Source organism: Anomalospiza imberbis, chromosome 20, assembly GCF_031753505.1.
Source record: "Anomalospiza imberbis isolate Cuckoo-Finch-1a 21T00152 chromosome 20, ASM3175350v1, whole genome shotgun sequence".
In the NCBI taxonomy this organism is placed as follows: domain Eukaryota; kingdom Metazoa; phylum Chordata; class Aves; order Passeriformes; family Viduidae; genus Anomalospiza; species Anomalospiza imberbis.
The window spans coordinates 57056-124298 of NC_089700.1; the positions used below are offsets into that span (position 1 = coordinate 57056).

The 67243-nt window shown below is 51.5% G+C and overlaps 4 protein-coding genes and 1 long non-coding RNA gene across 12 annotated transcripts; 1 reads left to right on the forward strand and 4 right to left on the reverse strand.

Annotated features, from left to right (window-relative positions):
• Positions 1–21000: 21000 nt before the first annotated feature.
• Positions 21001–24465, reverse strand: BCL7B (BAF chromatin remodeling complex subunit BCL7B). Of its 3 annotated transcripts, none has more exons than XM_068210049.1 (6): positions 24280–24465; positions 23892–23967; positions 23064–23160; positions 21901–22071; positions 21616–21695; positions 21001–21223 (listed from the first exon to the last, which is right to left on the reverse strand). In XM_068210049.1, exons 1-6 carry the CDS (start codon positions 24369–24371, stop codon positions 21131–21133), a joined length of 609 nt encoding a protein of 202 aa, XP_068066150.1. In that variant the 5' UTR covers positions 24372–24465; the 3' UTR covers positions 21001–21130. The 3 variants fall into 3 exon arrangements, with proteins under 3 accessions (XP_068066150.1, XP_068066152.1, XP_068066151.1); XM_068210051.1 differs by having other exon boundaries at positions 21901–22086; positions 24280–24461; XM_068210050.1 differs by having other exon boundaries at positions 21901–22086; positions 24312–24457.
• A 501-nt stretch (positions 24466–24966) lies between these two features.
• TBL2 (transducin beta like 2) lies at positions 24967–30169 on the reverse strand. Its single transcript, XM_068210048.1, has 7 exons — positions 29895–30169; positions 29684–29808; positions 29256–29440; positions 28479–28630; positions 27255–27381; positions 26477–26629; positions 24967–25514 (listed from the first exon to the last, which is right to left on the reverse strand). Exons 1-7 carry the CDS (start codon positions 30022–30024, stop codon positions 25058–25060), a joined length of 1329 nt encoding a protein of 442 aa, XP_068066149.1. The 5' UTR covers positions 30025–30169; the 3' UTR covers positions 24967–25057.
• Positions 30170–30693: 524 nt separating this feature from the next.
• Positions 30694–48753, reverse strand: MLXIPL (MLX interacting protein like). Of its 6 annotated transcripts, none has more exons than XM_068210053.1 (17): positions 48096–48745; positions 41925–42031; positions 41704–41786; positions 41423–41512; positions 41197–41241; positions 40702–40900; positions 39969–40046; positions 36210–36382; positions 35533–36127; positions 34837–34910; positions 34323–34494; positions 33564–33676; positions 33284–33403; positions 32952–33079; positions 32537–32660; positions 31284–31413; positions 30694–30901 (listed from the first exon to the last, which is right to left on the reverse strand). In XM_068210053.1, exons 1-17 carry the CDS (start codon positions 48389–48391, stop codon positions 30774–30776), a joined length of 2655 nt encoding a protein of 884 aa, XP_068066154.1. In that variant the 5' UTR covers positions 48392–48745; the 3' UTR covers positions 30694–30773. The 6 variants fall into 6 exon arrangements, 5 of the variants coding, with proteins under 5 accessions (XP_068066154.1, XP_068066155.1, XP_068066153.1 ...); XM_068210054.1 differs by having other exon boundaries at positions 33284–33364; positions 34323–34497; XM_068210052.1 differs by having other exon boundaries at positions 34323–34497.
• On the forward strand, positions 44467–49629 carry LOC137485532 (uncharacterized). The gene is made up of 2 exons (XR_011005358.1): positions 44467–46855; positions 47579–49629. It is a non-coding gene; the product is annotated as an uncharacterized lncRNA (long non-coding RNA).
• A 4035-nt stretch (positions 49630–53664) lies between these two features.
• Positions 53665–54916, reverse strand: LOC137485546 (fibrinogen-like protein 1-like protein). Its single transcript, XM_068210081.1, has one exon. The coding sequence runs from the start codon at positions 54859–54861 to the stop codon at positions 54154–54156; it is 708 nt and encodes a 235-aa protein (XP_068066182.1). The 5' UTR covers positions 54862–54916; the 3' UTR covers positions 53665–54153.
• Between the last annotated feature and the right edge of the window lie 12327 nt (positions 54917–67243).

The window sequence follows — 67243 nt, forward strand, 5'->3', positions numbered from 1 at the left end:
TGTGGATGTACTTAAATCTGCCAAAGGACGGAATGTAAGTTACGTCCATCTGCCACACCTCACAACTTTGCAGACCACGAGGGTTTGCTCCAGCACCTAAGGAGGGTAAGGAATTTTGTTGACATGAAGGACATGTGGCCACAATGGCCTGGGCCTGTTCATGCATAAGATGGAACTGGTGAACTAGGCCAAGTGCATTTTGGTGAAAAAGCTGGTGGCTGATCTTAGCTTGGCTGAACACATCAGGGAGTGGGGCCAGCTGAATAGGTGCTGCGAGGGCATCAGCTCTTCGATTGCCCTTGGTGATGAACTCCAGCAGGTCTGTGTGAGGTCTGATATGCAACACATAGAATGGTTGCTCTCGGTGGGAGAATAATTTTACAGCTTTTGAGAGCAACTCATATAGAGGAATGTTGGAAACCTCCTGCAATATGGCATTCTCAGCTCTGGACACAACACTGGCAACATAAGCTGAATCTGTTACTAAATTAAATGGTTTGGAGAACCTCTCAAAGGCTCTGATGACTGCGGCCAACTCAGCGACCCTTCTACCTTGGCAACATCTGCCTCCCACTGCTGAGTCTGAGGATCCCTCCAAGTCACCATGGACTTGTGGGATGCTCCGGACACGTCTGTAAAAACTGTCAAAGCCTTCAGAGGTGTTTTGCTTTGTATGCTTTTTAGAGATAATGTAAATTGGACGTCCAGATTAAAAATTTTGTGGGCAGGTCTCTGAACTGAAATTTGGCCGGTGTAGCTGTCCAATGTGAATTGAAGGGCTTCATTCTCCCAGATAAAATGTTCCAACATTGCTTTTGTGAACTGGCCCAATTCCAATTTCAAAGGAATGTGAACACATTCAAAATCACAACCTGCCAACTCTCTGATCCAGACTCTTGCCTTCCAGATCAGTTCTGCCACCAGCTCTTGTGGCCTTGTCATTCTCTTGGACTGATGCTGACTGAGGAAGACCCACTCTATGATTAAGAGTGGATCCCTCTTGTCCTGGTCCTCTTTCCCTACCTGGGTGACCTCCCACTGGAAGATCACCCCATGAAGGTATGGCAACTTACTTAAGATTGTAAACTTGAAGGACAGGCCCCGTTGGTATTGGTGAGCCTGCCTGGCAGACATCGTCTCCTGAACCTTCTCTAGCACAGCCCTCTCTTCCTGGGTAAGGACCCTAGGAGAACCAGCCTCCTCTCCCCCTTTCAATAAATCAAAAAGGGGGGCTAGGTCTTCGTTGGTAATGCCCAGCCAAGGTCTTACCCAGTTTAAAGATCCACACAGTTGCTGGATGTCTGCTAGAGTCTTGATGTTATTTTTAATAGCCAATTTTTGTGGCACAATGGTCCACTTATCTCAAGGCCCAGGTACTTCCAAGGTGGCATCCGCTGAACCTTGTCTTCTCGAAGCTCGAACCCTGCAACAACCAATGCACTGATTGTCAGGCCAAGCACATGTGCAAATATGTCATTGGTTGGGGCACACACTAGGATGTCATCAATGTAGTGTAAGACAATCACTTCACTCATGGCTGTGTGGACAGGGAACGACGTAGGAAGAGACATGCCACTGGCAGATGGCTGGGCTATTTTTCATTTCCTGAGGAAGAACTTTCCTGTGATATCTCTCCCTTGGGGCTTCTCAGTTGATGGTAGGCACCAAGAAGGCAAAGCCTAGGGCATCATCAGGGTGCAGGGGAATTTAGAGAAAATAATTCTTTATGTCAATTATCGCCAAATTCCAATTTTTGGGGAGCATCGTCGGGGACAGCATCCCAGGCTGGGGAGAGCCCATATCTTCAATGATATTGTTAGTCTGGCAGAGGTCTGGCGGAGGTTGTAGAGGAGCCGCCATTCATCTTTGTCGGGTTTTTTTATGACAAAGACGGGGGAATTCCAGGGAGATGTCATTTCCCTTATATTTCCCATGGTGAGTTGCTCCGCCACAAGCTCCTCAAGTGCCTTCAATTTGATCTTATTGAGTGGCCACTGTTCTACCCAGACTGGAACGTCAGTTTTCCAATTCAGTTTTTGGGTAGGGCGCTTTTCAGTGGCCGCTGCCCGAAAAACCTGGGGAGTCTCAGGAATGTCAATTGCGACTCCCCATGGGGCCATCAGGTCTCTCCCTCACAAGGGCTCCATATAATCTAAAACAAATGGGCGCACTGAAGCCAATTGCCCATTTGGTCCCTCAATTTTGACAACTCTCTGTGATTGGTTGGCCAATTGAATGCCCCCAACACCTTGAACATGACCAGCCACGCTTTGCAGCTCCCAGTGTGACAGCCATTCCCACGAGGGAATGATCATCACATCTGCCCCTGTATCTAAAAGTCCGCTCATGCGTTTGTACTCCCCACCTCGGCATAGCCCGTATGAAATCCTTGGCTTTTCTGTTCCCAGTACCTGAGTCCAACAGACTGCAGAGAAGATGTTCTCCTTGAGACAGTGCAACTGCTCATGGTCCAAAGGTGACTCAGGCACCGGGATAGCCTGGGCGATGATTTGGCCCCTTGGCAGGTACACCGGTGGGTGAGTACAATGCAGCCAGAGAACAAGCTGCTCCAGGTCTGATGTTACGAGACCCGGGGCAATGGTAACTTCTGATGGTGTGTGTTTGGTGTCCCCAAGGACAGCTGTCGTGGTTTGACATGGAAGTGAATTTTTTCAGGAAGTTGGGTCAAACCAATCAGTGGTCAGGTTTGGATATTAGCACCTGGAGTGACCACTGAAGGTATGGATATGCCTCTGAGAACACAGGGGGTTAAAAGTAAGAACTCCCAAGAGCTCGCTCTCTTTGGTTCCGGCAGGGTGCAGTGCAGATCTCCCCTGCCCAGCCATGGGCTGGGTGGGGGAGGGGAAGCCATGAGGCCTGGTCGAGGTGAGCCGAGGGGGCTGAAGGACTGGAACCGAGCCAGCTCCTGTGGACGGAAGGGTGGAGAGAAGGGGAGATGCTTTTGTCTTTCCTCCCCCCACAGAGGGAAGAGACAGAGAGTCCAGATGGCACCTGTAACTTTGCCAGTGAAGAAGGAGAAGTAGGGGGGAGGTGCCCAGCCTTGGCCTTGGGAATCGGCTGCTGGGCAGAGATTTCAGCCATCCAGGGAGTCTGAACTTTTAACCCTTTTCTGAGAAATGAAGGCTTTCTCCTTCATTTCTCAGAAAAGGGTTAAATATTACTCCTCCTTGATTTGAAGTAGAAGAGAGACAGTCTGGGATCTGAGATGATGGAAGAGGAAATTTTTGAGTGGGAGGAGATGATGGAGTGGCTTGTGGCTGGACTTTTCTTGTTAGCCATAGACTGAACCAAATTCTCCTGACAGAGGCTGCACTTAGAGGGATGCAGTGGTGGGCCAAGAGACCTGTTTCAGTGACCACCAACAGAGGAATGGAGAGAACAGAGGATAGTTGAAGAGGGTGTGGAGAGGCCCTCTGTCTTCAGAAAAGAAGAAGAGAAGAAGAAGATCTCTGTTCTTGGACCCTCGGCCTCAGGGGGAAATGGGGGGGGACTGTAGTCCCGAGATGAGAAACTGAACTGTTGTTTCTTTTGGTCCTTGGCAAAGCATCCTTAAAAGAGCCCTATGAGCAGTCTGTCCATGCACAGTAGTGAGAGCACTGTGACATGGAAAGGAGAGTGTCACCATGGCAGATTTTCTCTGGGCGGTTGCCATGTGTGACATAGAAACACAAGGGTGGCAATTGTGTTTCCTGGGGGTCTGTGGCACAGGAGAGACTCCTGTCTCCCTTGATGGACTGAGTATTGATTATCTGAAGGGTGGCAACTTGATCAGGATCCTGGGTGGTGTCTCACTGTGGGTTGGTTTGGAAATTAAGTGGGAGGAGGAGTGTTTTGGGAGGTTTTCATCTGGGATTTAGTGTTTGTGTTTTATAGTAGTAGTAGTTTAATAAAGTTTTTTCTCTTTTGTTATCAAGCTTGGGCCTGCTCTGCTCTGTTCCTGATCACACCTCACAGCAATTAGTTAGGAAAGTGCATTTTCATGGAGGCGCTGGCATTGCGCCAATGTCAAAACATTACAACAACATACTTACAGTGGATGTTCTTCCACGTACCAGGGGCTTCTGTGTCAACCGTCATGAAATGCCAATCACTGTTCTTCAAATAGAGTGGCTCTGTCAGTACCAACCTGTAGGACTGGAAAAAGGAATAAGTAGTTAAAATTGGTTTCAGCCTATCTGGGCGGCACCCCACCTGTGACGCGAAACCACTGTCCTCATCTGTTGATCATGTCAAGTCCAGTATGTGATTTGGGTTTGGCACAGGTAGGCTTTTCTGTTGTGCAGGTAAACTTTCATCCCCCCCGAAAGATGTAGAATGGCCCAGCCCATTTGTGTTTTCACGCAGGGAGAGACTGCACTTCCCCTTTAGTTTTTTGAAGGTTCTCCTTTAGAGGAGCCTTTTTGCTTTTGTTGGTTTTTCCTAAAACTGAAGAACTGATGTCTAAAGGGAAAATCAGACAACTAGTGTTCAGGTTCGCAGCAAAGGTAGCAATTTTAATTCCTGGAAACAGGTCTTTTAGATGGTCCTAGGGGGTGTTGTTGCGGTCCATTAAACTGAGTCGGTGGAGCATCCGCAATGGCAACCCTTCTTGGTATCCTTGACTGTTGAAGAGGCTCCCCAGAAGTGATTGTAACTTTCTTTGAGCAGAATTCCAGCATACTTTGAAGGGTGGGGGGTGGATCAAAAGGCGGACTTAGTATTGCAGCTTTGCACAGTACGTTGGTATTTTGTCACGCAATTTTGGTAAGAATCCCCTTCCTTGCCCCCTCATCCAGAACTTGTAAATCCACAGCTCGGTGAAGTCTCTCTACAAATCTTAAAAATTATTCTGAAGGAGATGGTTTAATGGTTAAATAATTATCAATTGGGGCACCAGGATGTAAACCGAAAAACGCCTTTTCTGCTGCTTTTACACTTTCTCTAAGTGCCTCCCTAGGTATCTTTTGTACCTGCTTTTGTCCCACTTCCCAATCCCCCTCCCGGCAAAGATGGTCAATAGATAGGACTTGGCCCTCATCATCAACTGCCATCCTCGGATCTGCCCATAATGTTGGTAAATTCGCCCGGACCTCCTTCCTCCATGCTGCTTCCCACACCAAAGATTCAGTTGAGGACAGCAGACAGGAGAAAAGGGTCCTTAGATCTGCTGGGGTTAAATCATTAGAAGCAAGCGTTGCTTTTAGCAAAACCCAAAAATATTCGCTCTCTCGATTGAATTCTTTTTTGGGCCTTGCAAAGTTCTTTGATGGTTTGATGAGGAAAAGGTGACCATTGCGATAGAGTTCTGCCCTCCTGTTGAGGAATATAAGTGACAGAAGCGGCAGCAAATGCAGGAAGGGGTCCCGGATCCCGGTTCCCACAATCCCCCACCCCAGAACCACAAGCGTGGGAACCAGAAATGGGGTCATGGGAACCATGGGAACGGGAAGTGATGTCAACGGGGGTGCAGCTGGGACACTGGGAGGCGATGTCGGATAGGCACGTCCACAAAGGGGTGGGGCTAAAGGGTGAACTTTGGGAGGACATGGGAGGAGTTGGAGGAGGAGGCAGGACTTCAGGAAGGAAGGAAGGAAGGACTCCAGGAAGGAAGGTAGGAAGGACTCCAGGAAGGACTCCAGGAAGGAAGGAAGTGTCGCACTATGACACAAAATAACTCACACACACACTCTAAGATGCAAAAGAACAAAAGGAGGGAAATTTTATTTCTGACCTCGCAATATATAGAATTCCAAAAGTGACAGTGGATTGGAGGATGAAACTGCCACCTCTCCAACCACACTGGTCAAACCAACAGTCCATCAATTTTCTCCTCCCACAAAGAAGAATGCAAAACAATCATTATTTACATGAACAGTGCATGAGAAACTTCAGTAGAAATATGTAAACATCAGAAGGCATAGAAAACTTTAAAAAGAACTTTAAAACTTTCAAAAAACAGGGCGACATCTCACCCTTTTTCCATTAAAAAAAAAAAAAAAAAAAGAAAAAGAAAAAAGAAAACTGAACTATGTTGAAAGGGAAAATTTTGAACAATGTTCAGTGTCCACTCGTGGAGGAATCATTGGAGTGATCATTCGCGCCATCTGCATTTGAGTCATCACTCAATGATTCATCCACTTGATGACTGTCAGTTTGGTCACGGTTTCCATTTTGCCTGTCAGCCAGATTCTGTCTTTGCGGTCGCAGGTCAGAATGAACACACTTCAAAGGTACCCAGCATACCCCAGTATCTGTGGATACACACACATACCCACGCCCCGAAGTTATAAGATCATAGGGACCTTCCCACTGTTTGGTGACTAAATTCCGCACCCGAACCTTCGCTCGAGGCTGATGTGTCTCATCCAAAGCCTGAAACAAAGGGTGATGATTCAAAATGACAGGGTTATTTGAATTCTGCAGCACAGTAAGATGATTGATGGTATACAAAACTTTTACCAACCGACTGTGCGGGGTTTCACCCTGCATTCCCCACTTTTGTTTTTGAAGAACCCACTTCAGAGTACCATGAGCGCATTCTACAATAGCTTGACCAGTCGGAGAACGAGGGATACCAAACTTGTGTGACACGACTGCAGGAACTGCTGCACCTTTTGTGATGCATAAGCAGGACCATTGTCAGTTTTCACAGTGAAAGGTATGCCCAGAACGGCAAAGGCCTGCCTCCAGTGGGCAAGGACATCGCGAGCCTTTTCTCCAGTGTGAGCAGAAGCCTCATCACAGAGGAGAACGTGTCCACCGTGACATGCACATACTTGAGCCAGCCAAACTCGGCAATCTGGGTGACATCGGTCTGCCAAAGCTCCAAGGCCCTAAGGCCACTAGGGTTTATCCCCACTGGCAAAGGCACAGCAAGTGCGTGACAGTTGTCACATGACTCAACAATGTCACGAGCCTCAGTTGGCATCAACTGAATCTGCTTCTGCAAGGTATGTGCGTTCTGATGGAAAAACCCATGTGATGCCTTGGCCTGTGTGAGTGTGTCAGGCTAAGGTGCTGCCCACGCTGGGTTAGCCAGCTTGTCAGCCCTTGTGTTACCTTCTGCTACAAACCCTGGCAAATTGGTGTGACTCCTTACATGCAGAATGTAGTACGGATGAACCCGGGCCTGAATGGCACCCCACAAGGTCTTTAGTAAATGAAACAAAGCAGGATTACTGACCTCCTTCAAAACTGAATAACCCAACCGCTGTGCAATGTCGGCCACATGGGCAGAATCCGTAACCAAATAGAAAGGTTCCTGGGAAAATTTCTCAAATGCCATGACAGCAGCCCTCAATGCAACCAATTGGGCTAATCCACCCTCATAACCTTCCACGACCTGCCACTCAGATCCATCCCTCCAAGTAACAATGGCCTTTCCTCTTTTCCCCAAAATGTCAGTGAAGACAGTGGGTCCTTGTGCTGGCTCCTGACTATTTTGGGCTGCAAAGAGATTTGTGTGAATTTTGCCGCCTGAGGTAGGTTGTGGCTGGGCAGATGATAAGTGATCTGCCCTGAAAAGTTTTCCAGAGCACTTTGCAGGGATGCACTGTGTGCAAAGCTCCAGTCAAAATCCTCCCGCTGTACCGGGAGTATGAACTTTGCAGGATCTGCACCCATCAGTTGCAAACACCGCTGCCGGCATTTGATTATCAAGAGAGCAATTAGCTCAAACAATGCAGTCGCCGTCTGCTGCGGCTGAAGGGTCAGGAAAACGCATTCCAGGATGTGCAAAGAATCAGACTATTTGTCACTCCATTGGCCAATGATGCCTGTGGGATGGGAATCTGGAGTGGTAACGAACACAGTAACATCAACGGAAGGATCAATGCGATAAACCTGGCAAACAGAAACAGCTTGCTGAACCTCCTCCAGCACTTGACGTGCCTCAGGTGTCAACGTGCGAGGCGACTTTAGATCAGAGTCTCCTTTCAACAAATCAAACAGAGGAGACTGTTGTGCATTGGTCAGTCCCAAGTACAGACGTAATCAATGATGACACCTATCAATTTCTGGGTATCATTCAGTGTCTTCAACGAATGCACAAATTGCACCTCCTGGTGTCAGAATGTCCGTTCCAGAATTTTGACCCCCAAATACTTCCAAGCAGGTTGTTGTTGAACCTTTTCCGGAGCCACCTGCAGCCCATGAGAATGCAAAGCATCAAGCAACTGAGGCTGTATCCTCCGCAGATCATCCTGGGTGGACACAGCCACCAAAATGTCGTTCATATAGCGATAAAGATGGGCATCAGGAAACTGCTCATGAACTCCAGACAAGGCACAGGCCACATACCATTGGCATATGGCAGGAGAATTCCACATGCCCTGTGTCATGGTTTGACACTGGCGCAATGCCAGCGCCCCTATGAATATGTACCTTCTTAAATAATTGCTGTGAGATGTGATCAGGAACAGAGCAGAGCAGGCCTAAGCTTAATAACAAAAGAAAAAAAACTTTATTAAACTAGTACTACTACTAATAAAAACACAGACACTAAATTCAAGATGAAGACCCTTTAAAACACTCTTCCTCTTCTTACCTAATTTCTAAACAAAACTACAGTGAGACACTACTCAGGATTCCTGATTAAGTTGCCACCCTTCAGATAATCAATACTCAGTCTCTTAAAAGAGAGAGAAGTCTCTCTTGCACCACCGACTCCCCCAGGAAACACAATTGCCACTCTTGTGTTTCCATGTTACACATGGCAACCGCCTGGAAAAAATTTGCTAGTGTGACACTCTCCTTTTTATGTTACAATGCTCTCACTACTGTGCATGGACAGACTGTTTATAAGGCTCTTTTAAGGATGCTTTACCACGGACTGAAAGAGACAACAGTTCAGCTTTTTATTTTGGGACTACGGTCCCTCCCCATTTCCGCCTGGGGCCGAGGGTCTAAGAACAGAGATTATTTTCTTCTTGAAGGTAGAGGGCATCACCAGTCCCACCTCAGCTTTTCTCTGTTCTCTCTATTCTTGTGCTGGCAGTTGCTGAAGCAGGTCTTTTTAGTTCACCACTGCATCTTCCTAAAATGCAGTCTCTATTGCAGGAGAATTTAGTTCAGTTTATGGCTAACATGAAAAGTCTAGTTATAAGCTACTCTATCATCTCTTTTTACACGAAAATTTCTTCTTCTCACATTTCAGATTTTAGACTGTCTCTTTTCTACTTTAAATTGGAGTAATATTTTACAAAGCCTTCATTTTTCAGGAAAGGGTTAAAAGTTCAGACTCCCCGGACAGCTAAAATTTCTGCTCAAAAGTTAATTCTTAAAGCTAAAGCTGAGCACCTCCCCCCGCTCTTCCTTCTCCTCCACCGGCAAATTTAGAGGTGCTGTCAAACTCTCTATCTCCTTCCCGCTGGGGCGGGAGACAAAAGCATTTCTGCTTCTTTCCACCCTTTTGTTTTTACAGGAGCTGGCTCGGTTTTAGTCCTTCAGCCCCCTCAACTCACCTCAACCAAGCCGCATGGCTTCTCCTCCTCCACCCAGCCTGTGGCTGGGCAGGGGAGGTCTGCACAGCACTCTGACTGGAACTAAAGAGGCAGCTCTCTTGGGAGTTCTTGTTTTTAACTCCCTTTGTTCTCAGAGGCATGCCCATACCTTCAGTGGCCATTCCAGGTGCTAATATCTAAACTTGACTGCTGATTGGTTTGACCTAACTTTCTGAAAAAATTCTCTTTTATGTCAAACCACAACACCCTGGGACAAAAACTTCCATTGATATTGCTGTGCAGGCTCAGCATTGTTGATTGCTGGCACCAGGAAGGCAAATTTTGGTCTGTCATCAGGATGCAAAGGAATTGTAAAAAAACAATCCTTCAAATCCACAATGAGGATCGGCCAATCTGCGGGAAGCATGGTAGGCAACGGCATGCCCACCTGCAATGTTCCCATGCTTTCCATCACGGCATTGACCATTTGGAGGTCTTGTAACAACCTCCATTTTCCAGATTTTTTCTTGATGCAGAAGACAGGAGTGTTCCAGGGATTGGTAGAAGGCTCCAGATGACCCTGGTCCAACTGCTCCTGCACCAGGTTTTGAAGGGCGACTAATCTGTCTTGAGGGAGGGGCCACTGATTCTCCCAGATAGGTTTGTCCACCAGCCACCGTAAAGGAGGTGTAGGACACTCTGTGCCTTTCATTGAAGTGGCTCCCATCAAAAATCCGTCCCAATGCGCACCCCCCATGCGGACAGAATATACCTCCCCCAGAGGTTAACACTAGTTGAAGTAACGTGAGGCCGAATAATGGCGTCTGTCCCTCTAGGTTCGCCATCAGCAGGGGCTGCTGGCTCATGTAGAAACATGCTGTTCCTCCCAATCCCACAATAGGTGTCTCCACTGCATCCAAGGGCCACTCCGGGGGCCAGGCGGCAAGGGAGAGAACTGTGACATCCGTACTGCTGTCAAGAAGCCCGCGGAGATGGATCTCTGGAAGCATCACACCAGGGATGCACAGGGTACACAGCATCTCGGGACATTTTTCGGTCAGGACAGCAGACCAGTGAACTTGAGGCAGCCCAGTGGATCCAAAGCCGCTGTCACCTCGCGACTGATCAACTGTCCTGAACAGAAAACTTAAAAGGCACAAGTTGAGCAAGTCGCATCCCCTTTGGGATCGTGATGGAGGGGTGGGTGTGGTGACCATGGCACAAATCTGTCCTGTGGAATCTGTATCAATGAGTCCCATATGCACAATGATGCCCTGAAGGGTGGCACTAGACCTCCCCATAAGGAGAGCACTCATGCCCTCACCCAAGGGACCAACGGCATCCAGGGGAACCTTGTGTATTTTGCCAGAATCTGAGACAACTGTTGCTGCTGTGCAGACATCAACACCTGCTGAGCCGTGGGTGCTGGCTGCAAGCCAGCTAAGCAGTCCTCCATCGGCACCGGGGCTTGGAGAGAAGCTTGGGTCTGGGTGCATCTTCCCTTTGCACTCCACTTCCCGTTCCTGAGCCTGGCAAAGCCTGACCATTAGCATGAACAGTCGCCTTGCAGACATTTGCAGTATGGTTTAGCCTTCCACACCAACCACAAAAAAACAAGGGAGTTTTGACCAGCTGTACCTTCTTTCTCTGTTTCTTGCAGGCCTGATCATTCCCCTGCTGTCGTTGCCCACCTGCGGCATTGCCCAGACCGGCTGTACTGCAGTAGCCATGGCAGGCTGCACAGCAGTAGCCAAGGCAGCCATCTTATGACCTGAGGTGCCTACCTTTGCACAGGCCTCTGCCATCCGAGGGACAGAAGGAACACCAGGAAGAGCCTCTATGATTCTCCTACAATCGGCATTGCAGTTATTTCTGGCAAGGTGTTTAAGCAAAAGCTTCCTTGCCTCAGGATCTCCCACCTGCTTCTCCACAGGGGCATACAGCCTGTCTGCAAATCATAGGAAAGACTCATCAGCTCCCTGGACAACAGTCACAAATTACTCCTGTGGAGCAGCCATTTCTATGGTCTGAATCAACACTACCATGCCTGTTGTCTGGCACTGATCCAGCACCAGGGGAGCAAAGCCAGCCTGCCCCTGAGGATCAGCATAATTGCCTGTGCCTAGCAGCACATCAGTACCAGTCACATGTCTGGGATCCTGTTGGCCCAACATAGCATTTTGCTCCACTGCTCTAGCCGCCAGCTGAGTTCATTTAGACTCAAAAAGGTTGTATTCTACAGGCTGAAAAAGAACCCAAGCCAAGCTTTGAATATCATAAGGTGTCAGTAAATCAGCAGCAAACACTCGAAGCATCTGCATGACTTCAACAGACCTCATGAAACAGAGATTTTTGGAACTCATTTAAGTTAACAAAATGAATTAAGCATTTATATTTTAGCTTGTAGGATTATATGTTGAATTTTTACCTTTTACTTAAGGAACCTCTACCATGGTTCAAAGGGCATAAGAAAATGCAAATTTCTGAAGCTTCTTGCATAAAAGAACAATACCCAGGGATGAAAAGAACCCAGATGAAGAATCCCCTCTGTCTCCAAGCCTATCAAGACTGACAGACGTTCACAGATAAGCACTGAAGGACCGAAAACACACACGCAGAGAGGAAAAGTTCAAAAGTTCAGTAATGAGGAAGACCAAAATCTTCAGCCTCAGAAGACCCCCGAGACCCCCGTGCGACCACCACAGCAAACCACACGTGCCCAGAAGGGCATGAACCTATTTAGCATGAGAGGCGAGGACAGGCAGGGCCAGGGGTTGAATATGCATGGAAAAGTTGTGTAATGTGTTGCATATGGAACATCATTGGGAATAAAGGTGTGGGTCAGACTAAGGCTCGGGGCACAAGTTTTTTGAGAGCTCTCTCACTTGTGTTGGGCGCTGACATACATACCCACTTCATAACTACCCCAGGTCATGGAGTCTGTTTATTTATTCTGCATATCGCTTCACTCAGACCATATTTTCCAGCCTTATCACGGAGTTCCATCAAAGCTTTCAGTGGTAAAGGCTGATGGGTGTTATGAGTAACACCCCTGAGCACAGGGAAAGCCTGGAGACCCCCTGGTAAGGTGGCAGCACCTGCCAAGTCCCGTCCCGTGGACTCCACAGGGACAGAAGCAGATGACTGACTGGGAGTCGGCTCAACAGCACCCGATATCGTGTCCCCTGCAGCATCAGCAGGGCCAGAGCAGCCATCTCCGCACCCCGGGAGTCTACGCACGGAGGCACAATCAAGTACATTCTCGACCTTAGCTTTGACTTCTTGACAAAACCGCTCGTGCTCCCTCGGACGTACAGTCACCTGACATGCGGAAGTGTCCACAAGGCCTAGGAAGAAGACCCACGACCCCAGGGAAACACGGGTCTCCTGCCGGCAAGCGTCACCTTTTGCGGCAAAGGTAAACACCACAGTGCCCGCACTTGCTGCAGCCCTGGTACCCACAGGAGGGATGGGGCGGTGGAGACGGACCAGCCCCTGCCAGGCCCTCCCCAGGGCCAGCCTCCCCCAGCATGGGGGAAGAGTGGTGTCTCCAAGGGATATGTTGTGGAAACCCCACAGTTTGGACAAAGTGTTGTCACAGAATCAGGCTCCAGCAGAGGTGGAGGCTGAGCCAGGGGTTCCCCTTAGCCCCCGAGCGCCGGAAAGGCACAGAGAGGGTGTTTCCGCCCCGCTCTGCCGCCCCCCCCCCCCGCGTGGAAAGGGACAGGGTCTGCACCGCCGACACTGCAGGACCCCCAGAGGTCCACGGGGCTCCCCCATCCGCTGGCCGGGAGCCAAATCCACCCCGGAGGAACCAGAATCGCGATCAGAGCCAGAACCATCACCCAGCACAGCATCCTGGGGGGAAGGCTCCAATTCATGCAAGGACTCAAAATTCACCTCAGCCTCCGAAAAGACTTCAGTGTCACCCAGTTCAGAGGCTGGGGGGCTGGGAGACTCAAAGTCCTGCCAAAGCTTATCAATCCGTCTCCATTACAACAGTATTGCCACCACATCTGCACTAAAACCAGCAGAGAGAAAGCCCATGAGGTGTTCTCCCAGGAGACCCCATGCCTCCCTGGAGAACGCCTCCTCAGGGGCTGAAAAGAACCCATGGTCTTTGCCCCAGTAAAACAGTTGCTTAAAGCCCTCTTTCGCTCCAGAAGAGCTTTCCAGACATCCAAGGCCAGAGAGTCCTCCACAGAAATCACAGGGGTTGCCCTGACCACAAGCACTGCAGGCAGACAGGAAGGCATGAAGGCAGAGAGGCAGAGAGGGGGTCAAGAATTAAAGACCTCACCCACAGCTGTCCTACACACGGCGACCACCAGATGTCGCACTATGACACAAAATAACTCATGCACGCACTCTAAGATGCAAAAGAACAAAAGGGGGGAAATTTTATTTCTGACCTCGCAATATATAGAATTCGAAAAGTGACAGTGGGTTGGAGGATGGAATTGACACCTTTCCAACCACACTGGTCAAACTAACAGTCCCATCAACTCTCTTCTCTCACAAAGAAGAATTTAAAACAATCACTATTTACATGAACAGTGAGAGAGAAACTCCAGTAGAAATATGTAAACATCAGAAGGCATAAAAAACTTTTAAAAGAACTTTAAAACTGTTAAAAGAACAGGACGACAGGGAACCATGTGTCGCTTCTAAACACAGCCAAGCCTTATGGACCCAAGGAGACGGCTGTGATGCAATAAAATCTCAAGTAACCAACGGTCAGTTTTAAACACATCAGGCTCTCATCTAACTAAAGGGAACATTGTGATGCAGGAGAATCTCATGGATTCAAGGCACTACTCTGAGCAAGATTGGCCTCATGGAACACAGGTGCCACTGAGACATTGCAACGCCTAGTTGAAACAATGCTCCATTATTGCACGAAAAGGCCTCATGGCATCTGAGTGGCTACTGTGTTGCAATGGCGTCTGATAAAAGTAAGTTTTCATGGACACACTAAAGTTTTCATGAGACACACTCATGGCACCCAGGAGACCACTGTGATGCCATGCAATCTTGGGGAATGCAGTGTCAACTGCAAACATGGCAGAGCCTCATGGAACACAGGTACCACTGGGACATCCCCATTGCTCATGGAAGCAAGTGTCCATTACGACACAGATGGGCCTAATGGAACATAGGAGGCTGTTGTGACACAAGAAAATCTCAAGACACCAAGGCTCCATTGTGACACAAAGGAACCAAGGTAACCACTGTGAGGCAATAGAGTCTCATGGAACAAAGAGTAAGCTGTTAACACAGCAGGGCCTCATGGAACCCAGGTGCCAATGAGACGTTTACAAGGCTTGTGCAAGCAAGTGTCCATTGTGACATAGCAGGGCCTAATGGAACACAGAAGAACATTGTTAGACCATGAAATCTCATAGAAGCAAGTGCCAACTCTTTCATAGCAGGGCCTCATGGAACCCAGGAGACCACTGTGATGTAATGGAGTCATAGGGGAAAAAATTGCAATTTTGAACACAGGGCCTCATGGAACACAGGTTCCACTTGTGTACTGCCAGGGAAGGTGGAACTAGGTGTTCATTGTAACACAGCAAAGACTCATGGAAGTCAGAAGACCATTGTGCTGCAATGGAATCTCATGGGTCCAAGGATCTACTTTGATTAACTCGGACATCAGGGGCAACAGGTGTCCTGGGACAGTGCCAGGCCTGGTAGGAACAAGGCTCCATTTTTTAAAGCATGCTTTCAAGGCACCTAGTAGGCCACTGTGTTCTAAAGGAATCTGATGGAAGCAAGTGTCCATTGCAACATAGGAACACCTCATGGCACCCAGGAGACCATGAAGACACAATGCAATCTCTGGGAACCAAGTGGCAACTGCAAGCTCCAACCCTAACCTCTAATCCTAACCCTTACCCTAACCCTAACCCCTTACTCTAACCTTCTGCCCTTCTCCATCACCACTGCTCCACCACCATTATCCTCACACCAGGAAGCACTGCAAGCCATACTGCACTGCAAGCTGGAGGTTGAGGTCTAGGTTGTGCTCAAGCGTGCTGGAAAACACCTTTCTGAGAAGAGATGTCTTCCCAAAATGCAATTTTGCATTCATTCCCAAAGTTCATTTTTAGCCTGCCACCATCTTGGGAAGGACATCTTGACTTCACTGTAATGAATTCTGGCCATTACTGCCATCTTAAATGTGTTGTGTGATGCAATTTCCGGTAAATCTTCACCATCTTGAGAGTAGCTCTACGAGTTTGCTCTGGATCCGCCATCTTGACTGTTATGGCACATGACTTCCTGTCATGCTCACCATCTTGAGAGTGGACGGATGCCAATTCCTGGCTCCTCTACTGTCTTGAGCACATTATCATCATAGAATCACAGAATCACTAAGTTGGAAGAGACCTTTAAGATCATCTAGTCCAACCCATGCCCTAACACCACCTCAACTAAACCATGGCACTGAGTGCCACATCCAATCTTTTTTTAAACACATCCAGGGATGGTGACTCCACCAGCTCCTTGGGCAGAGAATTCCAGTTCTTTATCACTATTTCAGTAAAAAACTTTTTCCTAACATCACGCCTAAGTTTCCCTTGGCATGGCTTAAGAACGTGTCCTCTCATTCTGTCAGTTGTTGCCTGGAAAAAGAGACCACCCCACACCTGACTACAACCATCTTTCAGGGAGTTGTAGACAGTGATAAGGTCACCCCTGAGTCTCCTTTCCTCCAGCCTAAACAACCCCAGCTGCCTCAGTGTTTCCTCAAAGGGCTTGTGTTCGAAGACTTCAAGTCATGTGACTTCCTGAAGCCAAAGCCCAACAGCACATAGCAAGAGCCCTCCCTCCTCATTTGGCTCACTACAACTCTCCTCAGCCACTGCTGCTGCAGCTGGGTCTCGCGCGTGGTACCACGTGTGTGCCAGGGCCAGCAGGAGGCAGCAGCAGGCATGGAAAGCGCCACAATGACGCTTCGACAAGTCACTGCCCGTGTTACTCATATCTTAGTTGCAGTAACGCTTTTAGTCTGCAGGTGACACTACTGAGTAATTAAATAAATATATATGCGCAGTACCCCGTACTTATCACCAGGTGGCAGCAGCAATTTAAGTCCCAACCAAGATCTCAGACTGTCTTGGAGTGACGCACAAAACCACATTTTGTTTGAATACACAGAACTATTTCTATTGCCTTCATAGAGATCATATTTTCTTCAATTTTCAAGCCTTTTCTTGTTTCAATTATTTATACAAAAGGTACATTTGTATTTTCAAACCCTACATATCTGTATTTAGAATTTCTTATACTCTTAAGATCCTGCATATAAAACAGTAGATAAAGGGTTGTATTTGGAAATCAGTTTTTATTAAAATTATTTATATATATATATATATATGTATAAAATATAAGAAAAATTACCATTTTTAACTACTGTAACTACTACCCTAACCATTACCCCTTACAACTACTCTTAACCCAGCAACTCAGTGTCTCAGGAGCAGTTCAGAGGCAGCTCCCAGGAGTCCAAAGCCAGCCAGAGCCATAACTCCTGGCAGCTTTCATCTTGTAACAATCCTCCAATGTTCACAATTTTAGGAGGCAGAATCCCACTTTTAGCCCCAGAATCCCACTTCTAGCCACCACATTAGTGACTGTGAATGTTAGCTCTTTTCTATAGGAAGGAAGGCCTTGCAACCCACTGTCTAGGGGCAGTTGAGACACAGCCACCAAGATTCCAAGGCCAGCCAGAGCCTGGCAGATTTCATCTGGAAGGAATCTTCTGATACTTGCAAATTTAGGAGGCAGAATCTCATTTTTGGATTACAGTGCCTGACCATGAATTGATGGCCCTTTCCCATATGAAATAAAGCCTGGCAACCCAGTGTCTTGTGGGCAGTTGTGTTCCAACCCAAACCACTCCATGATTCTATGACTGGTAGTGCTTCAAGAAGTCCTGCTGAATGAATTCAGGGATAGGGGTGCCACTGCAGGCCAGTAACTGCACCATCATCCCAGTGCCTGTGGCTGGGCATGGGTCAAAGGGCCCTTTTTAGGTTTGGTGAGAACACCCTGAAAACAATTTGATCTTTCCTCCTGAACATTTACAGCAGGACACGAAAATGAAGTTGAAACTAACATAAATGCAGGTTTTATCTGGGTCTGCAGCTGTCATGAACTCCATCCATTTCCTGATACTCAGCCTTTTGGTCAGTGCCCAGTCCCCCACACTCTCCTCCTTGACAGTGCCCAGCACCATCCAGGATTGAGGGTCACCATTGAACACAGGGCAGCAGTAATAATTCCTGTCCTCACTCTACATTCTCAATATTCCTCCTCCTGAATTCAGCAATGCACACACTTGCTAATTACTTCATGATTATCACAGCATTGTTAGGATTCAGAATTGAACAGAATTGTTGCTAAAGCTCTCTGAGACCATGGAGTCCAACTTGTCCCATTGCACTGCCAAGGCCACCACTAACACATGTCCCTCCCCATATGCCACATCTACACATCTGTTAAATCCCTCCACAGATGGTGATTCCACCACTGGCCTGGGCAGCCTGTGCCAGAGCTGGACAATCCTTTCACTGAAGAAACTTTTCCCCGATGTTCAACCTAAATCTCCCCTGAGAAAACTTGAGATTGTTTCCTGTGATAAATGGATGTGATTCATGCTAATAAAATTGTAATTATATAAATAATTTGGGAAAATAAGAAAAAGTATATGTGATCAGTATTTAAGAGCAGGAGGGTTCCCTTACAGATGATTCTTGTGAGAAACCAGATATAGGATGTAATGTTGGAATAAGAAGAATACCCAAAAGCAGAAACAGCCTTGAGGAGGAAAAACTCCCAACACATAATTGACAGAAGTCAGGAACTGATTCCCAAACCAAAATTGGCACCAACTGAAGTTAAAACAACTCCCAGAGCAGGATCGACCTTGAATATGAATAACGTTGGGACCATTCCAGACAGGGAGTCTAAAATAGTGGTCTTATCTATGAAATAAATAAGGTTTAATTGGATCATAGTGCTTACTTATATAACACCAAGCTCAATGTGCATGTGCTACCTGCCAGGTTATCCAGAGGACATGTGAGGAAGACCTTCGGCCTTCCTCCAAGGAGACTCCCAAAGAGACCAGAAGACCCCATAACAACAATGGGAGCATGCACTGTGCAGTAGAATGACGTAGATTTCAATAATCAGAAATAAGAGGAGATTTATGGCAAACTATTAATGAATATGCATTAGCATACAGTATATAAGTTGTGTTTGGATCCTTTTGCCTTTTGTACGTGAGGCAGGATGGGAAGCCCTCCACATACCCCGATCAATCAGTTTTTGCTTATGCTTTATTGGAACTACTGACAAATTTCTTTTTGTAACTACTGAATTATATCTGATTGTATTATTTTGTCTCAATTAAAACTGCTGCTAAATTTAAAGTTTGTGGTATATTAAATTAGACATATGGGACTGTTGTAGATGTCGGCAAACCCAATGGGAAGAATGATGATGTCTGACTTATTCCAGAAGGCTGAATGAATTCTTTATTATAATTATGCTATGATACATTAATATACTATATAAAAGAGGATACTAAAAATGACATGCTACTCTCTCTAACTATCAAACTCACAACTCGTGACCCTGTTCACCATAGTCCAGACACAGGTGGATCTGATTGGCCATCAGCCCAAACAATCCACCGTGATCCAACCAGGCATTCGCTCTAGGTAAACAATTCTCCAAACACATTCCACAAGAGAAAAACAAGGAGCAGAAATAGAAACTGTTTTCTCTTTCACTTCTCTCTGTGCACTTTTATAAAAATCCTGAGAGAGAGAGAGAAATGTGCTTGCCACATGGGACCTCATTCATAACATTCCTCTCATGCCACTCCTTGTTCTGTGGGAGCAGAGCCCAATCCTCACCTTGCTTGCACCCTCCTGTCAGGGAGTTGTTCAGAGCAAGAAGTTCCCCCTTAAGCCTCCTTTTCTCCAGACTGAGCACCCCCAGGTTCCTCTGCTGCTCCTTATAAAACGTGCTCCAGGACCATTCCCCAGCTCCGCTACCCTTCTCTGGACATGCAGAGAAGGGCACACACAAGGTATGTGGACCAAGAAAACTTGGGAAAAAGGAAACATTGGAAAATGAAAGTGAAAATTAAAATAATTTATTGCAAGGGCAGTCAGGTCTCAGCGGGCTTGGTACGGAGGCCGCGGGTTAATGATGGGAATTGCTTGGGCGCTCTGGCACTGCCTCGAAGTCACGTCCAAAACACATCCCCGCCTCGCGCAGCCGCGGCCAATTTCTCCCGGCCCCCGTGGCCCCTGACGGCGAAGGGACCCCCCAGCCGCGGGCAGAGTCTCTTGGGTGAGCGGGGACGGCAACCGAGCGAGCAGAGCCCCAAGCCCCAGGCAGGGGCCGCGCTCGGAGCCGCGGCGCAGGGCGCAGGGGGCGCCCCTGGCTCCTCTTCCCTCCCACCCGCCCCGAGCCGGCCCCGCCGGACGCTGCTGCCGCTTCGTCTCGGGATCAAGGCCGTCCCCCGCCCACTCCGGACAGCGCCGGCCACCGGCAGGGAGGAAAGTGTCGAGAACGACGACGGGGCGCTGACCGAACTTCCCGGGGAATCGGGCTCCGGGCCGGCTCCGTGGGTGCGGCAGGCGGCGAGTGCCTGCACCGGGCCCCGTTTAGCAGAAACGTCCCTTCCATTCTCTTCCCGCACCACCCATCCCCACCCGGCCGACATCGTGCTCTGCATCTGTATTTCAAAGTTTAATTTTAAAAATATTCTATTCAGTGCTAAAATAACTTTCCACTTCCACGCGCGGCCGCGCCTCCAGCTTCACCAGACTCGATCACGGACTCGGCGGGACATGCAGTGGCATCGGGGGGAAGAGTGGGGCTGGGGGGGGCATCGGGTATTGGGGGGCGGCAGAGCCCCAGGGTGGGAGCGCTTCCCGGGGCCTCCAGCACCCTGCCGCTTCCTTCACCACCTCGGGGATAAGCGGGTACCTAGGTCGGGGCAAAATCCTCCAGCACAGGGCAGTGGCTCCCCCTGCCCTGCCGGTTCCCAGGGGACTGCAGATTCCACTCAATTAAGAGTTGTGCCCCAAGGCAGAGCCGAGACCGGTCAGTACCTGCCCTCCAGGAGGGGAAAGTGCTCCCCTCTCTCCCACCATGAATGGCTTAAACTAGCAGCTTATTGCACAGCGTCCCAGTGGGTCCCTGCCGGCCGCCCCCTCACTGCCCCCCACACCCACCACCACCTGCTTCCACAACCGAGTGAACACATCACCCGGAGCAGGTGGAAGGTGGCCCTCCTGTTCCCAGCACCCAGGGGAAGGGCAGGCAGGGGAGCCACAAGCAGGCAAACAGCATCTGCCAGTGTCCCAGGGACCATGGAGAGCAGGGAGCCCCACGGAGAACCCCCCCACACATGCAGCCAACCCAGCAGAGACCCCCAGCTCTAGGGCAGGGAGCAGGGAGAGAAGGAGCCAATAAATAGAGGCAAATTTGCAGGTACTGGCAGCAGCCCCATCCATCAGGCAGGGCAGGGCAGGGCGCACTTGATGCGAGTGGTGGGAGCCCCGACACCGGGGAAGAGGCAGGCTGGAGGGAAGTGCTGGTCCTGGTGGGGCCAGGCGGCTCTGCAAGGGGGTGGCGAAGGTGCCGGGCCAGGCAGGTTAGCTCTCCGAGGCTGTGTGGCACACAGAGTTCTGGTCAGCACAAAATCTCTTCAGAGGTGGCGCACTGGAGTCCTCCTCCTCTTCAGTTACCTGCAAGAGCCAGAGGTCACAGGCAGTGACACCAAGCTATGCACACCTAGACAAGCCTGTGTCACACCATGGGGACAGCCCAGGCTGTCACTTATGCACAGACCCCAGGGCACCAGGAATGGGAACCCACTCCAGCCCTGGAGCCTGCCAGAATCATAGTTTTCCCACACCCCCATATCCTTCCCTCACACTTCAACACTTGAACTGAACCAGGGGATAAAGACCAAAGCTCAGGAAACCAGGAGGTTCTGGGAGCTCCCAGGGGACACTTCGGGACTGCAGAGCAAGTCCATCCACCAAGATGCTTCTACTAAAAGAAGCAGCAACAATGGTCAAAGGGCCAATCTGAGTCCATGCACATTTAGAGATGGCTTCAATCCCCCTTCCCTTACCTGAGTCTCAAGGGGGACTGGCTCTTCCTTTGTGAGAGTGGGAGGCTCATCTGCCACTTCTGAGGAAGGCAAGGATGGCTCTGGGGAGAACAGGTGGGTCAACAAAAATACTGACCCAGCACCCAGCTCAGTGCTGAGCCAGGACAGAACGCCTAGCTACAGAAGTCCCCAATGCCTTGTCAGCTTCCAGCAGTGCCAAGGCCACCCACCAGACCACCAACAGCCCTGGAGTGGCCTTCCCTGAGCCCACCCATCTGCCTCCTCCCTTCTTGGCCCAGCACCCACCTTCCAGGGTCTCCTGCCCCAGGGTAGGAGGCTGCGAGTCGTCTGTGCGGAAGTCAGACGTGTGGGCAGGACTCATGGACTCACTCTGCTGAGGACTGGGGCTGGAGTTGGGGCTGCTGTCCACCTTGAGCTGGTATACATCAGACAGGGAGCTCTGGTTGCTGTTCTCATCTGCAGAAACAGCACCTGGTGAAGAAGAGCACCTTGACACAGGGGCACAGGCAGCCCAGGGCAGCACTGCAAGCTAGGGTCTTGCTGAGATGGCAGAGCATGGTCAGAGAGTTAAACAGGGGATTCACTGTTCCCCACCAGCCTAAGGGCTGTCAGGCACAGAACTGAGTCCTCCAGAACACAGTGGGAATCATACATATAACTGGCCACAGGAGAGGAAATGTTCCTGCCCTGGGAATGAGAATGAGCACTGCCAAATCCCACATCTGCAGCTTGGGAGGGCCCTGGGCATTCAAGGGCAGGAATCTCCTGCTGTGTGTTATGGTTTTGTTCCTCCTCTGTGAAGCAACACAAGGATTAATACTCAGCACCTGTCTCCCAGTGAGGAAGCAGGCCTGACACACACCTTGCCAAACTGCAGAGCTGCAACATAACTCCACCTCATCTCCTGGAAGTGCCAGCAAACTCCTGATTTTCCTTAACCGCACACAGAGCAGGGGCTGGGCAGATGTGTACATTCTATTTCAGCAGTAAGTCTGGCACTACCGGAGCCTCTCCTGGCTGCACCACAGTGCCTAGACCAAGAGCAAGGCCAGGGACAGCCTTTGCCCCTTCATCCTAAGGTCCATGGAAATAACTGTTGGAAAAGCAAAATTGACTGAAGGGGCTACTGGCCTCTCCCCAGCAGAGAATGGAAAGGGGGGATCAGGAAACCCCACTCCTCCAGTTAGCTGTGAAGCTTCCCACAGAAGATACCAGAAACAGCCCATTAAGACTCTCTAACAACAAAAATGAACTGTTTAGACAGAAACAATCCAGAAATGGATCAACCCAACTCCACAGCTCAACTTCATAGCTCTCTACTCTATGCCAGTGCTCAGAGGCAAGCAGTGCTCTTCCCCATACAGGCAGCACACAGAACCAGCAGTGTCCCAGCTGCTGTACAGCCTTGGAGTCCTTCCCCACGTTGAAGGGAGCTCAGCCAAACCCACCTTGGAACTCCAGAAGGAGGGAGGAGTTGGCAGAGGTGTCAGCTGGGAAGCCATTGGGTTCTCGGGCCGTGCTGCTACTCGATTTGGATTTCTCTTTCTTGAGGAGAGAAAGAAAAGCACAAATACAATGTCAGAGAAACACATGCTGCTCCAGAGGAGACATTCCCCTTTCTGTCTCCAGAAGCCCAGAGGGATATGCTCAAGCCGGCCTTTTCCCTTGCCTTTGGGGGCATATTCGTAAGTGGGAGACAAAACTCCATCTATGAAGGGACTGGGGATCAGGAAAGAGAGGAGGAGCTGACGCCAATGTAGGAATGGCACCAAGTAAAGCAAATCCTTGGAGTAGTCAAGCAGAGAGTCTTAAGGGAAGCAGGAGGGGGCTGAAGGGAGCTCAGGGTGCTCGACAGTTCAGGGGAGGCTCAGGTTGGCTGAAGGGGCTCGTTGGGGCTTGGGGGGGGGGAGCAAGAAGGCTTGACAGGGACTTATGGGGCTTCAGAAGGGACTCGGTGGAGTTCAGGGTCAGTTTGGGGAGGGATTAGGGGCTTGGGAGCGCTCGGAGGATCTCGACCGGACCTCAAAGGTGCTCAGCAGGGCTGGGAGGGCTCAGCGGGGGCTCAGGTGCTGGCTTGGGGAGGTCTCAGGGGTCGACTTGGAGGAGACTCAGAGGGGTTTGGTGGCGTTCGGCGGAACTGAGGGGCTCGGAGTTGGCTCGGGGGGCCTCGGTGGTCGGTACGGCTGGGGGAAGCTCAGAGCTCAGCTTAAGTTGTTAAGGGAGCTAGGCTGGCTGTGGGCGGTGGCTCCCGGCTCGTCTCCACGCGCGGTACCCACCTCCTTACTGTCCGCCACTGGCACCCACTTGAATATCCGCAGGGACGTGTCACCCACCGTCACCCACTTCTTCTCCCTGCGAGACACAATGCTGACGGGCCGGACCGGGCCTAGGGCACCATGGCAACAAACCCCGCCATCCCGCCACGCTCCGGTTGGCCCAGAGGAGCGCCAGTTCAGCACCGCGCAGCACTCCCCCCGCCCCCCGCACTGTGATTGGCTGGACTAACCGCCCAGCACAGGCGCTTCCGTCCCCGCCCCGATCCCACTGGCCACCGCCCGCACCCGCTGGTTGGGCGCGCACTCCCGAGTCGCACCCCGCGGCGCGGTGATTGGCTGCGCGCGGGCGGCGCGGCCCACCCCCCCCCCCCCGCGGGCCCGCCCTCACCATCTGCGGACGCGCTCGATGGCTGCCATCACCTTCTTGATGTCATCCTTGGCGCGGCTGCGGGTCTCGGCCCGCACCGAGCGCCCCGACATGGCGCACGCAGCCCCGCAGCACCGGCCCCGCCGCACCCGCCAGCGCACCCGGCCCCGCGCACGCGCCCTGCGTGGCCCGCCCGCGCGCTGCGCGTTCTGCGTCACCACGCCCGACACGCCCCTGCTGCTGCGCCTGCGCAGACGCACACGCCCGACAGTGGACACGGAAACGACGCGCAGGTGAGGCGACAGTGCATCGCCATCTTCCTTTGGGGTAGGTCCCGCTGCACACCACCGTGAGATAACCCTGAGGTCACTCTGAGATCCCGGGCCGGGGGAATGGGGCCACCCTAAGTCTGCTGCACCGTTACAGCACTGCCCCGTTCCTTGCAGCAGAATCCCTACCGTTTAGTATCAACACTGAGCTTTGACAGCTCTCTTGGAAAAAAACCCCAAACAACTAACCAAAAAACCTACCCCAATTCCACACAACTCCCGTTTCGAAGCTCGGGAGAGCTCGTAGACATTGCCTTAGCAATCAGTTCCATGGGATACTGATGACCTAAGCCCTGGGCGGAAAACAACACAGGAGTGTGACACTGGGAGGTGCCACTGTCCCCAGCCCTGTCCTGCCATCACAGAGCACGCAAGAAAGAACTCGAGCACTCTTTTATTATTGCTGTTCACAGTTATTAAAACCAACATCCCCAGGGCAGAGCGCAGTTGCCTCCTACTGTACAGGTAGCTTAGTACTTCTTGCCATAGATAGCAGCCAACGCTTTGCGAGCGCTGGAGATCTGCTGCTCCAGCCTCTCCTGTGTGGCTTTGTTCCCAGTTTTTTTCAGCATGGCCTCCATCTCCTCCACCACGGCACGGTGCCCGGCAGCATTGTGGAAGACATGGATAGCGTGGTCCCCACAGGACACGACATAGCGGCCAGTGGTGTCAAACGCAAGGTCTGTGATACAGTGGCTGTGCACGCCAAGAAAACGCTCCTCCTCCTCGCCGCGCCGTGTGTTGTACACCACAATGTCTGTGCTGCCTGCCACAGCGACCGTGCGGCTGTCAGGGGACAGGGCAATGCGGCACGGCTCCAGCACTGCACACTGCCCTGTCAGGAGCAGATATGGGTCCTGCTGCTTCTTGTACTCCACATCTGTGTCCCAGAACTTCCATGTGCCATCCTTTGACACAGTTGCCATCCTGCAGCCAAAAGAGAGCACGGTGAGTGCATGGAAAAAGGGCGGCACCTCTTACTCTGCCCTGCCCATGAACCAGGAATCCTCTGTGGAGAGAGATCTCTTGGGAAGGGTGAGTCTATACACAGATACAGTCTGTGTTCTCTTTCCAAAGCAAAAAAACCTACCACTAGACCAGGCTGCTCCAAGCCTCTTCCAACACAGCCTTGAACACTTCAGAGATGGGGCAGCCACATCTTCTCTGGGCAACCTGTGCCAGGGCCTCACCACCCTCACAACCAAGGCTTTCTTCCTAATATCCCACCTAACCCAGTCTCCGTCAGTCTGAAACCATTCCCCCTTATCTTGTCACTCCAGGCCCCTCTCCCATCTTTCTTGTCAGTTCCCTTCAGGTCCTAGAAAGCCACAATTACATAATCTGAAGCCTTCTATTTTCCAGGCTGAGCAATTCCATTTCTCTCTGCCTTTCCTCATATCAGAGCTGCTCCATCCCTCTGATCATGTTGGTGTCTCCTCTAGACTCACTCCAGCAGCTCCATGTCCTTCCTGTGCTAAGACCCCAGAGCCGGAGGCAGCTCTGCAAGTGGGGTCTCACCTGAGTGGGGCAGAGGGGCACAGTTCCTCTCTCCCTTGTTACCCACGTGCTGTGGGATCAACCCAGGCGAGTTTCTGGGCTGGGTCATGTCCATCTCTCACCCACGAGCACTCCCAGGCTGCTCTCAGTCTGTTCATCCCCAGCCTGGATTGATACTGGGTGTTGCCCTGATCCAGGTGCAGCATCAGCACTTGGTCTTGTTAAACCATATGACATTCCTATGAGCAGGGAATACACAAGTGTCACGAGCCAGATTTGGCTCCCCAGGGCAGTGTTTTACCCCCCACAGCTCAGTGGTGCAGCTGGTGAACCCTGGAAGAGATGAGCTTACATGTCCTTAGGGTAACTCAGAGCAGGTAACACACACATACCTCCTTGAGTCATTGGAGAAGGAAAAGGATTGTACACCAGCAGTGTGGCCTTTCAACTCAAAAGCCCTAGTCACCTCCCTGAAGTCTCCGTTCTTATTAAAATACACTTCCCACACCTTCACATCGGGGGTAAAGCCACAGGACGCCACAAACCTGTGTGAAGGAACAGAAGCAGAGACACAGATTGCCTCTTACAGAGAACCTGAGCAAGGCAAGGCCACAGCTCTGCAAACCTGTCCTGACTCCTGCACTCAAGCTGAATTTCCACTTTTCCCTGAAACCTGGCTGGTAAAAGGAACACTAAGGAAGGGCACCAGAACAACTCAGGAATGAGAAACTCTTCAGTCAAAGTAGAAGAGCTAAATGCTTTTGATCCCCAAACTCCTCACACCAGAAGCAAGGCAAATCAACCTACAGCAGCAAGTGATTTTCCCGATAAACAGACTTCCCAGAAATAAAATCTTTATTTAACCTTTAAGAGGTCACAGACAAGTTCAAAATGCTGTTTTCTTTGCAGAGGCCATTTGCTCTGTCCCACCCCTGCTACCTGAGGCCAAAGCTGTTTGCAGGTTACCAGAACAGCAGTGCTGATGCTGACACAGGATAGCAACACAAGAGTGCCTGACCCCACATCAGCTCCATCTCCTGGGGGGCCAAAATACCTTTTTAAACTGTGGAACCCTCAGAAAATTGCATTACAATAACAATTAACTGCCAATGGTCTGAACTGATGCCATCCTGTGCAAAGGAGCAGCCTGGAATCCTGCCTGTCACTCACCTCCCACAGGGTGACACTGTGGCATAGGCATTGTTCATCTGGTTGGTGTTAATGCTGGCCAGGACTTCGCCCTTTAGGCTCCAGATCAGGATAGTGGTGTCACTGGAAGCTGTCATGATAAACTTCCCTGGGGAAAAAAAGGCAAAGATCAGCAGAGCCCCCAGACCTAACACTGCCACAGACTCAATGAAGCCCCAGGATAACCTCTCCCTGCAACTGGAGAAAACCACCAGCAGCACCAAAATCCAAGGAGTGTCAGTCTCCTAGGACAGAGTAAAGAGCAGTATCAGAAGACTCAGTTCCTGGTTATGCCTCAGTACTCCCCTGGCTCCCAAGCAGGCAGCAGGCACTGAGCTCATGTGTGCCCTGTACTCAGGACCCTGAGGCCCACAAGCAGAGCTGGGAGCCTCATGTGCAGCCCCACTGCGCTGTGCCACAAACAGGAACAAACACTCCACCTGACCTGCATGCCCAAAATCAGCTTGAGGATAAGCACCTTTCAAGCTGTGGATTGCAGGCAGGTAACTGAATCCCAGTCACAACACCATCATCCATGATTGCTGGTTGTGCCTATGCTGGACTCCTGCTTGTTCCCATTTCCCCTTTGCTGCCAAAGCCCAGGCAGGGAGTTGCCTGTTTACATTCCAGCTACTTGTTGCAGATTTAAGTTTTCACTTTCACAGCTCCAGTCTCAGTTAATATTTTCCCTGCTCTCATATTACAGAGGTGAACTCACATCCACCTGCTTCCAACTGCCACTGGCACATACCTGACACATTAATCCATCAAGCCCTCACCACTAAAATGCAATTTCCACCCACCCACCCCCACCTCGGTTCTAGATGATCGCAGAAGTTTAAGATAGACCATATTAACTCACTAGAGAGATTTCTGACTGGTTAAAGAGAGACTGGCAGCCCAGAGAACAGCAATCCTCTCAATATTGAGACCAGACCTCTTTGCAACAGCATCCCTGAAAACATAAATTAAGAAACTGTGCATACCGGGAAGCTGGTTACAGGGATAATATTGGTGTGAAAAAAAACACCTTTTGGTTCAGTTGGTAGCAAATTAAGTAAAAAACCAAAAAACTAATAGACTATGGAGTTCAGTACTGGTGCTGTACACACCCCTGAGAATGCCTAAAACTCCCACACTTTGAATCCAGCAGCTTCACAAGGAAATCAAAGCTGATCTGGAGAGGTGAGCAGGTCATTTCCATACCTGTCTCTGCAATCCCTATGTTAATGACAGGAGCCTTGTGCTTCTTTGGGAAGTCCGCAGAAGTTGCAGTGAAGGTGAAGCTGCCATCATGCTTCTTGGTCATCTTGTAGACACGAACAGTCTCAGCATTGGCCAGCCAGACAATGAACGCCCTGTGGAGGGACAGGCTCTGAGCCCCAGCTCAGCCTAGGTCACTCAGGGACACCTGGGAAGAGGGATATGCTGCCAGGTAAAAATATTTACAAGGGCACTAAGTTCTCTCCCTGTGTTGGTTCAACTGCAACACTGAATGAAAAAGAATGAAATTTATTATCCACAGCAGGAAACAAGATCCCTTCCTCTCTTTCTAAAAGAGAGCTTCAAAAAGCCAAAACACATTTTTCCACCAAATTTCCCACCCAGCAAGAGCTCCCCTGACCACTGGAGAGACTCAGCAACACATTCCAGCTGCAGAGTCAGCTGGCAGTGACTTCAACAGATACCTTCCATGGGGGCAGCAAGCTGGGCACAGGGATATTTGCCCTGAAAACCACATTAACCCACCAGGAACTGGACTAGCTGATCTCCAGAGGTCCCCTCCAACTTGAACTACTATAATTCTGTTATTAAGTGTCAGCTGCTCTCAGGAAAGGCCATGGATCAGTGATACTGTGATGACCCAGTGAGAGATGCTGCCTCCACCCATCCCAGAGCAACACCACTGATCCCACCACAGCTTAGCCATGAGACTGGCGGCTCTGCAGGACATCCCAGTGCCAGTAGAAGGTCCGGCTGTACCGTGAGTCAGGGCTGAGGCGGACGAGCTCAGCGTGGTCCAGACCTATGTTGGCGCGCAGGCAGCGGTGCTCCCGCCCTACCAGGTCCCGGGTGCTCCACAGCCGCACCGTGCGGTCTTCAGAGCATGACGCCAGGTATTTGCCGTTGCTGCTGAAGTCCAGGCAGGTGACCGGGCTGCTGTGGCCCTGCAGACAGAGAGTGGTCACGGAGGACGTGGGGGGGATGGGGAGGAGCAATAGGACACCAGCACCTGGCGGGGGGAAGAGGGACACCGGCACAAGCGGGACACCAGCATTGAGATGGACACCTGCACCGACCCCGGCAGGACAACGGCACCGGCGGGACACCAATATCGAGGGGGGCACCGATACCGAGGAGCACACTGGCATCAGCACTGGGAAGGCACCGGCCCCGTACACACGCGGTACCTTGAGGGCAGCCACCAGTAGCCGGTGTGCGAAGTTGTGCTGGTGCGGCTTCTCCCTGCGAGCCCTCACCGCCGGTTTCGCCTTCCGCGGCTCCTTCGGCATGGCATGCCCGTTCGCACTGGGTCCTGCGGGAGCGGAGGGGTCGGTGGGTACAGTCCAGCTACGCTCCGCTCCGCGCTGCCCGGTGCCCCACTGTCCGCACGGTACTCACCGTCCTGCGGGGCGGTGGGGGTCTCCCGCGGAGCAGAGAGGTACAGCGCGACCGCCAGCAGCAGGACAAGGATGAGGACGATGAGGGCGCCCGGTAGCCCCGACCCGCCCAGCGCTGCCGCCACCTCCATATTCCCGCCGCCGCGTCAGCAGCCGCTACCAGGAATGGGGGAATGTCCGTGTGCGTATAAGCGGCCCCGGTAATACGCGGAGGGCGGCCCCTGGCGGTGGTACTGCACCCCCCCGCCCCGGCCGTCCCCCATTCAGCAACGGATAACCCTGACCCCCTCCTAGGCCCTGTTCTCAGCCCCTGCCTCCCATAAAGCCCCGTAAATCCCCCAGACCCCCTTCTAACACACTCCCCCAGCACCTGAGCACCTCAGTCCGTGCCTTCCACGAAGCCCGGGCTCCTCTCATCCCACCCCCAGCTTCTACGTTTCCCCCGCCCCCACCCCGGTCCCTGCCCTCATGCTCCCCAACCCTGGCTTCCCTCCAGTCCCTGATCCCCCAAGCCCCGGCCATCACCCCCCGCCTGCTCCTACCTTAACCCCGCCCCCTGCCCCCGCCAGCCCCTGCCCGCACCTCCCTTCAGTAACCCCCCCCTCCCCCCGGACCACCCCCCTACAGCCTCTTCCTTCACTTGCCCCCAACCTCGGTTCCCCTCACCCCTCTGCCCCCCTCCCAGTCGCGGCTTTCACCCCTTCCGGTGTCGCCCCCCTCAGGTCCTGGCAGTGCCCAAAGCAGCCCCGGGGCTGAAGAGCCACGCGGAGTCCGTGGCACAGCAAGTCCTTTATTGCAGACGGACAGGGCGGGACAGCCCTCGTGCAGTCCCGGCTCCCCACGCCGGTGCCCGTGCGACACTCCGGAGACCCTGGACTAGTCAGATGGAGGAGGAGGCGCCGGGACGTCCCAGCGCCGCCACTGCCCGCGCCGCCTGCTCGGGGACACGGGTCGGGTCGCTGAGGATGGCGGTGGAGATGCTCAGCTGCCGCAGGGAGCTCAAGACGGCTGCGGGGATAGGGGACAGGGGGCTGGAAGGCGTGACCCATCCTGGGGAAGACGGCGCTGCCCGGCCCCGCTCCAGCCCCCGGAATGGTGAGATTGGTCCCTTCCACAGCCCCAGCAGACGCGGTGAAGGGAAACCCACCCTGAGGGGCTTTGGGGAGGACTGAGCCTGCCCTGCCAGGACACGGGGTTGGGGCACTTCCGGCTCAGCTGGGGCGTGGGTGTGACAGGAGCACGGGAAATCACTGAGCAGGAGCCCAGGAGATCCCACAGATCAGCCCTGCCATCCTCCAGGACACCCCTGTTCCTTTCCCCTCTGCCTTTCCCTCAGTCTGTGCCAACCCAACTTCGTCAGGGTGCCACAGCCAGGCACAGGGCCACCTACTTGGCCGAAGTGCTGGGAGGGAGCAGTGCTGGTCCAGCCAAGCGAGGGATGTTTGGGTGAGGCTCTCCATGCTGGCTGTGGACACCATGCCATTGAAAGACTCGAAGAGGGGCCGGATGATGATACTGAACTGTTGGGATCAGAGGAGTTAAGGACCAGCTTTGCTATGACAATGGTCTCACTCCTCCCAGGTGTGGGCATCACCCTCCTATGGCAGCAGGACAGACTTTCTTGTCTGGACATGGAGCAGAGCTGCTGAGACAAGCAGGACAGGCCATGGAACAGACCTGCTGAGTGCCTTCCCAGCATAGCACCACTCCTGGCACTAGCCCAAACTGCTGGTGTCATGGCATAAGTGTCACCTGGGTAGGCAGTGGAAGACATGCAAAACCCCTGTCATGGCTAGGGCTGCCAGAAAAGGTTGCTGAGACACAAGACATGTCCTCCAGAGCAGGTCAGGGAATCAACTAGAAAAGTGCTCAGGGGCAAGGCAGGACACCAGTCTGTCCCATAAGCTCCCCTATTGCTTCCAGCCTGCATGGACCAGCCTGGTGATTTTGTGCAAGCAGTAACCCACAGAGATAAGCTCCATGGTCCTTGAGCCCATGTTGGCTTTACAATACCTCATGTCCTGAGGAAGGAGCTCAGAAGGATGCATCAGAAGTAACCTCTACCTTGTCCAGATGCCCTGTGCTGGATGGGACTATGGGCAGCAGTGCCTTTCATCACTCTACCACTTGGGATTTCACAGACCTCACAGGCTCTGCCAGTGAGTCCCAGTGTGTCTAATCCATGCTCACAGAGGAGCAGATCCAGCCCTTTGCCCCGCAGGTTCCTTGGCCCTCGATACTCTCTATCCCTGTGTTCCCAGGGTATGGCATGCAACCACCAAGACCAAGCCATCATGTCCACAGCTTTGTGTCTGGACCTTTCTTAATCCATGGCTGCTGTCTCTCAGAGCCAGTTCCTATGTCATCAGGAGCAATTCTCTCCATAAGCTTAGCTCCACTTCCCTTCTCCCTGATGACCATTTATCCAACTGTTTCTGATCCCTTGGAGCAGAATATCCCTCCTAACCACAGAATACCAGCATGTTACCACCATGTGACTTTGGCTGGGAAACATCTCCCTGTGGTCCCCAAAGCCTCCCAAGCTTGAGAGACCCCAAAGACCCAGTAGCAGCAGATGAACCAGAGCACTTGGTGTCTAGTGGAGGGTGAGATGGAGCAGTAGGCACTGACCCCAAAGGATACGATCCAGAACTTCCAGTTCTGCAGTGTGGAAGAGCGAACATACTCATCAAACATTCTGCGCAAGTGGTCAAAGCGCTGTCGCGTGATGGGCACCCCTGTGGCTGGCAGCTGCTCCTGGCACAGGCTGTGGGGCACAACCAGTGTTGTGGGGCCATGTTCAGGAGGCTGGGAAGCTCAGCAGGAGTTGCCAGCCAATGTCCCCCTCCCAGGGTAGGTGTGGGACCTGGCCCTACTCTGTCCTGCCTCTTGAGCCTCAGCTCTCCCACAGAGAGGGTTTGAGGACGGACAGTCAGCTGGAAGGTGCTCCAGGGAGACCTGCCATGTCCTGCTGCTGTCCTGGCACTGCTGCTTGCCCTGCCTGGCTACCCCAAAGCAGGCAGTGCTCCCCCATCTTCCCCAGCCATGGCCCCCTTACTTGATGGAGCCATTGAGCTCCTCGATCTGCTCCCGCAGACGCTGTGCTTCATCCTGCAGAGCTGCCCGCTCCTGCTGCAGCTTGCAGATGTACTCGGCTGTCTTCTGCAGGGTGGTGGCCTTGCTGACCTGGGGGGCCATGGGGTGAGAGGGGAAGGGGTCCCAGACTACCCTCACATAGCCTCACTGTATGCCTGCTGTGTGCTCCACAGGCCTGCACCACAGGCTGGGGCACAGGAGAGGAGCTCTGTGCTGTGGGTCACAGCAGGGATGCAGTGTCTCTGAGTGATGTGACATGTTCCTCCATGCCCAGGGCTGGCCCTGGGTACTCACCTTGATGCTGGGCTGAGCACTCAGTGTGCTCACCAAGCTGTGCAGTGTGGTGAAGCCAAGCTTGATGTTGAAGCGTCTCTTCTGCTCAGCTGAGATGTGTGTGATGCGGCGGCTCTCCAGCTGCAGGTCAGCGCCGTCAGGCACCTCCCAGCAGCAGGGACAGCATGGACCACCAGCCCCACTTGGGACAGGCTGGCCCAAAGCTTGAAGTGAAGGTAGATGGTGTCTTGTGGGGAGGAGGAGAAGGGGGTGCATATAAAGTTGGCAGCTCTTGCCATACCTTGCTGGACTCAGGCCTTCCTGGACGGGACACAGGCTGGTGCAGGGAGATGCTAGTGCCCTGCCTTGCAGTGGGTCCTGGGGAAGCCTGGCTGGGATTGGGCCAGTCACTGCCTGAAAAAGGGAAGGTGCTGCTATGAAGAGTGTGATAGCAACAGTACTCATGACAAAGTGATGTCTCAGCACCTGGGACGGGCAGAGAGGGGCATCCCACAGTGCTGTCCCCACCCCAGGACAAGCCACGCCACTCAGCTGATGGGGATGCTCCACTTCAGCCTCCATGCACACATTATCCCAAGTCCCTCTCATTTTACAGCTGTTCAGAAATGAGAACATCTGGGATTTGAGATTTTAAATTCCCAACATTTCTTGGGGTGGAAATTGCATGGAAAGAGTTGCAAGGGCAGCAAGGTTGTGGTGTGCAGCACCAAACTGAACTGGGAACAACACCAGAGCCTAGTTTCCAGCAGCCACGCTGGTTACTGTGGGTGAAAGCAGATGCTTCTTGCTCCAAAACCAGGCTCCGGGGTTTCAAAACCACAGTCTGACATTTTGCTCCATTTTTGTCTTTCCCTATTTCTGCTTTTGCTGCTGGAGAAAGAAGCAGGTGAAGGGGCACAGAAGGAATCCTCCATGCTCAGCAGGATAAATGGAAATAGCCAGGATTGTGGCCAAAATTAAAATTCCCACTGTGCTTTGTCCAAGCTCTCTGCAGGAGCCCCAGTGCCCTGTGGAGCTCCTTGGGGTGTTCCAGACTCACCACAAGCTGAGGTGGGGGACAGCTGCTCTGCCTTGGGGACTTGCAGGGGGCCCACCTGTGTGCCCACTGTGTGCAGCAACACTTGGGAAGGGCCGGAGCCAGGAGCCAGTCCTGGGCTCATCTGGGCCATTCTGGAGAGGAAGGTGGCAGGGACTTTGGGGATAGTGCTCTGCTGCTGGGAGAAGACAGAGGAAGGGGATTTGAGGGATCAGCACCCCATGCACACCAGGTTGCACGAGGATGTGCAGCCCCTGCCACCATCTGCAGGGGCAGCCACAGTGCCCCAGAAAAGGAGCCCTGCAAGTGGGATGTCTCTTACCTCTGCCTTGGTTGTTTTACAGGAGAAGAAACTCAGGCAACTCCTGCCATCCCCAGCCACCAAGCCACGTGCCCCCTCCTTCCCTCCATTTCTGTCCAGCCCACACCGAAATGTGACCTCCAGAGCCCATCTCCACCCCTTCCCCAGCAGCCCGGAGAAGGCAATTCCCAACCCGGGGGGTTTTTGAGTGCTTACCGGGGAGACTGGGGTTGTGGGCATGAGTCCTGCACCCATCGGGCAAGGGGTATCCAGCACCAGATCCTGCTTGGCTGAAGGGGTAGGGAGCAGATGGGCACTGCTGGGTGGAGCTCTTGGGGCTGGGGTGACCTTCCCTGCCCCAGGAGATAGCTAGCCCCTCCCTGCACCAGAACTGCTGCAGCCCCTTCCCTGCTGGATTGCCCCAGAGAACAGGGCTGTACCTCTGGAGGAGAAGTCTGTTCTCCTCACAGGAGAGTTTTCGGGAGCTTCAGGCGGGTAGGGAGCCCTAGCCCCTCCTCAAGCAAGCAGAGGGCCATAACTGTGCCCAAGGGACCTGTCTTATCACACCCACAGGTAGCATATTAGGCAGGACACCAGTGACCCCCCAGCCTGTTGTGCCAACAGGGCCATAGAGACCAGACTAGGGTCACAGGAACTTCCCAGCAGTGCCTCTTGCCAAGTCCTGGGGCTGGGCCGCATCTCCCTCTGAGGCCACTTAAGCCAGGGCTGATCCTTCAGGCATGGCTTCAGCCCTGGGTTTGGAACTACCCCACTATGGGGACTGCCATGTGCCCTGCCCAGTATTCCCTGTGTTGCAACCCCAGGGAGAAATGGGGTCCCCACTCTGATCCCCACAACAGCATGCCCCCCACCTCGCTCCCGTGCCCCGCCACAGCCCCCCAACCCTGTTACCTGTGGTCAGGAGCTGGCTTGGGCAGGGGTTGGGTTCAGGCAGGTGGAACAGGGGGTGTCCTGGCAGCCTCCTTGCCTTGGTGCCACTGGGCTTCACCTTGGGCTGCCCACCCTCACCCTGGGGTGGCCCCTTGTCGGGGGTAAACCTGGGGTTGCCCAGCAGGGCAGGGGGCAGGAGCTGGGAGACAGCAGGGCTGGAGTACCCCTGGGGCCCCATGCCTGTGGCACAGCCCAGCCCTGGGACATAGGAGGCAAAGCAAGGGCTTGAGAGGGGGGAGGCAGGGTGGGTGGCAAGCGAGGGGTCAGGTGAACTGCTGTAGGGGAGCTTAGAGCGGGGGACTGAGATGGGGGAGAAGGGGGGTTCCAGGCTCAGCAGTGGTGCCCGGGGGGATGGGATGGAGGGGACATAGTGGGGTGCTGGTGGCTCCAGACCAAGGCACTTGCCAGGGAAGTCGTACTGCAGTGTGGGCTTGTGTCGGATCTGGGGGCTGAGGCTGCTGGGTGCCACGTCGGGGGGTTCGGGGGGCAGGGGGGCCAGGGGCAGCTCAGAGCCCAGGAAGGCGCTGTGGAGGCTGAGCTGAGAGGCACCACTGGGCTGCAGAAGATATGGCAGGGTCAGGGTGGGTGACTGGTACACCACCAGTAAGCCAAAGGCTGCAGGCTGGGATCCCACTCACCTGGAGGAGGGTGCCAGGTAGGAGTGGGGCCTCGGGGCTCACAGGCAGACCCCGAGCACCCATCAGGGACCCCCCACTGCTGAACAGGGGCTCAGCCATGGGCAAGAAGCAGGATGGATCCTGGTAGCCCAGTTGTGTCTGAGATGGGGGTGGCCGGTAGCTAGTGAAGATTTCTGCAGAGCCAAGTAGAGACACAGTGACCAGCATAAGTGGACCTGCCCAGAGAGGAGGGGGACACCCTGGGACATGAGGGGTGGAACCATACCCAGCTACTGGCATTCTTCACTTTTTGGGGCCAGGGCAGCTCCAGCACATTTTCACTCAGGGCCAACAAGTTCTGTGCTGCCCACTCCAGTGCTGCTGTGCATGCAGTCTGTGGCTAACCACATCCCATGGCCTTCCTGAAGCCAAGCCGCGTGACCCTGTCACGACTCCCGCTCCCTTCCTCTCTCCTTCCCACAACGCTGGTCCTTCTGCAGGCCCAGACACCACAGCACAAAGGGCTGGCCCCACACTTTTGGCAGCTGTATCCCTGGGCTCATCAGCCCCATTAATGCCTTGGCTCAGTGCCTGTGTCAATGCTGGTTCTGGCATCGCCACAGGGAGGGTTTTTCATGGAGAGGATGACTGTGGGACACAGATGGCACTGCTGGTTGCTTCCCTGTAGGATGGAGTAGGAGGGTTCACTAGGTTTGCTGCCTAGCAGCCCCTGGCACAGGTGCAGTGCCTAAGCAGCCACTGGGGACAGGCACTTGCATCTCCTCTGGGAAGCACCCAGCTGTGCTCTCCAGCCCTTGGCTGGCACTGGCAGTGCCAGCTCCAGACCCTGCTGCTAGTTCTGCCCACCTGGTGAGTACAACCATGCTCAAGGCACCATCTGTAGTCCAGGCTTCAGCACCTGGGGTGCACTGGCTGGGACCCACAAAGGCCTAAGACCCTGCTGAATCTACACCAGAGAGGCAAACATGCCAGCACAGTGGGATGCCAGGGGACTGGGCATGGTGATGATTCCAGCACGCCATACACTGCCATCTGAGGGGAACACTGATGTGAGACAGGACAGAGCCACTGCTGAGATGTCCCAGTCAGCTCTCAGGCTGCCTCTTACCCCTGCCACAGCCATGGTGAATCCCTGACAGCATGTCAGGGCCATCCCTGCCCCTCCACAGGCCAGCACTTTGTGTGTGCCACAGTGCTGCCAGGCAGGAGCTTGGCCTTCCTGGAATGCAGTCCAGCCCCACATTGCCCCCACCTCAGCCATGCTCACACCAGGATGTCCCTGCCACTAACACTGAAGCTCTGCAGGTATTTTTAGGAATTTGTGGTACCCAGCCTGCCAGATCCGATTGTGCCTCTCACCGTGCCAGACCCTCTTGTGCCTCTCACTGTGCTACAGGGATGGAAGGTGGCTGGCAGTCCCTGGGAGCCTTGTCCTCCCTTTCTCCTGCCCCTTCCTCACCCCATAGCTCTTGCCCATGCTCTTCCTCACTGTTGTATTGCCCTGTTACACTCTAGGCAGTGCGGCATGGCCAGGGCACAGCCTGCACAAGGGAGAAGAGCCTGCGTGGTCAGCAAACCACGCCTTTGGTATCCTGCTCAAACCTGGGGATGCTCTCCAATGTGATTGGGCCTTCCCAACCCAAAGACCCTTCAGCACTTGTCCCAGGTTTTGGGGAGAGCCCTGCAGTGCAGTAGGGCATTGCCACCCCACGGGACAGACAGCTCAGCCCCAGTGCCCAGCACTGATCCTACCTGGAGCACGGCGCCAGCAGGGCACAGGGCCAGACTGCTCCCTCGCCTCTGCCATCAGGACTTGTCCATCTGCCTCACACTGCACTCCAGCACCCGCTGCAAACACGAGATGCTTCCTCATTTGGGGATTGATTTGCAGGCACTGACTGACAAGCACTGAGCTCTGCCACACCACCCCACACAATGACAGCCCTGTGATCCCATGGTGCCTACCCCAAATGCTTGCCCTGTGTAGCTCTGCATGAGGCTGCTGGTTGATCCTTGCTCCCAAGTTGCCTGCCCTCCTGAAAAAGTGACCTTTTGGGACATAATTGGGTTGGCTGGCACCCAGCACTCCAATCTCCTCTCCCCACTCTCCCCACAGTCCCAGGGGTACATGGCACACACAGTGCTCAGATGTAACACATTATCGCCCAGGGAGCTACTCCATCCAGGACAAAACTCCCACCAACAGGTCTCCAAGCACCCCATGGGATGCGGTTCTGTCCCAGGACACACTAGCCTGGCAGACCAGGAGCCACAGCTAGACTTGGGACCCTCCCCAGCCCCAACAGTGTCCCTGGGCTGAGGCACTGGACATGGTCAGAGCAGGAATGGATGTTTCCTTCTAATGTTGTGGTCTGCAGTAAGACCCACCCCATTGCCAAGAAGCACCCTGAAGTAAAATGCAGGACTTTTCCCAGGAAAAAAAAAAGCCAACCTAACTGGTATATTGGTTCAGAAAGGAATCACTGTGCTCCTGCCATCTCCTGCTGAGCTTGAGGCCATGCTGGGCCCTGAGAGAGGTTCTGGAGCTGCTGCTGTGACACCATACAGGACCTCTCAGGATAAGGAACACTTACCACGTGTCAATTTGACCCACTTGGAGCTGTCAGCTGTCACCTTCTAGCAACTGATGCCCACTTGGAGCACCAGGGGACAGAAGATGAAGCACCAGCCATGGCAACAGACCCTCTTCCCAGCATGCCTCACACTGATGGGATCTCTGGTTGGAATGAGCTGAGAGGCTGCTGGCAGGAGTCTTCCCACCTCATCCATCCCAAGAGCATCCATTCCAAGGGCACACATGCCACCAGGTGCCCTGGCACATAGATTGCCCAGCCTGCTCCCTGCCAGCATCTGGTCTTGCAACACCCCACAGCCATATGGCGCAAGTACCCTTTTTTCCTCCTCCTGGAGGAAGTGGAGATGGGCCATGGAGCTCCAGGCTGCTCACACAGGAGTCTGGAGATGCTGGTGCTGCCCAAGGCCACTACCTATAACTGGGTAGCCAGCAGGCTCCCACAATGTGCACAGGCTACCAGCTCTGGCATGTGAGAGGGCAAAGCTGGTCCCCAACAGTGCCTTGCTCTGGCATTTGCGGACACTGCTGTGACCAAGACATGTCCCAGATGACTGCATGGACATTTCACAGCTCAGAGCCTGCATGGCAGCATGGGGCAGTTTGCCACTGCCCACTTGCTGGTGTTCTCACAGCTGGAAACCAGCATCAGATTTGTCTTTGGGGACAGTGACTTGTCCCCAGGGGATGAAGCACAGCCCTGTGCAGGGTCCCAGCTCCAAGCCAACCACCCAGGCTGGCTGGGCAGTGGGGTGAGGAGGAGACTCAGCAGAACTTACTCTCTAGAGGTTTCCTCTTCCTCTGGGGGACAATTGTCCTTCCTCTATCTGCAGCCAAAATGAGGGGCTTTAACACTCCTGGAAATAACCTCTTTTTGTAGAAATCCCCTCCCACAGCTCCTGGCCAAGCCCTTCCTAACCTTCTGTGGCTCTTTCCAGGGGTAGGAGGGCACAACAAGGCTCTGCCTTCAGCCTCTGCCCATCCATGCTGCTTTTCCCATACCATTAGATGTCCAGTGCTTTCTGCCTGTCTCAGCAATTCCCACTACTGCCAAGGCAAACCTGTGACACCCCCCCCCCCCACCCCACCCCACCCCCCCCCATTTTAGGCAGTCACAGTGTGCAGGGCTGGGTTGGATGTGGTACTGCATCCAGGCTGCCTCTTACCTGATATGTCCATATCATCCAGGCTGGGTTGCAGGGGTGCCAAATCTGGCTGTATCATGTCAGCATTCCCAACATACGCTGGAAGAGGGCAGAGCTGGAACATCAAAGCCCAGCCACTGGATCCCCGAGACCCACCTTGAGGGCTGTTCCCACCACTGCCCTGACACCTACCTGGCTGCCACAACTCTATGTCACCCCAGAATCACCCTGTTTCACCCTGCCCCTCCCTGGGCAGGGAGATAAGTTCCTACCCTGAGGAGAGCCAGGACCATCCTATCCTATCTCACCACTGTCCATCAGCACCTCTAGAGCCTCATCCAGTTCCCAGGAACCCCAGTGAAAGGCTGATCCTTGGCACAGGACCTGGCTGGAGCTGCAGATGCCTGAGGGACATGGCCAGGTAGGTACAGCAAAGAGTGGCCATGGGGGCTGGGGCAAAGTCCTTCATGGTGCTGGTGGAGCTCAGCCCAGGGACAGCGCATGCTGGTGCAGAGGGAACCACAGGAGAAGGAGATGATCCCACCATGCCCAAACACTCCTTAAGCATCCCCTCCCCTGGTGGATCCTGTTTGGGCAGAACAGGAACATCCCTTCCCCCTGCCCCATCAGGGCAGATGCCAGGGGACCCTGCCTGCCTAAAAGGACATGGCTGGCAGCTCTCAGGGGCTAAGCCAAGACACAACATCTGGATTCCTCCTCCACATCCTGCTGAAGCATGGTCTGCAGCACCTACCATCTTCAGGGAGCACCTGGTGGGTGCTAGGCATCTGTGTCATGGTGAAGAGGGTGTCAGATATGTCTGAGAGGAAGGTGTCCAAATCGAAATGCTGCCTGTTCCCACACTCTTCCTCCTCATCCCCAAGCAGCATGGGCACTACGTTGCAGAAGAGCTGGTTGCACCATTTCTCCGTTGGCCTCCAGACATCCTCATCCTACATGAGGTAGAGCAAAGGAGCCTAGTGGACGGATTTCATGGATAGGGTCCATGTCTGGCTCCCTGGCTGCTCCCCTGGCAGCTCCCATGCTCCCTGCAGTGTTTGCTCCCTCCAAACCTTAACGCCTGGCACATTGCTACTTCCAGAGGGTGAATCCAGCATCCCAGGTGCTTAGCATCCCATTCCAATGGGCTTATCATGCCCTGGGGCTTTTCTTTGCCCTTCTGCCCAGTGCAGGGGTCCAAACTGTGTTCCCCTTTCTCCCCCTTCCCACCCTTCCTCAGCAGACTCACCCGCTTTGGACTGGAGATCCCTCCCTCCCGTGTGGATTTTCGGAGCTGGAAGGAGAAGACAGCCTAGGTCACCCCCCAGGCAGGGAGAGCTCAGGGTGCCAGCCAGCATCCCCCTGCCATGCTGGCAAAAGCCTGTCATGTCCTGCCCTGTCAGCCATGGCTCCAGGTTGGTCACACTGTTCCATCCTGCCACAGGATGGGGAGCAGCATGGGCAGAGCCACTCACCCGCTTCTTATAGTAGATCCTCCATTTGTGGTACTCCCTCATCACCACCTCAATGCGGCGTTTCCAGTAGTTGCCTTCCAGCACGACAGCCTGGAGGGCAGGACAGGGGGTCATGGCTAAGCTCTCTGGCCCCAGCACCCCACAGCCAGGCCTGCCTTCCTTGTGCCTTATCAGAAACACCTTTTCCAGCAAATCTATGAAATGCAACATGTCCCCAGATCCCCACTGTGTCACACAGACCTTCGTGCTGCCCCAGAGAGCTGCAAGGGACCCTGCCCTACCTCTGGTTTTCGGTGCTCATCAGCCTCCATGCCTTCCAGAGGGGTGATGAAGCCGCACACAGGGTTTTTCCTCCGCTCCACATCTGCACAGGGGAGAATACAGCTGGCTGTGTTCCATGCCCCATCCCTATCTCTGCACCTGTACACGGTCATTCCAGTGCCAGCCCCATCCCACTGGCACAGCCTGGCCAGAGAGAGTGGGGTCTTGTGCCCATACTCACATTGGATGTACCATGCTCTCCAGATCACATTGTTGAGTCGAATTTTATCCCAGCAAAGCAGCCGCAGCCCCTTGAAATTCTTCCACTTTGGAGATACTAGCTTCCCACTGAAACACCAAGCAAAGGGGAGGCTGAGGGGCACCACCTTGGAAGATATCCAGGAGCCACCAGCCTGGTAGTGGGTCAGGAGCAGGTATAGCCACATGACTCTGCTGCAGGTGCTTGCCAGGCACCTGTGGGAGCACCCAGTGGAGGATTCCAAGCTCCTGCACACCTTAGGAACAGCACAGACCTAAACCCTGAGCTTCATAGACCCACAGAAGCCTTCTCAAACCCCTGGATGAAAGCACAGCCTATTGAGGCATTGATTCCTTGATGTTTGAACCCCAGCTTCAAGGTGGGATCCTGCTGCCCCTGACTAAGCCAACTGTGTCCTGACCCTGGGGTCAGGAAGGTAAGTCTCCTGCCCAGGTGAGATGCATGGTGACATGTACTGTAGTGGCTCTTGCCTCATCACAGTGTTTGGGCAGCTAATTCTGACCCTTCCTTTAACACCAGGCAAGGCTTGGAAATACTGCCTTCAGCTGGAGCAGTCAAGGGCAGCCCTTGTGGAGGGTCTGGGAAGGCAGGACAACATTGGAGGATGTTCAGGATGTTAAGGGACACTTGCCTGTGCTCCAAGACAGACACAGAGTGACACCAGCCCTGGCCTCTTCTCCACACCGATCCTGCAAACCTGGACCCCAGCCTGAGCTGGGCTCCCTGCTTCCCATTTCCTGGTTCCCAGAGGCAGCTGTGTTTGTTCTGCAGCTCATCGTAATGGTGGTGGTGGTGGTGGTGATGTCCCTGATGGGACCTGCAGTGCAGGAAGCCTCATTTCACTCCTTGTCTTGTTTCCATCCAGCTGAGGAATACAACCCCTCACGTGCAGCCACCGAGGAGGTCCTGAGGGTCCTGCTGCCCCAGGATCTCTGAGGGGGAAGCCAGGGTCCCTCTGCCTTACTTTGGGGTCCATTTCACATCTCCAACTCTCCCAACAACATGGCGTGGCTTCGGGGCAATGCCAGGTGCTCCAGGGGTCCCTTTGAGAGCTGGCTGCAGGCTGCATGGCATTCCTGCCTGGGAAGTCATGTCCCTGTCCAGCAGACAGTTTGTACCCTAAATATCTTGGTGCTGCTTTGACTCCTACTTCTCCTTGGTACATGCGTGGAGCAGGAAAGGTGGAAGCTGAGCTGGTGTCAAGGTGCTGTATCCCCTGTTCCCAACCTCTCCAGGTGCCACCTCACCGTGCCCCCAGGGAGGTGCTGGGAATGAGAGTAGTGCATGAAGGGTCTGACTTGTTCATTAACCTCTAAGTGCTCTCAGATAATGATTTTGGTGGGTTCTGTTTTGACCTGCCTTGTAATCTGCCTCTGCCAGAGGGGGAAGACTGGGGACCCCTACAATTCCAGAGCCTGATGCAGGGATGTGTCTAGGAGCAGGTGCAGGAGTGGATGGGGATGGTCTCCCAAGGGAGACCCAGCCTGACACATGGCCCCTGGGGCTGGGGAAGGACCTGTGACTCCAGCCTGCAGAGAGTTAAGGCTGACACTGACCACTCTGCTATCATCAGGATTTTGAACTTTCCCCAGGCGCACATGGCAAACAGCAAGATGGTGCCAAGTGGAGGAGCCAATGGAAGAGACAGGATTCCTGGGCACATGGCCAGATCATGCTGGTCAAGGCCATGTTCCTCACTCACAGCCAGCTGAAAAGAGCAGTCTGAGCCTGTGGGACACTCCTTGGCCTCGTGTGAGGCCAGTGTGCCATGGCTAGGAGTTGCTGTGGGGCCTGGAGGCAGCAGATGCCTTTGAGCTTTACCACCAAATGCCTTTTTACCCCCCTTAATGATCCTTTCAGTTTTGGGGCTTAACAGGCTGATCTTTGCTCCCTGTTATGCCTTGAAAAGGGCCCCACCCTTCCCTGCAATTATCTCCCCTGGGGAGATGGATGCAAACTTCACATTGAACCGTAGGAAGGTTATAGGGTGCCCCAAACAGGCTGGGGGTCCTGCTGCCCTACACTGTCAGAAGGAGTGGGACACAGATCCAGCCACTGGCTACAGCGTGTTTGTGGGATAGGGTGAGGTGGGCTGGCACCCACCAGTGGCAGGTACCACCTGTGGCAACAGGGCTCAGCCTGCGTCCAACACTGGCATGGGTCCAGCAGTACCTTGTTTGGTCTGTGACTCATTTACACATCCAGCAGTTTCAGGTGTTGCAGTCCCTGATTTCATAGCAACATGGGTACTTTCCTCTTCATCAACAGCAAGAGGAGCTGCTGTATGAAGAGAGGAGTGATCTGGAGAGATGCAGGGCTACACCAGCCCCTCTGCACAATCCTCGAGCAGGGTCAAAACCTAGGGGAATGATAGAAGAAAGAAGTGCAACTCCCTGCCATGAATGACAGCAGAACCACAGTGCAGCGTGGGTGGGTTTAGCCCAAGCACAAGACGTTCCCACTGATCAGACCCCCTAGAATGGAGGTCTTCTGCAAGAAAAAATAGGGTTGAATGATGAACTCCAGTGAGTGCATCCGTGGAATCTCTGCCGGGTGTTCACTACCCCTGTGTGAGCGTTTAGGGCACTGTGAATTAGAGAATCAAGAGCAGCAGTTCCACTTCTCCCAGGGGAGACAGAGGCTGACAAGAGGATGAATTAGTGGGGAATTGGCACACAAGATACCTTGTTTTAAATCACAAGAGAGGCTGAGTGTATACTCCAAGTCACTTCCCAGTCTGATGTCCCTGCTTGTCAGATCTCCACTCTGGAGCACAAGACAGATGTTGCCAGGTAAGACCACGAATGACTGCAGTTCACATCTCCCAATCTGACCCCAGTTTTCCTTCCTTCAGAAGGATGTTCCCCTGATCAGTGATTCCCAACAGTAAGTCACAGGAAGGGGTGTGAGCCCAGCCATGACACTGTGCAGGTCACACTGTGGTGATAGAGAGGATGAGCCTTCTCATGCTAAGGCCAAAATGTCAGCAACTCCTGAAGAAGCTCAGCTCCACCCTCAGCTTTTTGGGTAATGAGATGCAGCTGGGTGAGCTGCAGGCAGAAACAACATTCTAGGGAAGGATTCAAGGAATGTAGGATGTTGCAGGAGGAGTGGAAGAGGATCATTAAGCAGGAAGCTGCTCTAAATGTCCTGGAATATAGGTAAAAAGGAACTGCTTCATCCTAGCCTTAGGAGAAAGACCTCAGAAAGGGGAGTTGCCTCTCTTTGGGGGTTCTCAGGAAACAAATTACTGCTGGAAGATGTTTAGAGAGCATTTCTTTACCAATGAGGGGTGATGCACAGTCCTGCCCATGGAAGGAAGATAAGGCATATTCTCAGAATGATTGCTTAGGCTGAGACAGGACCGCTATAATGTCTGTGAAATGCAGAGGAGGAATGCTGGAGAGGGGAAGAATTCCAGCTGTAACCATTGAAAACTATTTAGGGAAAGTTTAGTGAGTTACCTTTGAAATGTGTGAGCCCAGACAGCAAAGGATGCAGCAGTCACAGCTCACCAGGAGACAGGATAGTTTTCCCCTCTGCTCCACACTGCTATGGCCAAATCTGGACATCGTGTCCAATGGACAGAGAGGGAAGTTTACAAACTGGAGTGATCCTGGAGGACGATATCAAGGTGATTGGGGACTAATATACGTGACAGAAGAGGACTCTGAGGGATGGGTTTGTTCAGGCTGAAGAAGGTGAAGAGAGAATTACTGCCATCAGCTGCCCTAAGGAGGAGACAGAGCCAGACAATTCTCAGACATGCACTGAGAAAGGCCAAGGGCAAACAGACATAAGAATTGGAACAGGTAAACTCCAAACTAGAGCCACTGACAGCAATTCCCTACGCGAGAGGGGCAGCCCTGAGCAGGCTGGACAGGTGGTGGGGTCACATCTTAGGGCTCCATCTGTCAAAGTGATGGCTCTGAGCAACCTGACCTGGCTTTGGATCAAGTCCTGCCCTGCATGAGAGTTGTATGAGGAACTCCACAGGTGCCTCCCAGGTGACAGCTTACAGTGGTTTCTCCTTGGTTAGGAATTTAGTCTGAGCTTAACTGTGGGTGCTCTCCCGAAGGCTGGAGGATATTGGGCTGATGACTCCAACTGAGGCTGTGCTGCCTCTGGGAACCTGGCTGGGAGGGGAGGTGTGAAATGGCAGGTGATGCAGAGCAGTATCAAATCAGACAACACTAAATGTAGAAACACACCAAGAACACTTAACTCCGTTTTTCCACCCTGATACCTTTCTCCAGCTGCTGCCTACAAGTGTGACAAAAATGTATTAGCAAAAGAAAGGCTAAGTGAGCTGGGGTTGTCCAGCCTGGACAACTTTAGAGACCTTAGAACCCCCCCAGTGCTTAAAGAGGATCCAAGAGAACTGGAGAGGGATTTTGGTCAAGTGCCTGGAGTGACAGGACAAGGTGGAATGATTTCACAGTGTCAGAGGACAGGGCTAGATGGGATATTGGGAAGAAATTCTTCCCTGTGAGGGTGGTGAGATCCCAGCACAGGTTGCCCAGAGAAGCTGTGTCTGCCCCATCCCTAGAAGTGTCCAAGGCCAGGCTGGACAAAGCTTGGGTGAGCGTCCCATTACATAGGAGCCAGTATCTGCACTGCCATGCTCAGTGCAGGGAGGATATGAACCGCTGAGAGTCCAGGGAGTGGGGAAAACTGGAGCAATAGAATCCTGCCTGCAGTGGAATGGCGAGCCCCCAGTCACACACAGTACTCCAGCTGTCAAAGCCCTTGTACCCTGTCTGTTTCCACTCTGCCTGGGAGCTCCAGAGCCCAGGGGCACACTGAAGCTGCCTTGCACCTCATAAGTCTACAGTTTGAGCACCCTGGTGTTACAGTGTCTGTTTTTCCAGCCTCAAAGCTGCAGGGCTCAGGTATGGAAAGAATGGGACTGGGAGAAGAAAAGACAGTGAGGCCACCAGTGTCTCTATGACCCCTGTTTGTGGCACTCAGGCATGCTTCCTGCCCAACCAGGAAGCATGATCCTTACCTGGGTCACCCCATGCTGGGGCTCCCCGTGCTCCCAGAGAGCACTGCCTTCCCCAGCCCCTTGGAGCAAAGCTGTGCTGTGCTGGCTGCTGGCAAACTGGGATGATCCCATCCACTACTTGGGATATGGTGATGGGTCAGATGTATGTGGGAACTGGTACCCTTGGAGTGCTGTCTCTGTGCCCAGCATCCCCAAGGATGTCCTGGCAGTGACCACATTCCCTATTGCATCGAGCACTCAAGGACTCCAAGGCAAACCTGAGAGCTCAGCCACTGGATGAGATCCTGAATGAGGTAATGGGCACCTCTTCAAGGCTGCTTTGCTGAGGTTTTGCTTTCACGTGGTAGAACATCATCATGTAGGTTTTCACGTTTGGACATTTTGGGAGAGCTATACAAGTGGTTTGGCACTGACACCATGCTGATGCCACACTGGAGAGCACTCAAAACCTTGGGGCTTGGCAAAGGAGGGGAGCTGCCTCCAAGAATGTGGACTGTGGCCATAGGAGACACGTTGCAGTCTGTCCTGTTGTCACCAAAGAGCTGTCACTGGGCTTTGGCAATATGTGTGGCAGGGGAACAGTGCAGGCACCCATCTGATTTTGCAGGAGAGAAGGAGGAAAACTTTCAGGAGACCTTGGACAAAACCCATGCAGCCATCCAGTCCCAAGTGCTACTGCATGTCATGGAATAACCTCAGGACATGAGGACAGAGTCAAGGATGGAAGGCAGGACTCCTGCTCTGGGCTGGATTACCAAAGAACTGAGTGTTAGCTGTCCACAGGGTCACTGCTGCTCTACAGAGTGTGCTAAATCTGGCCATGGGGGAAATACAGCTGAGCACAGTGACACCAGATCTCATGGGAAAATGGAGGAGAGTCAAGATACACGTGGAACAGAGAAGCTTCTCACCTGGCTCCGCAGCCAACAACCCAGCATCAGCTCTTTCTCCCTGAAACTTTCCAGGATGGCAATTTCTGAGCATATGACACATCACAGCCCATGGCGAAGAGGAGGAGGAGGTAGATGGAAACAAATTCCTGGCTGGGGAACAGGGCTCAGCTAGCCTTCTGCCTTCAGCTAGCTGAGGGTCCGTAAGACACACACAAGGGCTCTAGGACTCACCTGTACTCCAGGCTCATGCACTCAAAGAGCCGGGTGAGGGTCGGGTCAATACTCCGGGGATCAGCCAGCTCGGGCTCAGCACGGTGGTGCCGTCGCCGGGGCAGTGAGTCGCTGTGCGGGCACGACACCATGAAGTGGCCACTGTGGATGACCTGGGAGTAGTTCTGTGCTGCAGCATTGGGTCCTGTGCCACCCACAGCTGCGTCCTCTGAGTCAGAGTCAGAGTCGGAGACAGGGCAAGGCCCATCCGGAGGCTCCAGGAAAGGTCCCGGTAGTCCCACCTGAGTTCCTGCCATTCCTGCTGCCTACTGGGGAACCCTCATGGATCTGACCCAGCACTGTGATCCGTGTCCTGGTTGAGCTGAAGCCCTACAGACACTGCATTGGCATCGAGCACATGCTGGGCTCGCCAGTACAGAACACTGGCACCACGCCTCCTCCTAGGCACCTCCTCCACCCAGCCCACGCCACCGTCTGTTCCTTGCTCCAGGGTTCAGCAGTTGGTTCCCCAGGGTGGATTCACTGCCAGCCCTATTTATAGTGCTGGTGGCTGATCCCGCCCATGGCAGACCATTAGCAGGACACGTCCAGTGGCCACCAAGCACCAGATCTTCAGCTCCATGCCACTGTCCTGCTCCAGCAGTGTCCTAACAACCCCAGCTTTTACATCCCCCACACACCTGGGAAGGAGCACTGTGGGTCCCCTTCCCCCCCTTGCTGTGGCCAAGGGTTGGCTGGCAGTCGGCTCTATTTACCTGGAGTTAATCACTGATCCTGGGTGCTGGTGGAGTGAGGAGCAGGCGGTATTTACCCAGTGCCTCTGCTTTAATGGATCTCCCTGCACTTTCAAGGGAACAAATACAGATTAAAGGACACAAACAGGTAAAATTATAGCAACGGGCACTCAACTCAGCACAATGCAAGCCAAGGCACTGAGCCAAGTGCTGAGCTGAGAAACAGCCCCAGGAAAGCGTGCTCCAAGCTGAGATACAGCAGGAGAGGAGATACAAAAAACAAATGTGAGAGAGAACAGATATGAGTTTGGGTATGGTGGGATTTACACACCTTGTTGTCATGTAATCCTTAAAATTAAAGAATCATCAAATCCTAGAATGATTTGTGTTGGAAAGGACCTTAAAACTCACCTCGTTCCACTCCCCTTCCACTGGAGCAGGGACACCTTCCACAAGAACAAGTTGCTCAAAGCCCTGTCCAACCTGGCCCGGAGTACTTCCAGGGATGAGGCAGCCACAGCTTTTCTGGGCAACTTGTGCTTAGACCTCACCACCCTCACAGGAAATAATTTTTCCCTAATATCCCCTCTAAATCCACCCTGGATTGCCTTCACCTCTGAGGTTTCCTGAGAGAGATGGGCAGGCAGGGCTTGATGCACCAACCCCTGCTCCATGACAGCGGATCTTTGATAAATACAGGATGTGGAATGTGCCATCCCAGCCAGACCTGTGTTGCAAGCATCTGCTCACTGACCTGAGCCACAGAAGGACACAGCACATATAATTTCAGACTTAAACCACTTATTTTCTCTCTAGTTTCTGGCAACTTCTTTCCCAGCCCCACATCCTGGAAGGAGCACCCATGCCTGGAAAGCACCCAGGCAGAGATCTTAGGTACCTCCAATGGAGATACAGTATAAATGGGTGGGATAAACTCAGAATAGACAGCTGCAGGCACTGGAACCCTAATCCAGTTTGTAGATGGAGCTGAATACTTTCCATACCACCCAGGTAAGTCCAAAAAGGGTCAGCAGCTATCCAAGGTATTCTCCAGAGCTAGAAGAAGAATATACACAAAAAGCTGGTTTGGACAGCTTCCACAATGGTTGGTGCAAACCTCCTTTTCAGAGCATTTCTTCACTTGAGAACCATGTCTTCATTTTCCAGCCAGATTTCTGTGGGTCTGTAGCTTTTTTTTTTTTCCCCGCTGTGATCCATTACAACCACCTCAGCCTGTCCCAAGCTGCCTGTCAGGATGTTGAATAGAGAAGTAATTTTAAAAGTACTGTCTGTATATATTTTAAAGCAGTAATGGGCATGAGAGTGTCCTGGAAAACTAAGAATTAGGCAAGGCACAAAGAAACAAAAATGTCAGAGATACAGAGGCTTTCTGGGCACATTCCACTCATGCTGTGCAAAAGAGACTTCCCAGGATTTTGACCAAAACCGTTTGCCATCTGTTCACCAGTCCCAGGCAGACTTCAGTCCTCTGGGATAACATCTGTTTGAGGGAAACAGAGAAGTAGACATCAGTGAGACTTTTATGAACATCACAACTCCCTCATTCCTTGTCCATCAGCTCTTGTGCTGCAGAGAAGGGAAATCCCATGGGCAAAGGGCATCCAGCCTGGGGGAGGAGGTGACAGAATCTTAGTGAACCAGGGAGCAGAGCAGGAGTCCTACACAGGGGCAGGTAGGCTGCAGAGCTGAGGAATTTTGTAAAAGGCTGTTTGGATCCGAAAATGTGTGATGCCATTGGAAATAAGAGTAAATGTTGATAAGGGTAAAGTGAAGCATATCCCTCACTGTACACTGAGGGACTCTAGATTAATGCCAGTCAAGAACTAAAGGTACTTGTAAGCAGTTCCCTGAAAACATCAGCTGAGGGTTCATGAGTAAATAGAAAGTAAAAAGGGCTCCAGATATTGCAAGGAAAATATTGCTTGCCCCCGTATAAAGCAAGCTCACAAGTGTGTGTGGCTTTGGTGCCTGGCTCAGAAAATATGGAGAAACACTGGAAAAGGTCACAGAGATGAAGAAAATGGGTGGTCAGAAGTGGGAATAGCATCCTTGAAAGAAAAAGGATCAGGACTGTTAGGAAAGAGGTGAATGAGGTGACAGTCACTGACAGTGTAGACATGGATGCAGTGGGTACAGGGAACAGTTAGAGATGGTTATTCAGCACTCTTCAGAGCTGGAGGTTGGAGTGGATGATCTCCAGAGGTCCCTTTGAACCCTGACTATTCTATGATTCTGTGTTTCTGGGGGCACCAGGCAAAGGAAGTGCTGGCAAGTTCATCTCGGTATTTCGTGAAACCAAAAGTCCAATCAGACTTAATAAGGAGTTGGATAAAGTGATGGAGGACTGGAACCATTAAAATTCTTTGTGTGTCCAAAGCAAAGCTGACTGATGGGAACTCAGAGCTTGGAGCAACCTGGTCTAGTGGAAGGTGTCCCTGCCCATGGCAGAGGGATGGAACTTTGAGCTTTAAGATGAGCTTTAAGATCCCAAACAATTCTGTGAGTCCATGATTCAATATCTGTGCAATGAGATTCTTGATGCTTTTTTCCATGGATGGCCTTGCTCACATTCCCTGTGTGAACAGCTGGTGCTGACAGGATCTTAACACTCCATGCAGCAGCAGGACAGAGTAAGGAACATAGGAAAGAAAATTGCAGCCTGCAGCTAGATTCCTCACAGAATATTTCTGGACTCTCCTTGTCTGCCAGACTTCCTTCCCACAGGAAGCTGCCTGGCAAACCCTGGGCAAGAGCACCCTCTGGGGACCAGCAGAAATGTAATGGTGATATTACACTTCTCAAATCCCTTCTTTTCACATTGACGTTGCATTTTAAGTGGGTTTCATGATGGTGATGCATGCCAGGTTGTTTGCCCAGAAAGCGGAGCCTGCTGGAGAGGGTGGGGTCACTACACCCCATCTCTGTTACTGTGGGACAAGCTGAACCTCCCTGGAGAGAGCAAGAGAGGCCTGAGGACACACAGCAACCTTGGAGCTTCTAGGAAAAGTGAGGTATCACTTCAAAAAATCATGGAATAGTTTGGGTTGCGAGGGATCTTAAATATATTTCATTCCAACCCTACTGCCATGGCCAGGAACACCTTCCACTAGACCAGGTTGCTCCAAGCCCAGTACAACCTGGCCTGGAACACTTCCAGGGATGGGGCAGCTTCTCTGGGCACCCTGTGCCAGGGCCTCACTATGCTCACAGGAAAGAACATCTTCTCAATATGCCATCTAACCCTGCCCTCTGGCAGTGGGAAGCCATTCCCCCTTGTCCTGTTACTCCAGGGTCTTGTCCAAAGTTCCTCTCTATCTCTCCTAGAGCCCCTTTAGGCACTGGAAGGGGCTCAAAATTCTCTTTCCCAGGCTGGACACCCCCAGCTCTCCCAGCCTGTCTCCAGAGTAGAGGGGCTCCAGCCCTTGGAGCATCTCAGTGGCCACCTCTGGTCTTGCTTCAACAGCTTCATATCTTTCCTGTGCTAAGGACCCCAGAGCTGGAGGCAGCTCTGCAGGTGGGTGACACTGTTCAGGCAGGGACGGGATGAAAAGACTCCATGGTGTTCAGAAGGCTTAAAGAAGAATAATCTTTATTAGGAGGAAGTAGTGTTCCTTTTATAATCAGGATCGCTAAGGTGAAATATGGTTGGTCTCAAAGTGAAAACCTTTCACACCATTGATGCACTATGAATGGCACACAGTGGTAGAACATATCTATAAACAACATGAACAGAAAGAGAGATAATTGTTTCCATTCCTTCTCCTAACTTTCCCAGGCTAGGGCTGGGAGAATTCTCTCTCTTTTCTCTCTGACTGAACTGAGAACATCTACAGGTGGGGTCTCACAAGGGCAGATGGGGACAATCTCTTCCACCTGACAAATGTCCCACTGGTTAAAGATAATAAGGGGACATGGTGCAAAAGAGATTTTTCTGCATCTTGCTAAAGAGACTCACCATGAGGATGGAATATCCAATGGAATTGTCTTTCCTGTGATGGAAGGGAATGTGGTGCTGGGAGCCCAACACAGGTGGGTGGCAATGCCCCTAAGCTGCCTCTCACCCTACCTGGATGCATAGTGGGTGCCCAACCTGGGGGGGGAGGCATTAGCAGAGGGTTCCTTTAATCATACATTTCCATGTGTATCTCAAGGCAAGAAAGTTAGCCAAGAAAAAAAAAAAAAAAAAATTCTAAATGCAACAAGAAATTCCCAAGTTTGACAGCCAAGAACATTTTATGTAAGTTTTTTGTCTCCTACACTGGGTTTAGTCTCTATTCTGAGCCAGCAGATGCCTACTCCCACCTGTCACACACCTCATGACTCACTGCAGGAGGCAGTGGGAGGCAGGGAGAGAAATCCCAGGTTTCAAGGCAGACATGCAGTAAAACAACAGTGTAAAAAACCACACACAAGCATGACAAAGTAATAGAAGATTTGTTATTGATGATTTTTATTTTCTAGCTCATGTCTCTATATTGATTAGGAAACGGCTCTCACCTCCCTGAGCCAAAGGCACTCCAGGACTCACATGCCACTGGAGGCAATTTTAGTACATAAATACCATGGAGGCTGGAAGCTGGAAAGGGTGGCATCTGCTGAAGGGTTCTGCCCTCAAAGATGAGGATGTATCATAGAATCATGAGGGCTGGAAAAGCCCTCTACCTCAAGTCCAACTCTTCTACCAGCACTGACTCTGGGAAGTCATAGTGGCCCTGGCTCAGGGAAAAGCTGAGCTGCAGTGGTAGAAGCCCTCTAATGCATTAACCTCTTTGAGAACTTCAAAGGTCTGAAATAGACTTTCACAATTCAGACAGTTCTTTGAATACAAATTTATTTGACTAATTAACATCGATTAAGCGTTACATGAAGGAGGTTCAGAGTGGGAAGGTACCTGTGCACTTTAGTATCTTGAGCAAGATCTTCAGTAAAAATTAGGTAGTTTTCGTGAAACTAGGGATGCAAATTAACTGACAAAGCCACGGAAGTCTACTGGGTTGACTATTTCACATGTTGTATAAAGCACACTACCAATCTGGAAACTTCTGAGTTTCCAAAAGACTGTATTTATTACTAATGTAATTAAAATTATCTGACTCTGAACTAGAGGACACAGACACAGCTGAGAAGTAGAGAAAATCTACAGGAGGAAAAAAAAAATTGAAAATGCCTTATTGTATTCAGTAGCTACATATGAACAACCTCTGCAAAGACCCATGGCACACCCATTTTGGTTTTGCTGTGCTCCAATTCTTTGAAGAGCCAGAATTAGCCCCAGGTTGGACAGTAAGGAAATATAAATGCAACTAGCAGTAGCTGGTGGGTTTGATGAGGATGGCTGAGGCTCTGCAGTTCCCCGGGCACAGGTTGCCCCATGTCATGGCCCCTTTGAAGTTCAGACGCACAGAGTAACACGCCGAGTACCACCACCCACCCCCAGAGCTGGCGGCACAGTTCCCACTAGAAGTGTCCTGATCCCGATCTTTAGCAGAGAACTTCATGTTGTCGTGCATGGTGGTCGTGCCCTTGGAGGCCATGGCATCCTCCGCTGTCCCCGAGTGTGCTCCCAGCCTCAGCTGGTAGCCCTGGGACTCATCATCCAGGCTGAACAGGTTGTAGTCTGCAAACTTCATGTTATTTGAAGCATCCCAGATGACAAACCTGACCTGGTAGACCTTCTGCCTGGTGATCTGGTGGATGTACTCAGTGCCCAGCCAGAACTCGGTGTGCACGTTCCCAAAGCCGTGCTTGTAGGTACTCCAGGACTCATCCCAGCTGACTGGTGTATCTCTGTGGTTCCTCTGGATGACAGTCCAGCCTCCATCCTCCCTGTTCATCTCACAGTAGACCACAATGGTTTGCTGTCCTGTGGGCTGGATGATGTAGATGCCACTGGGGCTGCTAGCAGGGAGCTCACTGCAGTCCTTGGGCCAATCTGGGGCATGAGAGAACATTGGAGGACCAACGCACAACATCCCAGTCTGCTGTCCCTGCAACCCTGGCATCCACTGCATCCCTAGGGTTGGGAAGGAGGAAACCTCATTCCCTTAGCATTGGACCCTGTGGATGGCTGTGAAAGCCCAGCTTTGCTGAGAAGGGACATTCTCTGTGGACTTGTGGCAGCAGAGTAATGGTAGCAAAGTAATGGCAGTAGAGTCTTCTGAGATCACAGAACCCCAGAATGGGTTGGCTTGGAAGTGACCTTAAAGCCCATCTTGTTCCACCCTCCCTGCCATGGCCAGGGACACCTTCCACTAAATCAGGTTGCTCCAAGCCCCATCCAACCTGGATTTGGACACTTCCAGGGATGGGGCAGTCACAGCTTCTTTGGGCAACCTGTGCCAGGTCCTCACCACCCTCATTGTCTGACATTTCTTCCCCATTTCCAACCTGACCCCACCCTCATTCAGTGGCCTTCAAGTTTGGAGGAGCACTTGGAGTTCTGCTGAAGCACTGGTCTGGCTGATCCCCAGGCTGACTGCCAACCCACCACCACGGTGCCTTCATTCCCTACACCCCTCCCTGTTCCCTGGGGGATGTGGGTCCTTACTGCTCCGGCCCTGTGCCTGCTGAGGGTCAGCTGCCTGGTTCCACTGGATGATCCCTCCAGCTTCATCTGCATCAGGAAAACAAAGAGTGAGAAGAGCAGCCTTGTGCCACAGCACAGAGGTAAGTCTACCCCCCACAGGATATTATTTCCAGCATTGAGTTTTTTGTAGGGCATTTCAGTGATGCCACTTGGCTCATTTTTCTTCCTGTGTGGTAGTTTTTGGTTGGAAAAACTTCAAAGGCATCAGAGACTAGGAATGGGAATGCTGCAGCCATTAGGCAACTGCCTATTTGCTCCTCTCAGCAAGGAGCAGACAGCATATCTGAGTATAACCATGGAATCATGAATGGTTTAGGTTGGAAGGGACCTTTAAAAGACTACCTAGCCCAATCCCCCTGCTATAAGCAGGGGCACTTTCCACTTGAACAAGTTGCTCAGGGTAGTAGTGATGAGTAGAAGGATGTACACTGAGAGAAGGATTGAGAGAGAAATCAGACCATGGGTGCTCTCAGATCAAGATCAAACAGATGGAAGCTGTTGCTGTGAACCTGCTTTTCAGTGATGAAGGAGTCATGTGTTCGTTCAATCCATAAAGAGCTCCAGAAACCTTCAGAGTGTGAGGGAGCTCACAGCTATGAGAGAACGATGCTCTGTTTAAGAGAAATCCCAGCAGCCATCTCAGTAAGACTGTTTCCCTGAGAGCCTCTGGAATTGTGACCTCCATCAGTGGTGTGATGAAGTTTTGGGACCGTTTAGCAACATGTAAGCTTTAGAAAGCATTTTGGTTTGTCACTTAGACAAAGTCTCTCTGAAGTTTCAGGGCTGTGAATGAACTATACAAATATATATGGGAAGAGAATACATAAAGGAAGAGAAACAGTCTGTCTAGAAAAAGCTGCCACATACAACCTTGTCAATAACAAAGAAGATTGAATTACCAAATCTGGTGAAGTTTGGTTAATATATTAAGTTAGAGGAAGATTTGATCAGGATCCTTTTATTTCCACAAGACTATTTTCCACCCCTCCTTTTCTGTATAGAGGAGAGAGCTCCTGATATTTGGATGAACGGAGTACAGGGATATAAGACAGGGAACACATACCAGGAAGAGGCCCATTGGAACGGATATTAACGATTTCATCTAAATTTACTTTCAATCTCTCCAGGTTTTCAATGTGCAGAGCAAGAAGTGGGGAGAGCACGGCCAGCATGGAGGTGAAGAACAGAGGACTGTAGTGATGAGCAGCTGGAAAAAGACGATAAACAGTGAATATGGGAATGTGAATCCTGTGGAGGAGAACTGATGTGTTGGGTTGTGGGCATTGCTGGTACCTAAAGATACTCAGGAGCTACTGCAGGAGGGATAAACAAAGCACAGGGACCTAAGACCTTGGAAAGAAAGGCTGGGATGCCCAGCTGCACACAGAATTCATCCCATCCCACCCCATCCCACACTCACCCATGCTGTCTCTGTTGGGACCCTGTGGAGTGTGGAGCTGAGTAGGTCTGGTCTGGTGGCAGTATGGCCAACCGTGATGTTATATAGGGCTCCTTGGTGAGGTGAAGCAGCTGATCAAATAGCAGTACTCATCCATTCCTGGAAATTTATGGTCTGTTTGTCCTCTGCAGGTACCTCTGCTCATGCACCATTTGTTGTGTGTCTGTGGTAAGGGTTCCCAGCTGCTAGGGTTCACACAGGATTCCAGGAAACCAAGAAAAGCTTCTGATAACACCTACCAGGACCATGGCCCCTGGGGTCAGCCAGCAGGTCAGTGCAGAGGACTTGCTGGTTGGTGCTGCCCAAGCACTGGATGAAAATGGGGACTGAAAGCAGGGGGGAAGAAAGAAGAGACTCCAGCCTGGTGCTGAGGATTTACCAAAATACCCTGCACAGATGTGATCCAACAGTTGCAGCTGCTGCCTGATGCACTGGCTACGAGAGAATGGAGATGCTCTCTGAGAAAGCACCCGGGCTGGGGTGATGCCCACCCACACACAGTGAGGGAGAGCAGGTCAGCAGAGCCCTCCTGAACTTGTCCCTCAGGACATAGGGGTTAAGAGTGGGGAGTGTAGGGAAAGGGGCACTGTATGACTACCAGGTTTTATCTCAGAGCTGCCACAAAGTATCCAGGAGTCAGGGACCACCCCTGGAAAAGATTGTTGACCTTGGCCCCAGCCTTTGCTGATGGAAGGCACAAGGCATCTCTGCCTGCAGCCCAGCTCTGTTTGTCAGCGAGGTGAAGTAGTCAATCCAAACAGCAGAACTCACCCGTTCCTGGAAATTTATGGTTTGCTTGCCTCCTTCCACAGACACGTTTTCTCACGTGCCAGCTGTTATGCTTCAGTGATAAGAGTTCTCAGCTGCTGGTGTTCACACTGAATTCCACAAAACTCACAAAAGCTACTGATAAGGATTTTTCTCAGGGTTGTTGATACTTACAGGGTTTGAAGCCAAGCCCTGTAGGGACAGTCTGTCACCTGGTCATGCCAGAAATCTCTGTTAGACATCCACCAGGTCTGTCTACCTTCACGTGGTGCATCACTTGAGGGGATACTGTGCTCCGGCATTTCACATGGGATTCCACACACACTGAGCAGCAAAAGGGCCTCATCTGCAGCCCTGACCTTTGCTTCCAGTGCCATATATAACCAGGGACTGTAGCATTTGTCTTAGACACGTTTCTGGCAGCCCAATGTCAAAACAGATGAGAAGGGTCTCCCCAGCCCTTCTAGCAGCACTCCTCATGCCACACAGGAGCAGGGGAAGAGCACTCTCTGCACCCACCTGGGCACCAAGTGCAACCCCAAAGCCAAAGTGCCAAGCTGTGTCTGACATCCCAACCTGTGGGCACTGCGGTCGCTGTGACTGCTGTTACCCCTTGGTGACATCCTCATCCTACAGCTATAAGGGAGGTCCCTGCAGCCAGGACCCCATGGTGAGCTCCTCCAGCACTGTGGACCCTTGAAGTAGCAGTGTCAGGGCATGGATGGCCTTGGAAGTGTGAGCCCAGCCAGGGTATCTGGAGGTCACAAGGGAAGCTGATTTATGGAAGGAGTGAGAAGAAGGGACTGAGCCTCCCCCAGATGGAGACTTGCAGTTGTCCCCTGCTCCTCCCCTGCCCTCACTGTGGGACCCAGTCCTCAGGCAACCATCATCTCCCAGCACAGAGAGTGTACTAGAGCCAAATGGACCCCAGTGCTGGTGACACACAGGGGTACAAACTGTTCCACCAGGACCACAGCAGGAGCTGGAGGTCAGACAGCATGTCAAGGGAGAGAACCTGCTGGTGCTGCCCAAGCACTGGATGAAAATGGGGACTGAAAACAGAGGGGAAGAAGGAGGAGACACTGGACCAGTGCTGAGGGTTTACCAAAACAGCTGGCACAGATGTGACCCAATAGCTGCTGCATGAGGCACTGGCCTCATGAGAGAATAGAGATGTTCTCTCAGAGAGCACCTGGGCTGGGGTGATGGAGGAGAACAGGTCAGCAGAGCCCTCCTGAGACTGTTTTTCCTCCTCAGGACATATGGGATAAAGGAGGAATGTTGTGGAAGGGGCACTGTATAACACATCCTGTCAGAGAGCTCAGAGTTGCCACAAAGCATCTAGGCATCGGGGATAGCCCCTGGGAAAGATGGTTGAGCTCAGCCCCAGCCTTTGCTGATGGACAGCACAAGGCATCTCTGTCTGCAGCCCAGCTCTGGGACTGATGTCTGGGCAGCTCTGCAGGAAAGGGACTGAGACAGATCCAGCTGTCATAGAGGTGTCGTATCATGCTGAAAGCTGGAGACTTTTGACAAACCACTTCCATACGTGTTATTCTCTTTGATATCCAGATGACACTAATCTTCCTTTCAGTTCATGCTCTGGCCCTTCTGTTTGCCTTCAGCTGCTTTATTGACCTGCAGCAGTTGGTACATCTCCAAGATTTTAACTCCTGGTCAGATCCAATGAATTGCAGGTGATAAATGCCCTGCAGCTGGGAGATTTGGATTACTTTATTGTTCCTCAAGAATAAAATCTTGAGGCCTCTTTGTGTAATCTTGAGCAAAGACAAGCCACCAGATGGGCACACAATGATTAATGCTGTGAGATAATGTGCTCACACAGAGGAGGTGTGTGTAGGGACAGACTTGGGAGTGAACTGACAGGGCCCAGCATGGACCTGGGTGCAGTAGGACTGGTCAGCAGCACAGAAGTGATGGATGACTCCTCCTCCTCTTTCTCATGGCTCCTTTCCTGCAGGACTTGCAGCTCCAGGGGATACAAGCAGAAATCCAAGCTGGGGGACACCAGTGGGGACCAAGGGAGTGGGAACGGATGAGTGTGTCCAGCATCCATCCCACTCCTTTCCACACTGCCATTTCTTTCTGGTTTGCTGCTGTTGCTGAGATGTTTCCTGCATCCCTGTGAGCTGCATCCTCTGCACCTGGAGCATCAGGTCTTACACAACAAGCTCAGGTCCAGTGCTTTGAACTATTTGCTGTGGATGGCCTTATAGATTTACTTCTTTACCATAGAAACATAAAAACATCCTTTTGCCCCTAGACCTATACGAAAAAAACAAAACAAAACAAAACAAAACACACTTTTAGGAGAAACATGAGAAAATGTAAGCACAGGCTGCTGCATGGTGCAGGGAAGGGGCTGATCAGGGGGTGACAGAGCCATTTCTTACCTTGCTTCATCCCTGCAGGGGCTGTCCCAAAGCTGCAGCTCCCACTACCCTGGGAGCCCCCTGCTCCTGACTGTGCCCTGGCTCTGCCTTTCCTGCTCAAGCATTCCGAGGGCTGCTCAGGGATCGTGCTGGTGATGGGCCCTTTGATCCCCAGGGCTCCAGGCTGTGGCACCCCAGCTCCTCCGGGACCTCGTCCTCCTGCCCACTGTGGTGGGTACATGGGCCCAGTTTGTGTGACCAGTTCCTAGGGCAGTGAACTGGGCACTGGGGCACAGCCAGGTTAGGGTGCAGGTATAGGGAGTGGTGGCACAACAGGTGCAAGAAATCTCATCCTGTCTCATCCTGCTCAATGCTATATGGAAAACCATTGTATGAAAAGCCAGTGTCCATAAAGGAGACAGATGAGTCCTGCAACTTTATTCCAATAAAGGGAGAAAGTCCACTGGGTCACACGCCCATGGGGTTTTTTCTCTTGAGGTTTTGGAGGATGCAGCCTCCTTTGATCCTGTCAGGAAAATTAATCCACAAACACCAGAGATTTATGTCCAAAAAGAAGACAGAGGAGTCACGTTACTTTACTTGAATAAAGTGAGAGGCCATGGGACATTTTCCCTGGGGTCTCTCCAATTTTTGGAGGACACAGCCTCCTTTTTATCCTCATTTCCCAACCACATGTCCTTCTCTCTTTCCCCATTGGCTGAGGTACTTGAGAGGTACAGACTCCCCAAAATGCCTAATACCTAAGACCCCCTTCTAACGTATATCCTCTCCACACCTTTGTCTTTTCCTTGTATCAATTAGTGGAATTCCTTATGGAATTCATGGTTCTTCCCATTGCTTCTTTCATCTCTCAATATTCAATTTTATTTATCAGCAGACCCACAATTTATTTGTAAAGACAATGCTCTCATTCCATTTATCAATCAGTGGAATCCTTCCCATTGTTTCTTTTATCTCTCAATATCTAGCTTTATTTACCAGTAAATCCACAGTTTGTTCATAAAGTCCCTCATTCCTTTCACTCCTAAATGCCAAGATGCATATTGCTGTTACCAGAATGACTTTTTCTTTTCTAAATTCTCTATATTCTTTACACATATATTCTAGCTCTCTATTGTTGTATATTTATATGGTTCCTAGCTAGCCCCAGTACTTTTCCCCACCCTGATAGGCATGTGAGAAACGACCGCTCCCTTTAAAATTTCAAAGGTTTATTAAACCTCAACAAACACAACAAAAGACTGAATAAGGAAAAGGAACAGCACTAGGAGCGTGGCCGACTGTCAGAGGCTCATCACAAAATGGCTGCTCCACTTTTTATACCCTTTGTGTTGCATCAACCAACCCTAGCCCCTCCCAAAGTCTGCCAGTCAACTCTTCTTTGCCATCTGATAGTGGAGACCTAAGTGCAACTTGATGGGAGATGAAGTGTTGTGCCGAGCCCCCCCAGCAACAAGCTTTCCCCATCCCCATGCAAGGGGCACGTGTACACGCCCTCCCTCCACATGTCCCTGACAGCCCTGACAACTAAGGCTGTCCGGTGGCAACAATACAGAGGGGGGAAAGGGGACTATGGGGAGAACAGAGGTCATCCAAACAACAAACTACAACATAACCATACATCAACAAAACTTCTCTTAACATACACACAATATTCATCCCTTAATTGCAAGAGCCAATCATCATATTACCCATCTATAACAATCCCCCCTTTTCATTTTTATAAATCATTTGACTTGAGCAATAAATTTCCATTTTCCACTCATGCTTTTCATAGATCGCTTTGGCTTCTTTGTGGGGGTATTTTAGTTTGTTTTGCTTCTTCAGCATAGTTTGGATGTGTCATAACAGTGCGGGTTGACAATAGTGTGAGTAGTGAAAAGAGTACCCTCACAAAACGATTGCTCAAGGATTCATTTAGATTCCAGGAGTGAAAAGACAACCAAGGAGTAATAGACAAAAAGGGAATGATAGGGGTACATTATGGCTTCTACCCCCACCTACTACGCCTACGGGGTTGCTGCATGCAGAAGGGTTATATAACCTTCTCGGTGGCAAGCACAGGGGCCAACCCAGTCTTGCCCTCTAGTTCCCGTCATACTCCACTTGTCAATTCCCAAGAAAATCACCCCAGCACTTCCCACTGTTTCCTGTATACTCCCCCCTCAACAGACACCCACAATCCCTATCTAATAAATAGGACAATTGCACCAATGACCAATACAATTCAAATCCCCCACTCAAAGTGTTACTTAAGCAGTCCCTGAGGTGGCTGGTAGAAGCTTGACCCTACTTTTTGGATGTCCTGGGGCTTTTCTGCTTTCCTCTCAGTCTCTGCTTAGAAGTCAGTCTTGTCTCACCCGATCTGGATGTTATGGTCCATTCCTTTGGTTCTTCTACCAGGCCCTTAGTTCTGTGGGCATGAGTCCATCCCTGCTCTGCAGTTTGCACAGCCGACTCAGTGGTGAGCAGCACCTGAAAGGGACATTTCCACTGTGGGGTTAGAAGCTGGTCTTTCCATGACTTGATCATTATCCAACCTCCAGGGTTAACATTATGGATTCTGAAATCCAGGGTAGTAGTTTGAGGGATTATCCCTTCCATGCCTTACCTCTTCTAAGGTCTCTGCTATAGACATATCATATTTTCTGGCACTGGCTTCCCCCCTCCTCATAGGTGGCAACTCTCTGTGGCGATGTCAAAAAAGGTAGTCCAAGGATCATTTTATAGGGTGAGACTCCTAAATCTGACCAAGACTAGGTTCTAATTCTTGACAGGGCTAAAGGGAGGTTGTAGTCTGCAAACTTCATGTAATTAGAAGCATCTCAGATGACAAACCTGACCTGGTAGACCTTCTGCCTGGTGATCTGGTGGATGTACTCGGTGCCCAGCCAGAATTCGGTGTGCACGTTCCCAAAGCCGTGCTTGTAGGTGCTCCAAGACTCATCCCAGGAGATTTCTGAGCTCTACCGGTTCCTCTGGATGACAGTCCAGCCCCTGTCTGCCCCACCCATCTCACAGTACACCATGATGTTTGCAGTCCTGTGGGTTGGATGATGTTAGATGCTACTGGGGCTGCCAGTAGGGACCTCACTGCAGTCCCTGGGCCAACCTGGGGCAGGACAGAGGAGGATTGAACAAGCCCAAGGCACAGACCTGTGGCTAGTTCTGCAAGACCAAGACATTACTAAGTACTGCCTGCCCAAAGAGTACAGATGAGGCAAATCCCATTGTCACCTGAGCACACAATGCCCGCCTCCTTGTCATGCCCACAGTTGTGCTCTCCCCACGCCTGTGATGAGCATTCACTGAGGATCCTCTCCATCCCGTTGCAGGTAGTGTTGTCCAGCCAGATTCTGTCCCAGATCCTCTCCCAAAATAAATGCTGCCCAGGGCTGTACTGCATTCCCCTAGCCACACTGCCTACACACCACAGAGGCATCTGTTGTGTCCCAGGAGCCATCACACACCATCCCCCTACACATTCCTGTACCAAACCTCTATCCATCCTAAGCACTGGTTGGAGCCATTCACAAATCCTGCAAGTCCTTGGAGAAAAAGAGCTCAAGGAGCTGTCAGTGTGTGGACACAGACACCATGAACAGGCTTGAGCAGAGGCAGGTCGGAACATGGCTTTAGAAAGGCAGAGTCAACATCAGATTGAGTGTGACAAGAGCAGTTCAAGGAGGTTTTTAACAGGAGATAAAAACGTCAGCAGAGTTCTCTAACTCTGTCCTTTTTTCTCCCTTATATACATATGTAAGCATTGTGATGAGCTTTATTACTTATCTTCCTGGTGTTGTCAAGATCTGCACATCATTGTTCTCTACCTGGCCAGGTTTGTGATGTCACCCCTTGTCGCTGTGGAGCAGGACGGTAACAAGAAGACTCCAAGTCAAAGGCTAGAGAATGAACTCTGATTTATTTCAAATGCACCACTCTATATACAGAGAACATCGTGCAGACTAGTTTCATTGATCTTAGAGTAAAAACATCTCACACCATTGGTGTGCAGTGAATGATGCATGGTGGCAGAACATATCTATCAACAATGTGAACAGCAAGATAGATTAGAGAATTATTTACATTCTTTCCCAACTGTCTCTCAGGCTCTCACCTGGTTAGAAAACCTTCTCTTTTTCTCTCTGACTGAACTGAGAATATCCACAACCCTTACCACAGAAAGCACAAGGTCACTGCAGGGACACAGGGATGAAACACAAGGACATTTGAGTTTGCCACTATTAGTGGTAAAATCAAGTTCTCCAGATGAATCCTTGTTATTCCAAACTCAAGGATGGAAAAAACAAGATAATACAGATGTGCTCCCATCATCCTGGAGACATCCTCCAAATAGGCACTTGTAACACCCTTTTACTTTCTAGCCAGTGAATTTTTAATATGAACTCATGGTGCATGCAGCCCCACAATGTGGATGCCAGGACTCATCAGCTTAGCAGAACAGCACTGGTTTTGCAGTGCTGCAACACTCAACAAGAGCATCCTTTTCCCTGTGCCGATAGTTTGGAAATATTTTGAGGTCAAGGCTATTTGTCTCATGAAATACCTTCCCAGGTGTTAGCCAGCAAAGTGACTTTTCTTCCTACCCCATCCTAATAATTTGTCTTTGGCTACAGGCTTGGCGGGTGTCAGACAGCCACAATAGCACCAATTACTACCCTTTCCAGTTTCCCACACCACAGGGAAGAGCCTGCAGATCCTCTCTAAAATTTCCTCAGGAGGAATTCAACAGTGCATGTGGTTCCCCATGGCCCTGCAGTGACAAGTGATGGGTGGCCTAGGAGAGGCTCTGGTTCCTAGGGAATCTGAAGCAATTCTTCAGCAGCAACACGGACACCATGCCAGGAGGAGTGTAGTGGTTTTGGTTCACTAATTTGAGATTTTGCCAATTTTGAGACTTCCCAGCCAATACACCAATGCATGTGATGGGTTCAGTGCTGGCCAATCACCAGTGCACTCACTTCCTGCTGTCAGGTAGGATTAGGAGAAAGGCAAAGCAGGCACAAAACTTTAAAAGGGTATAAAGAAAAGTTTATTAACAGTAACTAAAAGAAAAAGGAATAAGAATCAGAACAAAACCTTCAAGACACTTCTCCCACCACAACTTTTTCTTTCCCACTGATAATGTAACGAAACAAAACCTAAAACTTCAGTCAGTTTGCCACCTCTAAAACTGTGGAAAAGACGGGAGACAAGCACATCCGATGATGTCCGACAAGCCTCGTTTATTCAAAATATGCGAATACATTTATAACTATAATAATGAAGTTCATGCATATTGCAAAAGCTAAGCTCCTTATTGGTTTATGCTGCAAAGGCCATCTCCACCCCTCAGAACTTTCCAGTTTGCATGCTCCTCATTCCTGTGATTAATGTAGCTTTGTTTCTCTACCCTTACATTCTGGTTGCACATCTTATTATTGCCTAAAAGCTGCCTAATATCAGCACAGCAACCTTCAAGGGCATGATAGCCTTGAGGCCTCAGCCCCTCTTAACTAACTGAACTGAATTGTGTCCTTTAACCCTTAGCCAGTCGTCTACAAAACTCTCCACATAAAATAGTCTTTTTTTAAGTTCACTTAGGGAGAGGAGTCCCTCTTGTTAATGTTGTGGAGGCTTCTCCACAAGACAACAGTTCTCTCATGGCTTTTAATTTTCATGAATAGCAGCCACCAGGGGAAATCTGCAATCATGAAATCCCTCCCCTTTTACTAAAGCTTTTCACACAGCTGTGTTTATGGGCCATGTCAACTTATGGGGTACTGTTTTAAAGATGAGCTGTTGAAAGGCAAAGGTTCTCATTATCTGTCTCTAAAATCATCTTCATCTTTGGGAACAGAGGTCTTTTTCTCTCCCTAGGGGCACAGGGTCTTCACTCTTCTCTCTTTCTGTTCAAACTTCTCATAGATTACAATTACTTTATCATCTGCTTACTTTGGCATAGAGACCTTTGCTCAATATCAATTTGAACTCTTCATATCCCCATGATTTCATGTGTTACAGGGAAACAGAGTCTTTTCTCCATAGCTTTACAAGGGGATTTCAGCCCTAAGATTAAGGTATCTCCTCATGCCTCCCATCTGGGACTTCTTCTTCACTGACCTCAATGTCTTCATGTTGCTCCTTTATATTGCCTGCATTTTGTTCTTTTCTCTCACTCAAGGGACGATTGAAGCACTGAAAGTTAACATCTTGCCCAAGGCCTGCAGATGGTCACCTGACCCCGGCCAGGCTGGGTGCTACAGATGGCAGCAACTGCTGCTGGGGGGGTGGGATGGGAGGCTAGGATCTAATTAGCCAGGCCAGAACTCAGCAGCAGCATGCTGGGGAAGGGCACGGGGGGTGGCTTCTCCTTCCCCCTGCCCGGTGGTTGTGGGCGAATTTCCATGGTGGTAAAATCTTGGCCAAACCTGTCTGGCCAGGGCTGCTTCTGGGGGCTGGTGGACTCAGCTTGGCCCCAGGCTTGCAGCAAGATTTTAGAAATCACAGCCATGGCCCAGCCCGGCCCATGGCACTCCCTTTCCTGCCCAGCAGCCGATGGGAGGGGGCTGGCAGGTGCACTGGGGGAAGGGGCCCAACCCGCAGCAGAGGCCACCCAGCCTGGCCTGGCCGAGATAGATGGCTGGGGCATGTTACCTCTTATAGTAAAAAAGGCAACCCCGACTCAGGGAAGAAATGATGATGTCTGACTCCAGATCAGAAGGCTGAAGGATAGCTTTATTAAAACTATACTATTGAGACAGAGTAAAAATTTAACAAGGTAGAAATCCATTTAAATTTAAGTAAAATGTGCCTCTTTGAGCTTGCTAACATAAGTAAAATATGCTGTTTAGTCTAGTAAGTACAGCACTAACAAAACTGCCCCAGCTAAAGAGAAAGAATGCAAATTTCCAAGCTAAAGGGATACGAGATAAAAGACTCTTCAGACCTTAAAACAGACAGTGCAGAGTGACCTAAGAGCTTTCTCTGTACTTTCTGACATAAACTAAGTACAAGTGTAACTAGCTGTAAGTGTAACACAAAATCAAAAGAATGAATATGCATGAACCTATTGTGAAATTCTATGAATATGTAAATTAGCTAGAGTAATTAAAAAAATCAAGAGTTTTCAAGGGCATGCATGTCCTTTGAAGGGAAAAGATCCC

What these genes read in the sequence shown, in the direction of transcription:
- MLXIPL (XM_068210052.1), bottom strand. Translation starts at nt 48,391, where the DNA reads ATGGCAGGAACTCAGGTGGGACTACCGGGACCTTTCCTGGAGCCTCCG. An exon ending in GAGAGCATGGTACATCCAAT is followed by an intron (nt 41,787 to 41,924) that starts GTGAGTATGGGC and finishes TCCCCTGTGCAG; the next exon opens with ATGTGGAGCGGAGGAAAAAC. An exon ending in GGATCTACTATAAGAAGCGG is followed by an intron (nt 41,242 to 41,422) that starts GTGAGTGGCTCT and finishes TTCTCCTTCCAG; the next exon opens with CTCCGAAAATCCACACGGGA.
- LOC137485546 (XM_068210081.1), bottom strand. Translation starts at nt 54,861, where the DNA reads ATGCAGTGGATGCCAGGGTTGCAGGGACAGCAGACTGGGATGTTGTGC.
- TBL2 (XM_068210048.1), bottom strand. Translation starts at nt 30,024, where the DNA reads ATGGAGGTGGCGGCAGCGCTGGGCGGGTCGGGGCTACCGGGCGCCCTC. An exon ending in CCCCACCGCCCCGCAGGACG is followed by an intron (nt 29,809 to 29,894) that starts GTGAGTACCGTG and finishes CCGCTCCCGCAG; the next exon opens with GACCCAGTGCGAACGGGCAT. An exon ending in CGCCTCAGCCCTGACTCACG is followed by an intron (nt 28,631 to 29,255) that starts GTACAGCCGGAC and finishes GTCCCTCCACAG; the next exon opens with GGCGTTCATTGTCTGGCTGG.
- BCL7B (XM_068210051.1), bottom strand. Translation starts at nt 24,371, where the DNA reads ATGTCGGGGCGCTCGGTGCGGGCCGAGACCCGCAGCCGCGCCAAGGAT. An exon ending in GGGGCAGGAGACCCTGGAAG is followed by an intron (nt 21,696 to 21,900) that starts GTGGGTGCTGGG and finishes TGTTCTCCCCAG; the next exon opens with AGCCATCCTTGCCTTCCTCA. An exon ending in CAGTCCCCCTTGAGACTCAG is followed by an intron (nt 21,224 to 21,615) that starts GTAAGGGAAGGG and finishes TGGCTCTTGCAG; the next exon opens with GTAACTGAAGAGGAGGAGGA.